The sequence below is a fragment of the Papaver somniferum genome, chromosome 10 (genome assembly GCF_003573695.1).
Source record: "Papaver somniferum cultivar HN1 chromosome 10, ASM357369v1, whole genome shotgun sequence".
Lineage (NCBI taxonomy): Eukaryota > Viridiplantae > Streptophyta > Magnoliopsida > Ranunculales > Papaveraceae > Papaver > Papaver somniferum.
Window position 1 is genome coordinate 143,184,098 of NC_039367.1, and position 72,089 is coordinate 143,256,186.

At 37.1% G+C, this 72,089-nt stretch overlaps 4 protein-coding genes across 5 annotated transcripts; all 4 read right to left on the bottom strand.

The window, feature by feature from the left end:
• Positions 1-3,477: 3,477 nt before the first annotated feature.
• Positions 3,478-6,257, bottom strand: LOC113319710 (protein REVERSION-TO-ETHYLENE SENSITIVITY1-like). Of its 2 annotated transcripts, none has more exons than XM_026567953.1 (3): positions 6,045-6,257; positions 4,497-4,931; positions 3,478-4,086 (listed from the first exon to the last, which is right to left on the bottom strand). In XM_026567953.1, the coding sequence occupies exons 2-3, from the start codon at positions 4,794-4,796 to the stop codon at positions 3,664-3,666; spliced, it is 723 nt and encodes a 240-aa protein (XP_026423738.1). In that variant the 5' UTR covers positions 4,797-4,931; positions 6,045-6,257; the 3' UTR covers positions 3,478-3,663. The 2 variants fall into 2 exon arrangements, with proteins under 2 accessions (XP_026423738.1, XP_026423737.1); XM_026567952.1 differs by having other exon boundaries at positions 4,497-4,878; positions 6,045-6,255.
• A 1,843-nt stretch (positions 6,258-8,100) lies between these two features.
• Positions 8,101-10,101, bottom strand: LOC113315087 (berberine bridge enzyme-like 8). The gene is made up of 2 exons (XM_026563403.1): positions 8,435-10,101; positions 8,101-8,299 (listed from the first exon to the last, which is right to left on the bottom strand). The coding sequence occupies exon 1, from the start codon at positions 10,034-10,036 to the stop codon at positions 8,693-8,695; it is 1,344 nt and encodes a 447-aa protein (XP_026419188.1). The 5' UTR covers positions 10,037-10,101; the 3' UTR covers positions 8,101-8,299; positions 8,435-8,692.
• Positions 10,102-37,307: 27,206 nt separating this feature from the next.
• On the bottom strand, positions 37,308-38,263 carry LOC113316382. Its single transcript, XM_026564574.1, has 2 exons — positions 38,035-38,263; positions 37,308-37,906 (listed from the first exon to the last, which is right to left on the bottom strand). The coding sequence occupies exons 1-2, from the start codon at positions 38,261-38,263 to the stop codon at positions 37,308-37,310; spliced, it is 828 nt and encodes a 275-aa protein (XP_026420359.1).
• Positions 38,264-40,615: 2,352 nt separating this feature from the next.
• LOC113316383 (F-box protein At3g07870-like) lies at positions 40,616-41,482 on the bottom strand. Its single transcript, XM_026564575.1, has one exon. It carries the CDS (start codon positions 41,480-41,482, stop codon positions 40,616-40,618), a length of 867 nt encoding a protein of 288 aa, XP_026420360.1.
• Positions 41,483-72,089: the final 30,607 nt, after the last annotated feature.

Consider the following 72,089-nt stretch of genomic DNA (forward strand, 5'->3'; position numbering starts at 1 on the left):
CTGCAGTACATACTACACTGTGGACTACTATAGGACCACCTACTTATGGTCAATAACCCCATTGGGAGACATTGATGAGTATGAAAATAAGGTTTGTCTAGATCTCAAATGCTTTAACTTTTTCCATTGTCTGATATTTTTGTTTTCAGATCTTTTCACTGAAAGATGTTATCTACTTTTATCCTTTTACTTTATTGTATCATTATTTTTTTCATTATTCTCTAGATTTGTGCATTTAAAGTATACTAACCCTAACTTTCTTTTGTTTGCAGCATGGTATCAACATTATATATCCACACAGATTGAGAGATAAGGGAATACCTTGTGTCAAAAGAAAGAAGTCTTGGTATGAGAAGAACAAACCACACAAAAGAGTAACAAAGTGCAGTGTATGTAAAGGTCTTGATCATAACATCCTTACCTGTCAAGGTCCTCCAGTTGGGTCTAACCCCAAGAAGAAAGGAGTTAGAATGGAGTGTTCTGTTAATGGGGATGAGTTTTGTATTACTGCTGCACCAACAAAGAAGATGAGGAAGGCCTTGTCTGCACCAAATACTGCACCAACATCTGCATCAAAGAAAGCAACAACATCTGCATCAAAGAAATCAGCTGAGGTACAACCATTGTTAAAGGGCAAAGCAGCTACTACTACACCATCTACTTCTTCAGCTGGTTCCCAGAAAAAGGGTAAGACAACTGCACCATCCTCCTCCACTGGACCCAAAAGGAAGGTAACACATCCATATACTTCTTCTACACCTTCATCTGCATGTTTTAACCAGACTTATCATGGTACTATTAATATTTCTAGCAAAACAATCAACATTTATGAACCACCATCAAAAAGGGTTAGAAATCCTAACTCTAAATATCAGTAATATCAGAAATGTTGGTTCCTATTTTCTCTTATTTCTTTCAGCATTTCTTTGAACAATTGAAAGTTTGTAATGGTAGGCATACTAGTAGTCAGTTTGTCATGACAGTATTTTATTTATGAATCTATGGTTTTTAAAGTATGGAGACAGTGATGCTTTTATTTGTTAATCTAGGTTATTTCATTTAAAATACTCATAACTGCAAACTAACATTACATTGAGAAATACTTCCAATATGTTACATTAACTTTGTTGACATGAGTTAAATTCTAATTCTGCACTTTATCTTCACTTTATCTTTAAATTGTGCACAAATTTGATCTTCAGAATTGTACAGTTGCTTTTGTTTTTCCACAAAGATTGCATCAGAAACCCATTGGAAATCTTCACACTTTTGGCATTTTAGGTACCCAATACCATAATTCCATAATGTCTGAGCTATGTTTAACATCCTCACCTTAGTTGAATGACATTTGGGGTTGATACAAGAAGTCTGTGACCAAGGACAGTTAGCAAATCTGTGATCACCAGCACAAGCATCACAACCTCCCTTGTACTGAGGTGCCATGGATTTAACTGCATCAGTAGCTCCATCAAGCCATTCAAAATATGAACACATTGGATTAGAACAAGAAAAGAATTTCTTCCCTGAATTGACACCATCTTTAACCTTTAGAAGCTTTCGAATTCCGTTACAAGGAACTAGTTTACACCGTGAGTAAATCCAAGGACAATCCATGGATTCATGATATTTTAAGCTACACATTTCACATTCCTGCATTTTGATTAATTATAAATTAAAATCATTACTATACTACAAATTCTAATGATGCTTCTTTTTTATGGAAATTGAACTTACCAGTTTAATGCTTGAGCTAGCAGCCATTAAAGTTGATGAAGAAACACTACCAATACACTGTAAATATGTTTTGGATCACCACCATATATAAGAGTACTTCTGGTGAAAAAATGATCGTTATTTTCAACGGTCGGGATCTGTCACCGTCTGTTTCAGAACCTCAGACACGTATCACAGTCTAATCATTTTGGACAAGATGAGGATTTTCCAATATTTGAGGGCTATGATGGTAAAATTCCATAACTCGTGCGTGTCACATGTGTTGCAGAATCGTTGATCTAGACGCGAAGGACATAAATGTAAATTTCCTACACGTGCGGGTACACATGTGTGCGTTTTTGACTAATTAACTATGTTTAACGTCAAAAGTAAGGTTTTGGGGCATTTTGACTTATTTTTTTAACGTTCGGAGCATTTTTCCAAGGTGATGGTCGAAATTGGGGCATTTTGCCTCTTAGCCCTATTTGAAAAATTCCTCTTGTCTTGAACCATCGCGGTTAAGTAAAAGTACGGGAGAATTCAATGTAGACATGGAGCCAAAATAGGTGTAAAACTCAAAACTAGATACATTGAAATAGGCAATTTCTAAACAAATCTTAGAAATTCTTGTGAAATTATATTTGCACGGTTTACTGCTCCACTTGTCCGTATGTGACTCTGCTTTCAGCATTAAGAGCCGCAGAATGATCTATATCTTGGAGATGTTAATCCTTGATCATGATTGTTTTTTCCTTTTCACTTCTAGAAAAAATCTAGAATACAATTGTCTTTATTGGCATACTTGTATGAGTTCCCTCATTTACCACGGCACTCCTGGTCTTTATTGGCAACTCGCAAGTGTGCACTTGTTTGCACTCAACAGTCAACACAAAGTTGATAACAGCTGGTTAAAAATATTCCTGGTTTGCTCAATCCATTCATGAACATTCCCTTAATTGAGGGAAAGAATTTGCAGCTATAACTTTCAAGATTGCTGCTGGGGTACCAAAATCTCTAGTCAAGTCAAATCAGCTCTTGTTTGACTACTGTTCTTAGTCCTCTACATATTGCTGATTTGAGTAATCAAATTCTTAATATGTATTCATCGGCAACCCTTGAATGTAAGGACCCAAAATGCCGTTGACTAAAGAGGCGGCAATGCCGGAGGGATGGCCGACGGCCGAACCCCGTCACTGGACATGAACGATAGTTTTTCAAATGCAGTAGTTAACAACAGGTGGTTCCATCTTTTTTCATGATGCCAACGGATAGAAAGACTGCCCCAGCTGGACAAACAAATTGCAAGAGTCATTTTTAGGTAGCTGACACGAAAGATTGTCGTCATTTCATGACAGGAATTATCGTAACTGAACCAGAAAGGTAAGTGGTGGTGGTTTAAGACACCAGTCTTTCAGGTCATGTTGATTATGATGCGTTAACGACTTCAGTACTGACTAGACTGAGTTAATGTTATCAAAAAATTAGGTGAAATATACCAACTAAAATGACAAGATGAATGCATCATCTTGTAGAAAAAGCAGTCCTTGGGTCTTATTCATGTCTGCCGGTCTGCCCACTGGGCAGTGTAAACAAGGTGTAATCTTAGGGAAATTTTTTTATCTGTACTTCTGCAGGCTAACAGAAAAGACTTCTTCCTGCTGCAACATGAGATTAAGCTTCTTCAATTTTCATCATAAACACAAATTACTCGATAATAGGTGAATAGTTCAAGAAATGTAGCTCTAAAAACTTCCACCATAGGAGTAAAAAGAAAAACAACTGTATAACGTAATTTATATGTTGAAGTTTATATAAGAAATGCCCATTTTCTGCAGCGATCAGATACGTACAATTCTTGTTCTCTTTCAGTCACCAACTTAAACTACAAACTCTCGGATTAGTTACTGGTATGTAAAAAAGAATGATCATAAAAGAAGCATTCTTAATGGGTTAGCAATCAAGGAGATTCTTGAAGCAGTAAGTACCGATTAGAAACCATGTCATAAGAAGAAAAGAGAAAGCAGACCAGGCAAAAACAAAAGGCCATCCTGCCATTGATATTCCCAGGCAGAAAACCACAAAGAAAGGGAGGAATGACCTAACGACTCCCATGACATTAACCCATTGCCCTTTTAACAGCACTAGAACTGCGACATTGACCATATTCCAGCCCAAGTCTCCACCATAGCTGAGACGGTTCAAACAGTTGGCAACATATGAGTGGCAGTTGCAAGTGAAGAGATTGTAGGATTTGTGCTCAAAGTGACTCATGCATGAGCGTAGTGCATCGTCCCATGTTATGGCGGTTCCATTCTCTGAATGTTTGTACCCATGCTTGCATGTGTGGCCTGACAAGTTTGGCGGAAAGCAACACTGTTTGTTACAAATCCATGAAGACCATTAATCAAATGACCTCATTCGCAGTATATATATCAAATTGTTAATATTTCGCTTTCTAATGGACTTGGTAAAACAAAGAATGCTGACAAAAAAGAATACCACAAAACTTGCAAAAGCAAAAAACAAAACTCTCAATCAGAAGTGACGTCTTTTAACAATGAAATTTTGGAAGCCAAGAAGACAGGGTCTACCAAAACTCAATACAACAGCCTTTCATTCCCAAAACAAACTACAAAATGATACAGAAAAGATTGATGTATGTGGTTTCTCATGCTTATTGCGCAATAGGTTTTGTTGACCAAATCAATTCAGATAAAGGTGAAAACGGAATACTACATATAAGTTCGAAAGATGGCCTTTGGATAATTCACAAGAAAGCATACCTGTTTTCGGTCGAGTTGAACATATCTGGCTACGCTACCATACGCAAATTCATCCACATTCACAAAATTGGATCCTGCAAAATCATAGACAGTCCCATCCTCTCGGCAGATACCGACATGTCCAATGAAAGGTGCCAGCCATGAAACCACAGGAAGTGGAGTCCAGACTAAACAACATGGAAATTTAGCTTTTGTAGGATCAACTTCATCAAGTGGCCAAAGATCATGAAGTATGCTTTCTTCAGAACTATTATCTTCTACCACTTTGTGGTCCGTCAGTGAAAACCTTCCAGGGAACATGTTGTTTGATATGAACTCCAAGGTAGAAGGATGACCATGTCAAGCTACTACGAATGATATGCAAGTCTTTGTGCCCCAATTCCTGCACCAACAAAGAAAGCGACGACTTCTAATGAAACTTGAAGTATTGAAAATCTGCATTTAAGAATATACTGGATCAACAGTTGACACTCAGCAAGTGAGAAAACACCACACATAAACAAAATCAAAAGACCAACTTAAGGATTTCATCATGAGCAGTAGAAGTTATTTAAAATTCAGAATTCAGTACCTTGTTGCTCAAATTGAGAATCGAACTGAACATATCTCATTAGACAAAATTTGTTATCAGGGAACAATTCAGTTTATTGGCATTCAATTTACATTAAGTATCCACGTATCACACAAAAATTCCATAACAACAAGATATTGGTTATGGTTATTACTGAGTTACTGGAAACTATACGCAGAACTACAAACCGTTACACCCTCAATCAACAATGTTTTTCCTTAAAACTGAATACATAACTATACCATACAATTTAACTCTCTCTAGCTCCCATTAAACACTGTTCAGAAATTCTCCATAAGATGCAGTCAACGTACATAGAAACGAAACTAGCTAGAATAGAGCTAAAAATCTTTCGCCATCTTACAATAGTAACATAACATCGACAGTGAATCTCTGGACTCACATACACCAAATGATTTCAACTCACACACAGTGAAACGAAACAACAAAAATTACAAGTTTAGGTGGACTCGATAACTAGATCAGTACAAACACGATAAATTTAACCTCTATTGCATTAGTAATCGCAAAATACCGACATTGCACAATAGAGATATTTTGGCAGAATCTCTCCAACATAAACCCTATACCCTATATCTCAAAGTCATTACAGAAACTAATACACACCTAAATTATTAACCTACATTCAAGCATTGTCACTAATACTCATACCAATTTGATTTTATTTTTTTCAATTAGGAAACTTTTCCAAACACAAAAATTCCAAATTAACCAAATAAATACATCAAAATAAACAAAACCCATCACAAATATCCACTTGAATCAGCATTCGAACGAACCAATTTCACATAATCCCCTGAACAATCAAAATTACAGAACTTGCCACTGAACTACAGAACACACAAAAAGATTAAGAATTTTCTATACACTTCTTTTACAGATTGAAACTTTAACACAAATAAAACCTGGGTTTTCAGAATTGAATCAAATTGAAGAAGAAAATGTAGTAAAATTACCTTTAAAAATGGACAAACTGGTTATGATCTTTAATCTTTTGATTTTCTGAAGATCTTAGACTCACCAGTCACCACCACTTTGCAAAAACAACCTCAAGGAATTTGATTATAAAATTCAATGTGAGAAAACAAGAACAAGGAATGGAATCAGTGATTCAGATATATAGGGAATGAAAGTTTAGATTTTATTAGGATTAATTGAAGAGAGAGAGATTACTTTTGACTGTTACAGAAACAGAGAAGAAAGAATCACAGATTCATGAACCAAATAGTTTTCCTATGGTGTGTGAACATGCCTTTCAAAGTTTGATGTACCCTAACTAGATACTTGTTGGGCCCGGCTGGTGAAGAGTTTTGAGTCTGATCGAAAACAATCCGGATGAATGGTAGGGTACTACCTTGTTTGTTTACTCCGGACTAATCTGAGTCGTCTGGATCTCAATCGTCTAGACTTGACTGAAGCCTGACTCATCTTGATCTGAATATATTTGTCTTTTTAGTAAGACTTGACTCATCCGGCTTAAAAATATGTGAGTCAGTGATTAGGTCCCATTGGTCAAGGGATTTTCCATACCTAACTCAAACAAGTCTGAATCAGGGGTTATATCTGAGCCATAAGACGAGTCAGATGTGACTCAAAATAAAAAACAAGTGGTCTGACATCTGACTCACAACGCGTTATGGGTTGACGCAGATCCAAATCACAAGTCAGACGGAAACAACCATGGTATATGTTTTATTCTTCTACACCCACCGAAAAAACATCAGAAAATTTAAATCCAAAGACTTTTCCATGGAAGTCTGAGTGATCTAACCATAAATGCTACAAACCGCTCATTCGCATAGATTTCAAAGTCCTTCGAGATGAAACTTAGAATCTTTTATATGAAACTCCCTTTATATAGACCATAAACATTGGCGGAGCCAAGATTTCAAATTAGGGGGGCTAAAAAATGTTACAGAGAATGAATTAATAGTTATTAAGGCGACCGAACCGCAATTATTTTTTTTTGGAAGGGATTGCGTAATTAGTGTGCGACTATGAGCTCGTCCCAGTATCAAATGCACAATAACAACAAGAATGAAAAAAAAATAACAAAGAAAAAAAAAACATCAAGAAGATGGATTAATAATTAACGAAAGAGCTTAGAGTGCAAAGGAAATAACATACTCACTGATTATATTCTTTTTATGGTCGCAATATGCTTAAAAAGTGTACTGATATCAAGTTATTTGGCTTCGGTGGACAAATGAAGCCCCGATCGATTTTGGAAGTTAGATATTTGAGCTGTGGTGGACTAAATCCCTTGAACCTGGTGGACTAATTTAGTGAACCTGGTGGACTAACTAATTTTTTATCGTTGGCCAAGGGGTGAATTACTAACTTGTTAAGATTTTATAGGAAAAAGGGGCGGCTACAGCCAGGGTTAGCCCCCCTTTAGTTCCGCCACTGGGTCCATAAATGTTATGAATCATCGGTCCCATAATCTGAAACATGAACGGATGAGATGCCTCTCAAGATTTCTCTGCATCGAAATATATAGTTTAAGGAGCATAGCAGATCCTTACGGTCTTTTGAGTCATTCACGGGCCGTTCCGGGCTGTGGGAATGGTTATTAATGACTGCAAAAGTGGAATGCGGTAGTTCAAACTTCAATAGTTTTGGTTCATTGCATCTCATGATTTTGACAGCGTACCTAGTCAACAAATGCAACACAATAAATGGCCTAATCGTTTCATAAATATATAATTTCTTTATAGGTTAAAAATGTGCAAATTCCTTTAATTGCCATGACAAGTTTGGGTAAGTAGGAGGAGATTAGGTTCAGGGTACAGCTTTTTTTGGAATAACATTTAAGCCTAATGGAGAAAAAAGGTAATTACAGGATTGGCCCACTGAACTAGATTTTGAGGGATTGAACAATGAACATTCATGATATTTGGTAGGGGGAGTTGGTCTATAGAAAAGAATCTGATAAGTATTACTTTTGTAAAATCATTTAAAACTAGTTTAATATAAATGTTAGAGGCTGAAATCTCTAAATTAATGGCTAAATCTTTTCAAAGAACATTTTAAGGACTACTGCATCAATCTAGATCGTAAATGACAAAGATTGCCAGCAAAAAATAAGTATAAGCAAAATAGAATCAACAAAGCTTCTGGACAAACTTAAAGTAGCATCATTCAGCAGCAGCATGCTGGTGCTTAAGGTTTACATCAACAAATGGGAAGGCACACCATAGGGCAACTGATCCTGTTAGAAAATCACTGCTTATTTAAAAATCACCATAAAAAAAAAAAAAAAAAAAAAAAAAAAACTGAAAAAGAAAATTATATTCAAATTGAACAATGCGACTTCTTTAGCTGGTTCTGCTGAATCTATTCGTACCTTACTTCATATGTGTAATCGGCGGTATACTTTGTACGTTCCAGAAGAAATTTTCAGGATCGACTTCTGACTTCACTTTCACTAACCTGTCAAAGTTGCTCTTGAAGTATTTTATACCCCAACTCCTACCTTTCAGGTAACTAATGTCCTGAGCATTCTCATAACTCCCCAAGTCAAGATCTCTTGCGCCAGGATATACCGTTCTTGGAGAATTAGAAACATATGGAGTCATATACTCATATAAATTTCTCATCCGATCTAAATTCTCTGTTCACTTTCATTATCCCAGTTTGCGTCATAAAAAACAAGATAAATGGCTTGTCTATCTGGATAAGGAAGTTCAGAGTCTGAAATTTCACTCATCTTTCCGCCATACGGTAAGAAAACCACCGTAGGCGTAAAGTCAACGTGTTCTAACAACCTTCTCCATAGCTCTAACAATCCAGTTGTTGGTATTGGAACCTTGACATGATCAGATTTTTGCTTAAAGAATATCTTTGGACTTTCCCTGACCAGTAAGGTTTCTAACGGTTGTCCATATAAGCCATAGAAGTATAGATGAGATTCAACCCAAGCCATCTGAATACAATCTTCAATCTTCAAACCCAGCTCAGGGAAGCTCTCTTCCAATAGTTGGACAAGTTTTTGAGGACAGCCATCCCCGATAAACAAGATTGAGAATGAAGCTTGCACTGTTCTTTCTTTCCCGAGATCACCACTGACAACGGACAACATCAGGGAAAGATGAATATTTACATCGAGCTTATGAGCAATGAATTGCCATTTATGCACAAGGTCCGTTGCACCCTGTCCTAGTGTTTTTTGGATGTTGGCAACAGTTACAAGAGCTGGTAGAGGAACCAACTTAACTTTCCATGAGAGGATGACCCCGAAGTTCCCTCCACCACCTCCTCTGATCGCCCAAAATAGATCCGCACCCATTGTTTGCTTGTTTAGGATTTTCCCGTCAACGTTGACGATGCAGGCATCAATGACTCGATCAGCTGAAAGGCCATATTTCCGCACCAACAAACCAACTCCACCTCCACTGATATGCCCACCAACTCCTATCGTGGGCGCAACCCCTGCCGGAAATCCATAAGTCTTGCTTTTCTCGGCTATCTTATAATAAACTTCACCGAGGATAGCACCGGCTTGAATCCATGCGGTACCATCATTAACATCGACGGCGACATTACGAAAGTCAACGAAGTCGAGAATGACAAACGAAGGAGCATCTGATTGGTAAGACAGTCCTTCCGCATCATGACCACCGCTTCGAACTTTAAGGTCCAGGCCATGTTTCTTGCAGCAAATAACAGATGCTTGAACATGAGATTCATGGGTTGGTGTGACTATATACTTTGGTCCTCTGGATTTAGAAAACCTCTCGTTTCTTTCAGAGGATCTTAGAATGGTTTCATAAGACGCGTTGTTTTGGGTGTAGATTGGGATCGTTGGGGTATTGGGTAGATGATTTATGTTTAGACATTCAAGAAAATCATCACCAAATGATGATGCAGTGACTATTGAAGTTGAAAATAACAGTATCGATGATAATGCGAGGAAGGAAAAGATACTACTAGTACCTAAAATCCCCATTTTAGATGATAGTTGGACTCTGGTAATAATACTGCGATACACCAATATATGGCATGTTAGTTGACTTTGTGGAAACTATGATAACACGATTTCTAGCTAGGAAGGGGTTGTTAACTAATAATTGAGTTGAAAAATATTATTTTACGTATATGTCAGTTAATGCGTTAGCTAGCTTGGTAAGAAGTCCGAAAAACTCTTAAACTAATAGCATTTGACATTATTTTATTGCTGATCTTTCTCGTTGATAAGATCGACATTCTTAAACTTCAGCAGGTTATGAATAAAATAACTTTTGGTCAGGTTATGAACCACTTCCAGTGCTGTCCTGGTCAATGGGACCCCAACTGGTTTTTTCAAACCTACTAGGAGACTCAAACAGGGGACTCCCTTTCACCATATTTATTCATTATTTGTATGGAGGTCCTTTCAAGAGTGTTGCAAGAAACAGAAAATAAAAGTTGATCAGTGGTGTAAAGTTCGGCACCACAAATCTTAATGGAGGCACCCCCTCTCCCTCAATCTCTCACCTTCTTTTCGCAGATGATTTTCTAATTTTTACAAAAGTTGGCAAGAAAGAATGCAAAAATCTTGTCCACATCCTAGATCTTTTCAGTAATGGATCAGGTCAACTGATAAATTATGAAAAAACAGGAGCTTTTTTTAGCAACTCGGTATCCAATGGAGAAATTGGAAAAAATTTGGAAATTCTAAAAGTCCGAAGAATCAAGTTGGATGATAAATACCTAGGAGTCCCACTTTTCAATCATCAATCTAAAATAAAATGTTTCATCTCGATTCTGGAAAAGTTGAAATTCCGCCTTAGAGGATGGAGTAGCAAACTCCTTTCCCAAGCAGGGAGAAAAGTTTGTATCAAACATGTCGCTGATACATTGGCAACTTATCAAATGACATGCTTTGTCATACCCAAAGAAATAAAAAAAAAAAATGGACACCTTAAATAAAACTTTTCGGTGGGACCATTCTCCTGAAACCAATAGAGGATGGTGCCCTAAGGTTTGAAACTCAATCTGTACCCCCATAGTATATGGGGGTCTAGGTCTCAAACAATCTGAACAATTCAACCCAGCCATGATAACTAAAACGACTTGGAGAATGAAACAAAATACGGATTCTCTCACTTCCAAAGTGTTAAAAGCTAAATATTTCAAAAATTGCCCCCCACTCACTCTAAAAACCACGAAGCAAAATTGTTCTTGGTTCTGGAAAGGTTTGTGGAAGGGCATTCAAATAATCCAAAAAGAGGTTGTCTGGAAAATTGGAGATGGTAAGGATATTCATCTCTGGACTGATAACTGGATACCTCTCAACTTCCCGAACATCATTGAAAGAAGCAACATTAAACCCCTTCTAACCAACACTTTGAAAATGGTTAGCGATATAATGCTACCAGATGCCCAAAATTGGAATGAAAATTTCCTCAATCAAGTCCTACCACGCAACTTGGTGGAAAATATTCTTGTTATCAATCTTCACCAATGTGCTACTCCTAAGGACACCCTAATCTGGCCTCTCACTGCCAAAGGACAATTGACAACTAAATCGGTGTACGAATACTTGATAAAGGAAAAAGCTTCCTTCATAGGCCAAACTCCTCTCCCACCTCAAAACCCAATCTGGAAGAAAATCTGGTCCCTTGATGTCCTACCTAGAATCAGAGTCTTTGTGTGGAAATGTTATAGTGGCATCCTACCAGTTAGGAGTAAAATATGTAGATGAGTTACCACCATTGACAAAACTTGCCCCCTATGTGGCCACCCCAATGAAAACCGATTCCCATACCCTCCTTACTTGCACCTACAGTCGTGCAGTCTGGTTTGGAGTGCATTGTAGACTAGACACTCTTAACATAAGTGTTCAAAACTGGATTCAATCTTGGATCTCTAACACTTCTACCAGTCCAGTTTCGGGAATCCAATGGAATCAGTTCTATGCTCTTACAACTTGGCACATATGGAAAGCCCGATGCCTAAAAACTTTCCAACAAAAGTTACAACCTCCTGCTACTACCATTCATCTGATTAAAACCCATACCCAACCCAACAAAACCAAACACTTGGATCAATTCTATAACATAACTCCAACCTTGGAGCAGCTGAACCATTTACAAACTGTGACACAATCACCCAAATTAACCATGCACTGCTACACCTGCTGGAAAGACCAAGCTCAATATGTTATTGTACTAAAAGTTTTGACAGATGAACATGGAGCAACAACATGAGGATGGGCCTGCCAAAGAGCAGTGAGCTCTCTACAACAAAGTCCAATTGTGGGGACCATTGAAGCTCTCAAGTAGCATAAACAAAACAGGCACAGGACCTGCAACATTGAGGTCGCTGACCCGAAGCTGATGAAGATCTTGAGGACTAAATGGAGAACTCCCCAACAAACAACCCACATTTTGCAGCTTGAAGATAACATTGCACTTTTAACTTATTTCAGGCAATTTAATTGTAATTCCCTAAGCCAGGAATGGAAGACTAAACTCCATGCCATGGACACAACTTATGCCTGTTCCTATGGTGAAGACTATGTTTTATTATCTACTCCGGTCTGTAATATGTATGACACTACCATGGCTGCTCAGAATTATCTGAGAAGCTAGTTTTCTCTAATATAAGGCAGTTTCAAGAAAAAAAAATCAGTAGCTTGTACGGTATACAATATATTGTTGATAAACGCACAATCCCGGCCGTAACTATAAAAAAGAAAAATATGTTTACTGATAGAGTATTTTAACATCATTTTATTGTGATGTTATTTACAATCTATGCTATAAATATGTGATGGATATTACATATCTTTTATACTATTGGGACGAAAATGATGTAATTATGAAATTTTCCACAAACGAAGAAATAATCGAGTCTAAAATAAATGACTATAATTGCCTTAAATCCTGAACCATGTGAGAACTTGTACTAAGTGTACCAACTTTAATCCAGAGATGGATTCTCACTTTTTACTTCTTTATCATGTTATTGTAATTTCTATATTTGAATCGTCGAGTATTGAGTACCTCTTGTAACCGCTTTTTAGGAATTCAATAAATATCATGTTTCAAACAGTCCTCCTCCTAGCATACATAACCTTGTAAACAAGATGAACACTTCTCTTATTATCCCCGAGGACCTATTCCCAAAAGTTTTCATTAACTCTGAAAATATCAAAACCAAGCAACCCCCTGATTGGAAATGGTGTCTCATTGGAAAACTCTGCACCAACATCTGTTTCCAAACTTCAAAATTTAGTTATTTCATGAATGCTTATTGGGAGCCACAAAGTAGAATTGAGGTGGAAAATTGGAACAGGAGAAGAAACTACTACATCCTCAGATTCACCCATGAGGAAGACTACTCCACTATGAGAAATGGTGGAACAAGAGGAGTTTTTGACAAGCTTATGGTCCTGGTTGGTGTTCTTGTAAGAGGACCTGAATTCATAGCTGACGAACAATTCAAAAAGGTGATGATTTGGCTCCTCATCAAAAGAATACCATCCCATATCATACAGACATCCAAGGTATCCTCGGGCCAATTGGAGTCTACCAAACTGCTAACAAAGCCTATGGAAGAGACATATTTGAAAAGAACCTGGAGGTAAATCTTACAATTGATGTTACTAGAGATCTTACCATCCCATATCACCCAATCCCCCCTTACCCCTCCCCACCAAATTACCCTCAATCCCTCTACAACAACTTCCCAACCCCTCAACCAGCTCCCCCACCAAGAACCCAGCAAAAAAAATTTGTAAAAGCTGGAAAAAACATCATCTATAGACCCTACTCTGATGTTGCTGCTGCTGCTGAATTTGAGATAAAAATGAAAATATCAAAAAAACTGGAACTTGAAACAGCTATTGTAAATCTTGCCTCATCTTCTAATGAGCCACTCATCTTTACTGCTCAACCTGAAACACCATCGGACAATTTCCAACCTCGCCCAGATGTTTTAGCTTGCCAACTCAAGAACAAAAAACTGGAGTTAGTTAAGAAGATTGCTGGAAATTACAAGAAAAACTATCCAAGGATGACAAATGCTGCAAGAGCTAAAACTGTTAGCAACCCCAATATTGAAGATCATCACACTGTGGACCCTAATAGCATTTTCCCAATCTCCCCTCCACCAAAATCTTTTCCTTTCAACTCCTTGCGAACCCTAGATCAAATTAAAGCAAGAATGGAAGCTGATCAGGCCAAAAAGAAAAAGGAGACATGGAAGGCAAAAAAGAAATCTCATGTGTTTGAACAACCTACTTCACCAAATCCTCTATATACCATGATGGAAACCAAAATAAAGAAACCTACCCAAGCTGAAAAAGGTAATGAAATCAATTCTTTTGACTATGACTGTCTCAAAAGGTTCAAAGATCAGGATAACCAAGTTGCAATGTCTCTTGACTCCAACAACAACCCTCTGATGGCTAATGGTGACTTGGGATCTTTCTCAGCTGCTAATATGGTACAATCCTCTACTCTTCCCCTCATGCACTCATTTCCTCTTATATTCAAATTCATTTTCTATTTGATCATGAATGCAATATATTATCATATCACTAGAAGACTATCTTCAAAATATCCTCTAGTATCCTATTTTTGGAAATTCTTTACCACTTTGGAATGACATTGCCAGGGACTAGGAACAAAGGATTCTAAAAGATATCTAAATGATATGTTGAACAAGCTAAATCCTGACATTATCTTTATCTCTGAGACTAAACAAAAACAAGAAAATCTCCAAAAAACTATGAATGAGATAAATGTTCGAAACTATTGGTTTGTTAACCTAGGAGGTGCTAGTGGCACTGCTGGTGTATTAGCATTGATATGGAGGAGTAATCTAAACATTGAAATACTTGATTCTTCTCTCAATCATATCAATGCTATTGTTAGGCCTGTCAGTGGATCTCCTTGGTTATACACTGGTTACTATGGTAGCCTGGTAGGCCCGGAGAGGTGTATAAAATGAAGCAATAAAAACGGGGGCCTACAGTAATACCGCAAGTGCACGGTCGTCGGTTGTAGCTCGTGCAAGTACGGGTCGATCCACAGAGATCGGGTGTGTTTTGGAAGTGTTTTAGCTAATTGGGTTCCTAAATTGCTATTGGGCTATGAAGCCTTTTGGCTTAAATTGGGCTTTGAGTACTAATGGGTTTGTTCACAATAAAATGAACTGAGCTTGGGCTCAGTTGGTCTTTGAAATGTAAATGGGCTTTGGCCTTAAACTTAGGCTTTTGATTAAGCCTGAATTGGATTGGGCCTTAATGAATTTGGGCTTTGGTCTTAAACAACTGGGCTTTGGTTAAGCCCACAGTTGACTGAATTGGGCTTCAGTTTGAGTTGAGCTTTGGGCTTGAGTGCACAGCAATGAACTGAATTGGGCTCAGCTGGCTTTGATCTTTGCTTGGCTGCAGGAACTGGACTTGGCTTGGCAGGAGAAGAAGTGGCAGGGTAGCAGCAGCCTGGCAGCAACCTTGGCAGCAACAACAGCAGCAGCAGCTTGGCAGCAGTGGAAGTGGCAGCAGGGCAGCTGCAACAGCTTGGCAGTGGCAGCAGCACAAGAGAGCAGCAACAGCAGCAGCAGCTGTAGCAAGACTGCACAAGTGCTGCACAGCAGCTGCAGAGAGAGGCAGCAGGGGAAAGCAATGTAGCAGTGCAGCAGTAGAAGTGCAGCAGCAAAAGTGCAGCAGCAACAATAGCACAGGGCAAAAACAAGGAACAAAGCAAATGAAAACAGCAAAACAACACAAGATGAACCAAGGCCTAAGGCCAAGGGCAGGGGTGATAAAGAAACTGAAATGAAGCAAACATAGAAAAGAAATTGTGGATGGGAAGTGCAAGGGGATGGATGAGAATTCCCTTTACCTAGCCAGTTCACCTAGGTTAAGTTTTTGTCAAATATCTAGTTAACCAACCTTACAGCCTTAGCTAACCCCTAGTATTGGCTGTCTGTTTAAGGCACAACCAATCACAGACTAACTAGGCAGTGGTTCACTAACTAATGTAGCTGATTAATTCCTTAGAACCACCACTGACCCCTAGCATTAGTGGTCTTCTTACAGCACCACTAATCACAAATCAGGTGATCTTTCAGGAATCTAACTAGCCTAAACTGTTTTAAGCTCAGCAAAAACCATCCTAATAGCTAACCATCATGGTTCAGTTGTTTTCTCACCCTAGTGGGGAATTAGAACATGTTGCAGTTAAGAGATACTAACAGTGAACAATAACAATGAACTAACATGAAAACAATGAGGATAAACATCAACAGGAACATCAAATATTAACAGGACACAAGTAACAGGCAATGATTTAAAACATGGAACAATGAACATCAAACAAAGCAGCTAATTGAACTAAAAAAAAAAAACAACATTAACAGAACATAATGAACATGAAATTAAATTGAGCTGAAATTGAACATTTAACAGACATGAAAATTAACAGAACTTAGCAGTTCTGGATGCAGGCTAATCCAAACATACATTTTACAACACCCACACCCATATATATAGTCCACAACACAATTTCCCTAAATACAAAATTAGGGTTCTTCCCCAAAAATCAGTTAAATTAGGTTTACCTAATTTCTTTGAAATTGATGCTTGAAATCGTCGACCCATGCTTTGTAATTGCTCCTACTCCATTCCCATGCTCTAATTGCAACTCTAGGTTACCTAATTTATCAATTTTTTCACGCCTAGGGTTTCAGGAAGAGAAGCGTGAAAAAATGAGAAATTAGGGAACTAGAGGGCTAGGGGTGAGATGGGTTTTGGTTGTTGGGTGATAGGGTGATGATGGTGAGGTGTGGTGGTGGCAGTGGTTGGTGGCAGAGGTGGAGAAGGTGGTGGCGACATGGTGTCTCTGCTGTGGAGAGATGGAGGAGGGCTCGACTGTGTTTGGGGTAGGGGGTGTTGGTTAGGTGGTAGGGCTCGGTGCTAGGGTGTGAGGCTTGCATCGAGTCTTGATGTTCTGTGACTCTGAGCTGCGAGATGCGAAGATGGTAGGTAGATCGGACGGTGATGCGGAGGCAAGCTTGTAGCGACCGTAGATTATATGATACAACGAAACAACGATGCCAGATGGAGTTAGGTGTTGTGTTAGGCGGAGATATCAAACTTGATGCACAGCAAGGGAGCGACCGTTGGATTCAACTACCATCTAATCTGAAGGCTTGGAATTTCAGCGCTGTGGTGCTCGGCAGAGACTTCAGATTTTGATGATCTATGAAGGAGCGACCGTCGGATGCTTCTGAGAAATGATCTGATGGCTGAGAACGGAGGCGCTTTTGTGTGTAGAAAATGAGGTTGTGCGCACCATTCTTCGCGGCTTCCTTGCGTAATTTCTCCCGGCTTTTCACTACTTTTCTGCTCTTTTCGCTCCGCGACTCATCCGAACTTTATTTATTACCTAAAAATGCAAAATTAATTAATAAAAATATTTATTCTTGAAAACAATGAAAATACAGAATATGGGATAAAATGTAGAATTAATGCATAAAAGATGAGTTAAAATGCCAACAAAAAGGGATAAATATATACAATATTTGGCACTCATCAAATACCCCCAAACCTGAATTTTACTTGTCCTCAAGTAAAACAAAACTAAGGAAATCCTAACTATACCACTGTCGCTGGTCTCTCGAATGCATTTAGCGTATGCACTAAGCCTTTTAAACCACTAAGTGTCCCTAGTGGACGAGTTGAAGTCTCGTGAAGGTTTACCAGAGGTGTGCCTACAAAACCTAAGGACAAAATATAAGCTCAGATTCCATCAAACGTGACATGTGCAAAACAGTTAAGCTCACAGCAAAATGGAGATGTCAATCTAGCTATCGAAGGCACAATCCTAGCACTGATAACAAATAAGGACATGTGATAAGAGTGTAAAGTGTATCTACACATGTGTAAAGAAAGATCTGAAGTCATGACTACTAATCACCAAGAGATAGTTTCTCAGGCTAAGAACTGAGGTCGAAATCTAGCTAGCTGTCCGGACTTTACGAGAATTGTGAATGAGTTGGAGGTATTTCACAATTCTCGCGTTGTACATCAATGGCATACACCCTCCTTGCTTATTACAAAAAACAAAAATGACTCTTTACATGACTCTTATTTACATTGACATTCTCTTTTTATTTTTGGAACAAGAGATGATGGAATTGAAAATACTTGATTTTTTTGTATTTTTCTGATATTTTTTTTCTGAATATATACATTTTTTTTTTTTTTTTTTTTTTGAAACACTTTTGATACATACAAAAGAAAAAAAATTACATGACACTTTGCAAGAGGTAGCCCTTTTTGATGCACCCAGTTAAATTCGATGGTTGTCTTTCTTAATGTAACCTCCACCTTCTATCCCAACCAACCAAAGAACAAGCTAGTCCAGTTTCGTTCAGTATTCTAAAGTGATTGGCAATCGTAACTTCCTATCCAACACCTTGAAGATCGAGGCCATACATGTATTGGTAGATCGTGCGCGTGCAAATTTCTTATCACGATGTGAATTGTGCTAGAATCAAGGTGCCTAAATATCTAGACTAAGACTCCTAATAAAAATACATATTTGCACAAGAGTCAACATTTCAAGGTAAATGAGCTCCATTTTTATGATTTTTCATTTTTTAATTTTTTTGAATTTTGATTTTTCAATTTTTTTTTTGGAATTTTTCAATTTTTTCAAAAAGAAGGAGTTCGTTTTCAATTATAGCATATTATCGTGGCATCTACTCTATACCCCCAAACCTAAACTAAACATTGTCCTCAATGTTTCAAAATATGGAAAGAATTAAAATGCAACATATGGAAAGGGACATGCTGAGTAGAGTAAAAGGAGAGAGAATACCCGATTTCGGCGAAAGCAGAATTAAAACTCCGTTATTCAAGGCAAAAATCCAACATATTTCAGCCGAGATCATATTGGATTAGCAAAATATATACAAAAGGAACAAAAGGGTTTTTAAAATTTTATCTACTGGATTATATACAAAAAATTCACCATACACTAACAATCTAAAGAGTTGAGGATCAACCCAAAAGACGAAGTGTAGACATTTCAACAGCTTCACACAATAATAACAGGAAAGAAACGCAAGTGAAACTGTGAAACAAAATGAGCTACCCCCAAACCTGGATTTTACAGAAGATATAGTTTTGAAAACAAAATCGCGCAGTTTCGGGGGTTCATCATGCAAAAGGTCTAGCTCGAAATGAACTGTGCTAGGGACGGGCAAACATGCTAATTCCAACTGTGGTTCCTCAAATGTATTATATTTGGAAGCAAAATAGTCCAAGAGGACTTGGGAAGCACACAGTTCCAATCCTAAATTAGGCATTTTCAGAAAAATTGGTTTTACAATGTTGGTACAAACCAAATCTAGGTTGGGTGGAAGGCCAACAGATTGTGACTCATGTAGGAGAATAGGCATATCATTATCAATCAAATCAAAATCTCCTAAATCATCTACACATGTCACATCATGCTCACAATCATCAATCTCATTGGCAAGTTCACACTCAGAATCATCAACATCATCAACAAATTTATTCTCATGCATCGGCAAATCAGGCGAAATATCACAATGTGACCTAGGTAGAGAATCAGACACATCAAATATATTTTCATGCATATTAGTGTCTACAGAAGATTCAACTATTCCTATGTCATGCTCATCTTCACAGAATAATTGTACGAATCCCATGTCAATATCAAAATCATATGAATTACAATGAGTATTAGAAAGAACAACATTCATGAAGGTCGAGGGCGAGAAGCCATATGTTATTGAACCAACAGGTTCCACAATATTTTCATGTTCTTCTAACATATCATCATAATCATCATAATCATCATCATGGTAGCATGCATATTGGTCCTCATTAACAGTGGTGGTGTCATTAGTCGATTCATGTTCCTCTAAATTAGGTTCATATTCAACATTATTTACATGAATGGGACTAGACACTTCATTAGGGACAACATACATTTCCTCATGAATTTCCTCCTTTTGTCGGTGAAGCAAAATCTGATCTAAATGTGCATGAATTCGTGCTGTAGATCTATCATAGTCTTGCTTACAGAGTCTTAAAGCTTCTGTGGTGGAGTCTAAATTCATGGGAGTACAAAATTCTTCATGTTCAAATTGTGGTGAATGGTACATGTGCATGGTCATTAGGGTCTACAAAATATTGATCGCAACCCTCAAAGGATTGATTATGGTCCCAATGACTACCATTCTCACAATTCATGGGCATTTCATACATTGGATTTTCTCTAGATGGCCTAAAATTATGCAAAATATGACAATGCTCAACAGGGTGGTCTAAACTACCACATGCGGGACATGCATAGATTTCAGGTTGCCTAAGAAAATTAGATGTGACAGATTCCTCATGTGATTGCATTTCTAAAGCTGTGATTCGAGCTTCTATTGATCCATAAGTGATGATTGGGTGAGTGAGGCACTAGCAAAATGTTCATTTTCACGTTGCGATGAATGATGCATGTATGAATAGTCATTAGGGTTCATGTATTGCGGCTCGGGACTTTGAAAATGTCCATAATAATTCCTATGACTATTGACATCATGGTCTATGGAGGTTCATAACGTGAAGTTTGTCCATAAGCAAGTTCTCTAAGAGTTTTATTTCCATCTCCAGGAGCAGACCAAAATCCAGACATGATTGGCTCAAAAGCTAAGCAACTATGTTACAAAGCCCAAAATTTGGTTTTTAAAGGGTTTGGATTTTTGGGAAAAATTTGGTTTTGGTGGGTCTTTGCAACCTTTGGTTTCCCCTGGGCGTACTACCAAAATTTGGTTAAGATGGGAGCAAGTAAAAATTTGGTTTTAAAATTGGGAGCAAAGTAAAAAATTTTGGTTTTAAAATTGGGAGCAAAAGAAAATTTTAGAATTTTTTTTTTTTTTTTTTTTTTTTTTTTTTTTTTTAAATTAAGAAAATAAAATTTGGTTTTTGAAATGGGAGCAAGCCCACTGTGCAAGCCTCTAATGAAATGAAGGCTGCGGCCTACGAAAATCCAAGTTTTAATTTTGAAAGTTTAATTTGACCCAGTTGGTTAAGGCCCGACGTTTGTTTTAAAACTTTGGTTTCGAGGTCCACTTACAAGTCCACAATCAGTTATAAGCTCAGCTGGGTTTAAACCCAGAGTCCAAAATACAAGTCCAATGGAAGAATTTAAACAAGCCCACACAAAATAAATACAAGCCCACAAATTAAACAACAAGCCCAAAAATAAATTATTACAAACCCAAAATAGAAAAATAAAAAGCCCAAAAAATTGGGTTATTACAAGCCCACAATTAAAAATTTGGAAGCCCACAGGTTGGGTTCTCTCAATGAATGGGTTTAGGCTTACCTTTTTAGCACAGCCCAGCTGCTCTGATATTGTTGCAAAAACCCAGTTGGGTTTTGGTTCTTTTCCTTGGTGGCGTCCCAGCAGAGGAAAAACAGGTTCAGAATCAGCAGGTCCAACAGCAAATGAAGTGAAGCAGATGCAGATGCAAATGCTATGAAATGGAATATAAAATAGCTAAAGAAAAACACAGATAAAACACAGCACCAATCCCCGGCAGCGGCGCCAAAAACTTGGTAGGCCCGGAGAGGTGTATAAAATGAAGAAATAAAAACGGGGGCCTACAGTAATACCGCAAGTGCACGGTCGTCGGTTGTAGCTCGTGCAAGTACGGGTCGATCCACAGAGATCGGGTGTGTTTTGGAAGTGTTTTAGCTAATTGGGTTCCTAAATTGCTATTGGGCTATGAAGCCTTTTGGCTTAAATTGGGCTTTGAGTACTAATGGGTTTGTTCACAATAAAATGAACTGAGCTTGGGCTCAGTTGGTCTTTGAAATGTAAATGGGCTTTGGCCTTAAACTTAGGCTTTTGATTAAGCCTGAATTGGATTGGGCCTTAATGAATTTGGGCTTTGGTCTTAAACAACTGGGCTTTGGTTAAGCCCACAGTTGACTGAATTGGGCTTCAGTTTGAGTTGAGCTTTGGGCTTGAGTGCACAGCAATGAACTGAATTGGGCTCAGCTGGCTTTGATCTTTGCTTGGCTGCAGGAACTGGACTTGGCTTGGCAGGAGAAGAAGTGGCAGGGTAGCAGCAGCCTGGCAGCAACCTTGGCAGCAACAACAGCAGCAGCAGCTTGGCAGCAGTGGAAGTGGCAGCAGGGCAGCTGCAACAGCTTGGCAGTGGCAGCAGCACAAGAGAGCAGCAACAGCAGCAGCAGCTGTAGCAAGACTGCACAAGTGCTGCACAGCAGCTGCAGAGAGAGGCAGCAGGGGAAAGCAATGTAGCAGTGCAGCAGTAGAAGTGCAGCAGCAAAAGTGCAGCAGCAACAATAGCACAGGGCAAAAACAAGGAACAAAGCAAATGAAAACAGCAAAACAACACAAGATGAACCAAGGCCTAAGGCCAAGGGCAGGGGTGATAAAGAAACTGAAATGAAGCAAACATAGAAAAGAAATTGTGGATGGGAAGTGCAAGGGGATGAATGAGAATTCCCTTTACCTAGCCAGTTCACCTAGGTTAAGTTTTTGTCAAATATCTAGTTAACCAACCTTACAGCCTTAGCTAACCCCTAGTATTGGCTGTCTGTTTAAGGCACAACCAATCACAGACTAACTAGGCAGTGGTTCACTAACTAATGTAGCTGATTAATTCCTTAGAACCACCACTGACCCCTAGCATCAGTGGTCTTCTTACAGCACCACTAATCACAAATCAGGTGATCTTTCAGGAATCTAACTAGCCTAAACTGTTTTAAGCTCAGCAAAAACCATCCTAATAGCTAACCATCATGGTTCAGTTGTTTTCTCACCCTAGTGGGGAATTAGAACATGTTGCAGTTAAGAGATACTAACAGTGAACAATAACAATGAACTAACATGACAAAACAATGAGGATAAACATCAACAGGAACATCAAATATTAACAGGACACAAGTAACAGGCAATGATTTAAAACATGGAACAATGAACATCAAACAAAGCAGCTAATTGAACTAAAAAAAAAACAACATTAACAGAACATAATGAACATGAAATTAAATTGAGCTGAAATTGAACATTTAACAAGACATGAAAATTAACAGAACTTAGCAGTTCTGGATGCAGGCTAATCCAAACATACATTTTACAACATACCCACACCCATATATATAGTCCACAACACAATTTCCCTAAATACAAAATTAGGGTTCTTCCCCAAAAATCAGTTAAATTAGGTTTACCTAATTTCTTTGAAATTGATGCATGAAATCGTCGACCCATGCTTTGTAATTGCTCCTACTCCATTCCCATGCTCTAATTGCAACTCTAGGTTACCTAATTTATCAATTTTTTCACGCCTAGGGTTTCAGGAAGAGAAGCGTGAAAAAATGAGAAATTAGGGAACTAGAGGGCTAGGGGTGAGATGGGTTTTGGTTGTTGGGTGATAGGGTGATGATGGTGCAGGTGTGGTGGTGGCAGTGAGTTGGTGGCAGAGGTGGAGAAGGTGGTGGCGACATAGTGTCTCTGCTGTGGAGATGATGGAGGAGGGGCTCGACTGTGTTTGGGGTAGGGGGCGTGTTTGGTTAGGTGGTAGGGCTCGGGTGCTAGGGTGTGAGGCAAATGCATCGAGTCTTGATGTTCTGTGACTCTGAGCTGCGAGATGCGAAGATGGTAGGTAGATCGGACGGTGATGCGAAGGCAAGCTTGTAGCGACCGCTAGATTATATGATACAACGAAATCAACGATGCCAGATGGAGTTAGGTGTTGTAGTGTTAGGCGGAGATATCAAACTTCGATGCACAGCAAGGAAGTGACCGTTGGATTCAACTACCATCTAATCTGAAGGCTTGGAATTTCAGCGCTGTGGTGCTCGGCAGAGACTTCGGATTTTGATGATCTATGAAGGAGCGACCGTAGGATGCTTCTGAGAAATGATCTGATGGCTGAGAACGGAGGCGCTTTTGTGTGTAGCAAATGAGGTTGTGCGCACCATTCTTCGCGGCTTCCTTGCGTAATTTCTCCCGGCTTTTCACTACTTTTCTGCTCTTTTCGCTCCGCGACTCATCCGAACTTTATTTACTACCTAAAAGTGCAAAATTAATTAATAAAAATATTTATTCTTGAAAACAATGAAAATACAGAATATGGGATAAAATGTAGAATTAATGCATAAAAGATGAGTTAAATTGCCAACAAAAAGGGATAGATATATACAATATTTGGCACTCATCATAGCCCTTATGATACAGATAGTAAACTCATCTCTTGGAAAATGCTGGAAAAAACTGTTGCCATTAACAACTTACCTTGGTTGGTTATGGAGACCTAAACATTATTCTTCATGACACTGAAAAATTTAGTGTTCATCCTATAGATACCAATGAAGCTACTATCTTTAACAACAAAATCCTTGAGTTGGATCTAGTGGATTTGGGTTCCACTGGCTGTCCTTTTACTTGGTCTAACAAAAGAGATGGCCACAATCTCACTGAACAAAGATTGGATAGAGGGATGGACACTGATAGTTGGCTCCTGTTACATCTCAATTCTATCATCACCAATATGCTTGCTATTGGCTCCGATCACCACCCCCATTCTTCTCAATTCTAACCCCTTCTTGCAAACTGGTAAAATTCCCTTCAAGTTTTTTGGTCCTTGGTTAGATCACAAGGACTGCAAGGAAATTATATCTGAGTGCTGGAAAAGAATCTACCTGGCTCTAGTGCTTTTCTTATAGATAGAAAGATTAAAGACATCAAGCTTCATCTCAGAAAATGGAACAAGGAGGTCTACGGAACCATTGAAATTAACATTGAAGAATGTAGAAACACCTTCTCTGGTTACAAACAAACTACTTCAGAGCAGATAGAAATCAAGCCATCAAATTAGCTAGATATCACCTCAAAGATTGGCAGGATGTTGAAGATAAATTTTGGAAGACAAAAAGCATGGATCAATTCATTAAGCAGGGAGACCAAAACACAAGATACTTCCACAGAGCTACCAGTGCAGAATAAGAAGAAACAAGATTGATGCTATCCAAGACAGTCAAGGGCAATGGGTTACAGATTATCAAGATATAAAACACTGCTTCACTCAACATTTCTCCAAAATGGCTACTGCTGAAAGTCCTCTCATCAACCCAGAAATTATCAATCTAATTCCCACCACTGTCACCTCAACTGACAACAGTATGCTAAATAGAATCCCATACCACGATGAAGTTAAAAGCATCCTCTTCATCATAGCTAAGGAAAAATCTCCAGGACCAAATGTCTTCCCTCCAAATTTTTTCCAAGAAAAATTGGATATCATTGGAGAAGATATTGTTAAAATGGTGCAACACTTCTTCATGTCTGGTCATATTCTAAAAGAAATGAATGCAACCTTCACATCTCTCATACCCAAAGTAGAAAACCCCACTTCCCAAAGGCAACTCAGACCTATCAGCCTTTGTAATACCACCTATAAAATCATTTTCAAGATCTTAGCCCAGAGAATGAAACCCTTTCTCAACAAACTTATATCCCCTTACCAATCTGCATTCATACCTGGAAGACAAATCTCTGACAATATTGCTATTGCTCATGAACTTATACACTCTATGAGATCCAAAAGAGGCACCAAAGGTGAGAATGGTAGTATGGGTATAAAGATTGACATGACAAAATCCTTTGACATAGTAGATTTGGAACTTTCTCAGCACCATCATGACAAAGAGAGAGATTTAGTGTATCACCACTACCACTTCTGCTGTCCTTATAAATGGTTCTCCAGACTCCTTCTTTAACCCCTTAAGAGGACTAAGGCAAGGAGATCCCCTATCCCCCTATCTCTTTCTATTCTGCATGGAAGCTCTCTCAAGAACTCTTACCCATGTTGAGGATTTAGGTATCATTACTGGAGTAAAATGTGGAGGTGCACCCTCCATTAATCATCTTCTGTTTGCCGATGATTGCATGGTCTTCTGCAAAGCAAACAAAGTAGAAGCTCAGAATCTCATGGACACTCTCAACATTTTTGGAGAAACTTCTGGACAACTTATTAATTTCAACAAATCAGGAGTGTTCTTCAGCAAAAACACTGATCCTAATCTCTTCTCAGCCATCAGCACCATCATGGGAGTTCAAGTTCTGCAACTTGATGACAAATACCTAGGTTCTCCTCTATTTACTCACAGAAGCAAAATCAAGTCTTTTAAACCAGGAGTGGATAAACTAAAACTGAGACTATCCAGTTGGAAAATGTGCCTCTAAATCCTGCCGGCAGGGAATTCCTAATCAAAACTGTTACATCCACAACTAGTATTTATCAAATGAATTGTTTCAGAATCCCTAAACAAACTTTCCAGGACTTAAACAAGCTACAAAGAGATTTCTTCTGGGGCAAAAATCTAGAAAATCCAAGAGGATACTACCCTAAGGCTTGGACAACAATATGCAAACCTAAAGATATGGGAGGATTAGGTTTTATGAATATATAACTCTTCAACAGTGCCATGATCATAAAAATGGGCTGGAGACTTGAACAACAAAAGGACTCACTCTGGTATCAAATGATGGATTTCAAATATCTTCTGGGAAGAAATGTTCTAAATATGGATACAAAAGCATAGTCTGGAGACTCTTGGATATGGAAAGGAATTCTTGAAGGAATACAGAATATACAACAACACTGTAACTGGAAGATATGAAATGAAATGAAAATCAACATTTGGGAAGACTACTGGTTACCCAACTCTACAACTAAGCTTCTTAAACCCAATCATTGTCCACACCAAATAGAGCTACTGTCTCATCTCATGCACCAGGATGGAAGATGGAATACCCAACTTATTCACCATATTTTCAATCAAAACATTGCTCAAGCCATACTGGACCTCAACACCAACCCAGGGGAAGAAGATTCAATACAATGGAACTTAAATGAAACTGGAAAGTTCTCTGTCAAAGCTCTATACAAGGCAAAGATAGACTATCTGTGCAGAGATGATACCAGCACCAGAAATTGAGAGGCTATCTGGAGATTGGATACTTCCCCAGCTATTAATATTTTTCTCTGGAAGTGTGCCCATGAAATTCTCCCCACCAATGCAAAGACTGCAAGCATTCTTCACTACATTGATCCTATCTGTCACGTTTGCAGTAGTGGAGAGGAAACCATGACACATCTCTTCTTAAACTGCCCTACTGCTACTGCAGTTTGGCATGAAATCATTGGAATAAACCATGGAAAGTTTGACAATAATACAAACTTTATGGATTGGTTTAACTCCTGGTTTGATACTGGAACCACTACTGGAAAAACAATCTTATATGCTACCACATGTTGGCACATCTGGAAAGCTAGGTGTGACCTGGTTTTCAATCACATAAAACCAAATGCTAAGCACACTTCTCAGTGTATTCAACAATACCTATGTGATTATAACAGAGTGCACAATTTACCTACCCATGCTCTCAATGATCTCTTCCCCAATAACAATGGGGCTGCCACTGAGTCAGACATTCAAATTCCTTATGATCTAAACCACACTCCACAAGATTTTGGTTTCACCATAAAGATATGCACTATACAAAACCCTGAGAACCTCAAATATTTCTCTGCACTAACTATTTTGGATGATGCAAGAAACAACATTGATAGCAGAGGATACCCAGGCCACTCTGGAGGTTGGGGAGCAACAGGAGGTGCAGATCTAGCCTTCAGTTGGGCCAAGGAAAAGCATCACATGAACATTGAAGTACAAGCTGAATCAAAGGAAATTCTGTTAAGATTTCACTATCTATATCATCAAGAATCCAAGGAAGGTTCAACCCCAGCTATTATGATACTCCAAGATACAATGCTGAAGATAATAGCTCCAGAATCAAACCTATCTCTTTTGTGTTAAGTAGTCTTAAGTTAATCCACAGGCTTCAAAATTTGAAAACATTTAATTTAGTTATTTTATGTAAGAACAATGAAAGCAGACTTAACATAAGCGCTGAACTACCTTGTATGACCCTTAGTTTTTTTCCTAACGTTTTTTCTATTAAAAAAAAAAAAACAACAACTGAGTGTGTCATCACAAACAGCCTTTTCTCATCAAATATTATAATACAAACAAAATATTTAAAAAATACTTCTCTGTTGCAAAAAAATTAACGATTAGATACATGTTGGTTTAGATTGAAGAAACAAAAGCTTAGATTTAGTTAGGATTACTGACGAGAAATGAATTGTACCAAATATTAGTAGGGCCACTGGGTTTCTTTTGGTGTGTGAACATGTATGTTAATTATGTAAGTTCGATGCACAGATTGGCTAACATCGGTCAAAGGAAAAGAATCTAATTTTCAAAGCCCCTTCCATGAAAATTTGGCTTAATTAAGCAGTTCAGTCATAATAAATGGGACCTCAAATTTCTACACCCAACCAAAAAAGATCCGAAATTTATTGTATATGGCGTGGGTCCGTGCCAGCCGGCCAGGTTTGGCTATTGGGGAAATATTAATACTAGCAAAAGTGGAATGTGGTGGTTTAATAGTTTTATTCGTCGGATTTCATGTTTTTATTTTTTAGAGGTAGTTTTATTTCTTAGAGGTAGAAAATGCAGAAATTCCTTTAATTGCTATGACAAAATTCCATTAATTGCTATGACAAGTTTGGGTAAGTATGACCGTATGAGGAAATTAGGTTTAGGGTACAGTTTTTTTTTTGGTGGGAATCAAGTGTCCGAGCCTTCCCTCACTCTCTCTTATTCAAATGGTCTTTGGTTTAAAACTCAATTTTAAAAAAACTAACACATTTTATTGAAATGACCCTTAAAAAAGAAGGAGGATAATTTGGATAAAGATGTTTGACCATGTTATCAAATGATAAATTATATCCTTTAAGGGTATAATCGTCATACCAACTTAGACATAACATGTCTCACAAATCATACGTAAGAATTCGACAAATTTCATATATTTGAAAAGCTTTTTGAAAGAGCTACACAACGAGCGTAAATACAACTATCAAATTTTTATTTCATGAAATTTTTTATTCTCTAAATAATTTTTTAAATTTTCTTCATATTACACATACATAATTTTTTAAATTTTCTTCATATTTTATAGTGTGCAGGTAATATGCACATTGGTTTTATGTGCAGGAAATATGCACACCGGTTATAATATTCTAGGGCCACGGAATAATTTAATTTTATTAAATAACCCTGGGCCAAAAGAGTAACACCCATAATTTCCAGGGTCATAAGAATAATTTCCAGTTTTTTTTTGGAATAAGATTTACACTTGATATAAAAATGTAATTAGTGAGTCAGCCTGACATTTAAACTTGGCTATCTTTCATCACAGTTTTCTCAAGCTGCCTTCTAAATGACTACTACTGTGTATCCTAAAAGTTATGCTTCATCTGAACGGATACAGCTTGCTAAGAGTGCGTATCTTTCCCAATGTTTACCTGCACATAACAATTCAGTCTTGTCCTTTTTTTTTCTTTGAAGCATCAATCTTGTCCTTGACAGGTATACAATTAGCAAGAATTTGAATTGCGAGTCTGCGACTCAGAAAATTCTGCAACAATCACAAAAGTAGATTACAGCTAAATTTTTGAAACAAAAAGCTAGAAAGTAAAAGATATTTTCAACTGCAAAAGAACTCAACAGAAAACAAGTGATCGAAAAAAAGAATAGGATGATGAATCTTTGATAATATATCGAGTTCAACAGGAATGCAGTCACCAACTCATATACAAAAACCGATGTAGCTTGTATCTGAAGGATTCAATTCAATACAAACTAAATTATTTTACTACCAGCTGCTATCCCTGATTTATTTCTAACGGTGTTCCAAACAGTTTCAGTCTAATTACCTCTACCCCCAACCTGAACCCGTGGTCGGTTATGGTGTTATATATTTTACGTGCAAGAGGACTTCCCTGCTGACATGGTGGACTGGTTCCCCTTACAGGGGGTAGGGTAGGGGCAGCATAAAGATTCCAGACTCCACCATGTACGGGCTCCCGTATTCCGACTATCTGTCTTTATGCAATGAATCAAACTAAAACCTTGACAATTTCGCTTGTTTTATTGATTCCTAAAATGCATCCAAATTACTATAAAGAATCTAGTTATCCCTTCTCTTGGATCATCAAAATTCCTTCTCATCCTAAGTATTCTTCCCACTTATATTTACTGGTGCTGTTTCTCTATCTTGCATAATTGCAGTGACCTGGTTTGCAGAATGGAAAACAACTGGTCCTATTGCAGTCTTGTAGACTACTATGGCTGCTCATCAGCACTTGAACATTTTCGATACAACTGTCACCAAATGATCTGCAATGTGAAATAAATTTCCTGAATCAGATAAAGTAATATAATTTGCACAAATTTAGCAATATTTCATACATCTTTTTTTTTAAGTTTAGAAGAATAGACACATAATTACATACCTTTTTAGCTTTGCATCACATGAAACTTTTAATACATCCCGTGATTCAAACACCACCACTAATACTACAGTCTAGCGAGCCCTCTTGGTAATACTAGTAATGCCGCTAATTTCACTATTCCTAAAAGCATTAGTAATCCTACTTATATCACCATCCTTGTCCTTAAATCCATTACTAGTTATACTAATCCTGATTATATAAATCTTGGTGGTGGTAGTATACGTTTCCTTGCTTCACAAAAGAACATGTCCAGATTTCAGTGTTATATTCTGCTATGCACCTTAAGTCTGATAGTTCAAACATATGTATTAATAAACATGTCTCTTCACATTCTCATATGAAAAGTCATAATAAAACAAACAAATATAGAATTATGAGATTCTGGTCTTTCTTCAATTTATATGGAACATAGAGAAACCCAAAAGACAATAAACAGAAGAATAAAAAAAAAAGATATTTTCATCTGAGGAAGTAATGATATTTTCAACTGAGGAAACACCCATAAGAAATTGAAAAAAAAAAGAAAAGAGAGAGAATAAGATGATGAATCTTGTACCACCAGATGTAGCTTGTGCCTGAAAGATTTAATACAAACTAAATTACTTTACTGAATTCTGTTAGTCTAGTATACCACCAGATGCTATGCCTAATTTATCGTCATTAGTGATCCAAACAGCTTCAACTATTTATACCTCTATTACCAACCTGAACTTGTGGCATTGCTGGTTCTACATTTTTCAGCGTGCAAGAGGAGACTTCCCAACTGACACTGTGGACTGGTTCCCCTTGCTGGAGTTAGAGTATCAGGATGCAAGCTCGAACGTGTATGGGTGTCTGCAAACCACTTTGTGTTGTTGATTCTAGTAACTGAACAGTTGTTGAAAGAAGTTAGATGAAGTCTTGGCCTTATTTGACCCAACATACATATAAAGACAGATACAAACACACTAGTCTCATTTTAATTGGATAAATTCATTTTCCACAGAAGATGGGAACAAACAATGACAATCTACAAAATTCAGTTGACCCAATATCTACTACCGCACCACCATAAATTGAGAATCCACTAATGGACTACAAATTTTAACTTGATCAAAACAAATTCAAAATTGCTTTTTACAGTAACCAAACAAAAATTTAACCAAGCCTGCAAGTGGTTGGACTATAACAAGCTATAACCAGACATCCAAATAGAAGACAGCTAGAGATATTAGTCTAACATACCATAAAACGAACTGCAAACAGTTCAAAACTTGACTATAACCAGAAGGTTAAACACATCAAGAAACAAAAAAATAAGCAGTCTGTTATCTGACTGAAACCTTGATCGGTAAAACACATGTGCTACCTCCATCAGTTCAGAGTGTTTGTATGCTACCTCCATCCCCATCCACATTCAGGCGAATGAATAAGTGTCAAGTAATTAAATTAGACCTATAGTCCAGCATTACAAATGTGAAATGACGACCACATGTATAGATGGAGATGGAAGGAACAAGGAAACTTGTAATAATTAGACACAGAGCCAAGTTTTCGATAATCAAGCATGAGATAAAATGGGGAGCATAAAAAACAGCTATATTCACAGATTGAGAACAGCTAAGACGACACTCTTAGCTCCGGTATAAGTCTAACAAAACTAAATTACAAAATCCGCAGTAAACATAGCCAAAGCAATTCATGCATGATATAATATCACCACAAATTGTCAATTCATTAGATTCAGGAATTAATATCCCTTGTTATCCAAACTCAAAATACTTACAATTTCAATGAAGATATATTATCATTAAACTTTCCTAGAGATCTCTTGCTTATTTTTGCGGCTTCTTCAGTTTATCAATGTTTTGTGTCTCCTCACTTGTACCTGCTCTTTCACCAGATTCCATTATTTTTGCATGTCTCTCCTAATACCTTTAATGAAACTAAAGTATTCCTGTGATGGATAGCAGCAGTAATAAGCTTGCCAAAATTTACATCCATTTTGGCAGATGATGCTTTTGGATCGTAACCATGAATCTTGTGATTCTCATAGCGTAGAAGCCTACCACTCTTCGTAAACCCAAAAGGCAGTGAATTCCATAATATGATGCCGTTGAAACTAAACTCTTTACTCCAGTTGAAGTCATTATTATCTTTATTCTTCTTCAATAACCACATTTCACTACGATAGGCATCGCACCACATTTCACTATGATCGGCATAGCAACAATAAGTAGCACTTAGGAAATCGCCTAAAACCCTTAGTGAAATAGGAAAGGATGAAAACCCAGATCGTGTTAACCAAGATGGTGATGGAAGTTTGCTAAACTTTGCATCGGCCAAATGGAAAGCAAGAATGGTTCCTTCGTCATCCGCCCAATGAATAGCTCCATTTGCAAAAGCACCAACATCTTTTCTATAAAATTGCATAATCCTATCCATCGTTCCCACATTTCTCCATCCTGTGCTACTTCCAAGAGTGTAAACCTGGACATTTCTGACTCTAACATTTGAGTCTCCGCAAGAGTTATATATCCTAACAACTTTGTACTCATTGGTGGAAGGAATGTAACCAAATCCAGTCCACCGGTATTCTCCTTTCAATGCTGGAAGCATAATATATTCTCATGGTGATTGGATTGAAGATATAAGTAGGTCCATAAAAATCATTATGCCACGAGTCGATGCAAATTAAACCATTGCAAGAACCAGCAAAAGAATAATCATATCTACAATCGTAAAATGGAAGGTTTACATTCATTATCTTTTTTCTACTAAAGGGTATCTCATGCGAATTCTCATCATACTCAGCATAAGAAAATTCATCAGTCTTAGTATATTCTCCGGTGATTAAACGATTTAAGAAAACAAAACTTAACTTACCAGAATCATCATCAGCAGAACTAAGATGATTCAAGTGCATCCGAGAGAAGGATGGAAGATGAACAAGATTTCTCCACGGTTTGCAAACCAATTTACACTCCAAAACAGATTCAGTTGGCAACCTAGTTAGAATCACTAACATAATCTCCTTTGGTAGATAGTTAAACCTCCCCATATCGAAGCACTTTGTTCGGAGGAAATCTGAATTCCAAACATTTCCAATAGTGACAAATTAAAGATTAATTAATTTTCAAATAAAAAATCAAAGTTAAATTAATTAATTAATTAATTTTTCTTTTTAATAGTGACAAATTAAAGATTGGTATATAAAATAATTTGAAAATAAAATAATTATTTTTAAAAAATAATACATAAGAAATAAAAAATTGATTATATATAAATTTAAGGGCAAGTTGTCATTTATAAAATAAACTAGGGATAAGAATGACAAATCAAGTATTAAATTTGGGTGGAACAACAACTAAGACGACACTCTCACCCACAAAAGCAAACATCTCAACAAAGAGACGTGAGAGCCAGTTTCAGTAATAGGTTATTGCATTCAAAGAGATTGAAATATTCACATTTCCAAGCTCCAGTATGAGTGCTCTATACATTCTATCCCATAAATCACTAAGAAACCCGCCTAGCAAAAATACACAAAGTAGACATATAGATACGTCTTTCTCTGCATGCCCCACACACGTTTCTGAGTTAAGCGAAACTAGGCTCTCCACAAAAACAGAACTAAATCGATTCATTAGATTCAGGAATGATCCCTTGTTATCTAATATCAAATTGCTTAAATTCCACTAAAGGTTTATTATCATAACACTTACCTAAAGATCTCTTGCTTCGTTTTGCGGCTTCTTCAGTCTCCTCACTTGAACTTTCTCTTTCACCAGATCTCATTATTTTTGCATCTTTTTCTCCTAATAACTTCAACGATACTAAAATATTCTTGTGAGGGATAACAGCAGTAATAGCTTTGCCAAAATTCAGAACCGTTATGGCAGATGATGCTTTTGGATCGTAGCCATAAGTTTTGTTATGCTGATAGCATAGAAACCTATCAGTATTTGTGTACCCAAATGGCCATGAAACCCGTAATAAGCGAATGTCGAAACTAAACTTTATACTCCAGCTCAAGTCATTACAAATATCATTCTTCTTCTTCGACAACCATATTTCCTTTTTTTTTTTTTGAAACTGCAAGAGATATATTGATTAAGAGAAAGTGTTTACAAAAGATTTGTCCACCTGTAACTGATGTTGAATGAGACTAGATGGATCAATTAACCAAACACTACTTAATCTCTCTGTTCTAGCTAGCTTTGAAAGAATATCTGCTATCTTATTTTGCTCTTTAGGCACATAGTTAATTTGCCAAGAGACAAAACTAATGAAAAACATTTTAATATCTAATATCAAGTTATGAATCCTCGGTAAAATTCTCCTTGCCCATTGCCTCCACTACTATTTTTGAGTCCATTTCAAACTGAACGTTGTGCAACTTCTTTTCCTTTTCCCAATTTACTGCCTCCCATAGCCCTTTACATTCAGCGTGCTCCGGACTCGTCACATGAGTTAGATAGATGCATTTAGATCCCTGGTGAGTACCTGCAAAATCACGAATCATTAGTCCTACACCTCCAGTTAGAGTTTCTTTCATAAATGAACCATCTATATTAATTTTAAAAGTTCCTCTAATAGGAGGAAACCAATGAAGACCGTGTCTCGACTGCCGAATTATTCTTCTTGTTGCTTGGTTTGATCTGAAAGCAAACTCAGCCAATTCCTTCTCACATTTTTTTATTAACTCGTCCACTGTAATGTTACAGCCCTTAAATACTTTGTCGCATCTTGCATTCCAGAGACACCAAGCAACAGTAAGAATTCTGCAAAGAACATCCTATGTAATTTGATTATCACTGAGCTTATCAAACCAATCGCACAACCAGCTGACCAGGTTACTGACATTTTCAGTATTTAAGCCAAGGGTTGCAAACCATATTCTTTTAGAATACGCGCAATTGAGAATATAATGCGTGGAGGTTTCCAAACTGTGATCACAGAATGAACATCCAGCTGTATCAACATTTATAAATTGCAGCAGCTTATCCCTTGTAAGTAAAATATCCTTGATGCATTTCCACGCAAATTGATTGATACGGGGAAGGAGGGGTAGTTTCCATAATCTCATGAAGATATTCTTCATTCTATGATCGACCTGGGATTGACTATGCTTCTCTTCCATCATATTCCTATATGCATACTTCACTGTAAACTTGCCAGATTTTTCAAGAGTCCAGATTAATTTTTCTTCCACTTGGTGATGAATAAAAATATTTGATATAAGCCTTGCTATTGTAGCTTCGAACAACGAGAAGATCAGCGTAATATTCCAGCCTCCAGAATGAGAATCAAACAGCTGGTGAACATACTTGTACTCTTGAGTCTGCACAGCATCATGCTTTGGAATAGGTGCAGTAGAAAGGTACGGAATCCACCTATATTTTCATATCAGTATTTTCTTCCCATTTCCCAGGTTCCAACAACTATACTTTTTAATAAATTGTAACTCATAAGAAATACTTCTCCATGACCATGTACTATTAGCATTTTCTTTGATGTTGAATACTTGTCCATCCGGAAAATATTTAGCCTTGAGAGATCTAGCACAGATAGAGTTCTCATCAGTGTAGGGTTTCCATGAAGATTTTGCTAGGAGAGCTCTATTAAATACTTCAAGGTCCCTGAAACCTATCCCCCCTTCTTCTTTGGACTTGTTAACATTTTGCCAGGAGATATAATGCTTTCCTTTATTTGTTTTCTTGTTACGCCAGAACTTTTGTTGTGCAGAATTCATCTTTGATATTGTGGTATCCGACAACTTGAAACTTAGCATGTGATGCACTGGGATAGCATTAGTTACGTTTCGAATCATAACACCTCTTCCTGCTTCAGAAATATTAGTTGCAGACCATCTCGAAAAACGGTAATCCATCTTATCTACTAGAGATGCAAATGGGATTCTCTTATTTCTACCAACGAATATTGGCAAGCCCATATATTTTTCATGTGAAATATTCATCTCTCTTACCTGAAGGTTTCCGCTGATAATTTGACACATGTTAGGGCTTGTATTGTTGCTGAAGAAGACAGCTGACTTGTTGAAATTAATCAACTGTCCAGAACAAGCACTAAAATCTTCAATCACTTTAAGAAGATTATGTGTTTGAGGGAGATTATCCTTGCAAAAAAGGAGACAATCGTCCGCGAATAATAGATGATTTATCCTTGGAGCTGATTTTGAGATTTTCATACTTGTTATCTGATTTTTATTTTCCTGAAAATTTAAATTCCTTGAGAAAGCTTCCATTGCAAGTATAAATAGGTAAGGAGAGAGAGGATCACCTTGCCTTATGTCTCTGGATGGAATAAACTTTCTGGAAGGGGAGCCATTTATCATGATTTCGATCTCCGTTGTGCTGATACACTGCATTATTAGCTGACACAATTTTTCGCATAAACCGAACTTTCTTAAGACTTCCATCAGAAAAACCCATTCTAAACGATCGAAAGCCTTAGACATGTCCATCTTAAGTGCTAGATGTCCTGTCCTCCCTCCTTTCTTCTTCATTGCTTTTACTAGCTCCTGAACTATGCAAATATTCTCAGATATTAATCTACCACGTACGTATGCAGACTGCATTGGGGAGATGATAGTGGGCATATGTTTTTTGAGCCTTAGAGCAATAATCTTTGAGATTATCTTGTATATGGTGTTACAAGAGCAATGAGACGATAATCTTCTGGTTTATGTGCTGCAGTAGTTTTTGGAATGAGAGAAACCCTGGTGTTGTTGATTTTCTTAAGTAAGAAACCAGAATAAAAGAACGCCTTCACAGTTTTGCAAACATCATCTTTGACTATACTCCATTGTGTTTGATAAAAGCCCGGTGGAAAACCGCCTGACCCCGGTGAAGTCCATGGGTCATAGTCATTAAAGCTTGGTGAATTTCTGCCTCAGAAGGAATTGATATTAACTCTTGATTTTCTTGGCTTGTGATGCAAACTGGTATGTGCCGGAGAAATAACTGACTGTCTGTTGGATTTGAGGAAGTACTGATCTTGCTGAAATGGGAGATTAGAAGTTCTTCTATCGATGATCTGTCTTGACACCATGAGCCGTCTTGAGCTTGGAGAGCATCTATGTTGTTTCTCGTCCTTCTTTGATTTGCTCGAATATGAAAATATTTAGAGTTTCTATCTATTTCATTATAAAACTTGTCTCTGGGTTTCTGACGATTTGAACTTGCTTGGATATCTAGTAGATCATCAATTGCTTTTTCAATTCTAAGTACTGCACTTGTGTTATTGCCTTGAATATCAGCTGCCGGTAACTGACACAACTCTTGTTGGAGACTAGCAATTCTCAAATTGATATTACCAAACGTGAATTTACTCCACTTGGAAAGTAGGTGTCTGGTATTAGAAAGTTTGTCATAGAAGAGAAAAGCAGTTGAACCTGCCAAGCATTCATAATTTCATCATTACAAGAATCATTTTGCAGCCAATGTTCGAAAAACTTCCAAGTTCTACCAGTAGTACTAACTTAGTTATATAAAGACAGCATAATGGGTGTATGGTCTGAACCTTTTTGAACTAAATGAACAAGTTTGGCATCAGGATAAGAAATTAGCCACTCACTGTTGCCTAATGCCCTATCTAATCTAGATTTTCTTTTGCCTGTACCATGGCTGTTGCTAGTCCAAGTGTATGGGTTTCCTATAAAACCCAAGTCATGAAGGTCAGATTTTCTTATTGGGTCTAGAACTTCAGGGGCAGTGATATCAGTATTGGTATTTCTTTCCTCTTCTGTCATAACAATATTTAGATCCCCTATGAGAACCCAACGTATGTTGATGCCTAATCCTAACTTTAGCAGAATGAGAGGTTTTGTTACTCAAATTGTGGGAAAACAGATCTAAGACTTTGTAGCTGAACTGAACCGCATTATTCAGTAGATAAACTCATATATTAATTTGGAATTTCCATCTTACTGCATGATATCACAATGTAGCCACATTACATAGGCAAAACATTTTCAGTATGATCTCTAAACTAGCTACTAAACTCAAACTGTGAAGTCCTTGTGTACACTAATTTCTAAAATTTCTATCATGCCGTTATGGAGACATCTAACAGGGAATACAGACAGAGAAAGTGGGTTGATAATAGATCGTTAACAACCTTACCTTAACTTAACATAACACCATATAAACATCCTCAGGACCTAGGGTCATCTATCGTCGAAACTAATAGCAGACAACTAGAAAGATTAGTCTAAAAACCCATAAAACAAACTGCAAACAATGAACATATGGCTAAATGGCTTCTGATGCAATCTCATGCTTCGGCCGTGAAGTGCACAGTTGATATAATATCGTCCAATTGAACAAACCAAAAAAATAACAAACAAGGAAACTTGTATTTGTATATCATTAGGCAAACAGCCGAATTTTTGATAATCCAGCATATGAGATAAATGAAGAGCAGAAATAAAAACTCAAAATTGCTTTTTACAGTAACCAAACAAAAATTTAACCAAGCCTGCAAGTGGTTGGACTATACCAAGCTATAGCCAGACATCGAAATAGAAGACAGCTAGAGAGATTAGTCTAACATACCAAAAAACGAACTGCAAACAGTTCAAAACTTGACTATACCCAGAAGGTTAAACACATCAAAAAACAGAAAATAAGCAGTAGGTTATCTGACTGAAACCTTGACCGACAAAACACAAATACTACCCCCAGCAGTTCACTGGGTTTGTATGCTACCTCCATCCCTATCTACATTCAGGCCAACAAATAAGTGTCAAGTAAGTAACTTAGATCTATAGTCCAGCAGCTGGACTCCAGCTTCACAAATGTGATCTACATGTAGATGGAGATGGAAAGAACAAGGAAACTTGTATACCATTAGACAAAGAGCCAAGTTTTCTATAATCAAGCATGAGATAAAATGGAGAGCATAAACAACAGCTATTTCCCAGATTGAGAACAGCAAAGACGACACTCTCACCCACAAGAGAAAATATCACAACAAAAATATGTAAGAGCCAGTTTCAGTAATAGGTTATTGCATTTCAAAGAAAAGAGATTGAATATTCACATTTCCAAGCTCCAGTGTTCTTTCTCTGCATGCCCCACACAAGTTTCTGAATTAAGAGATACTAGGCTCTCAACAAAACAGCACTACTGAAAGAGTCAGCCTCTAGATCCTTGACCTCAAGAATTCTATTAGTATCATGCTCTGGGGTTACACAAACTCGATAATGACACACTAAATCTTGAAATTATGACTTAAAAAAAAAACATAAGCAGGGCACTAGGAAACAAAATAGATTTTCTAGAAGGCTAGGAGCATAAGACCATTGGGAAAGCTCTCAGTTTCCCACAATATTTTCTGCATATACATCTCAGAGTATGTTTCTTATTTCTTATGAAAGGAAAGTTCACTAAAGTTCGCATTGCGTTCTCATCATGTCTAACAAAAGTAAATCATAAAATCCACAGTAAACATAGCAGGGCAGCAATTCACACATGATATAATATCACCACGTATTGTCAATTCATTAGATTCAGGAAAGATCCCTTGTTATCTAATCTCAAAATGCTTAAAATTTAAATAAAGGTTTATTAACAATACACTTACCCAGAGATCTCTTGCTTCGTTTTGTGGCTTCTTCAGTTTGTCTCCTCACTTGAACTTGCCATTGTTTTCGCATCTTTTTCTCCTTATACCTTGAGTGAAACTAAAGCATTCTTGAGAGGGATTGCATCAGCATATCACTGTTTTTTGTCTCCTCACTTGAAGTTGCTCTGTCACCAGATTCCATTATTTTTGCATCTTTTTCTCCTAACACCTTTAATGAAACTAAAGTCTTCTTATAAAGGATGGCATAAGTAATAGGCTTGCCAAAATCAACATCCATTTTGGCAGAAGATGATTTTGGATCGTAACCATAAATTTTGTGATACTCATAGCATAGAAGCCTACCACTCTTTGTAAACCCAAATGGCGATGAACCCCGCAATATACAACTATAACTGAAGCTAAACTCTTTACTCCAGCTGAAGTCATTATAATTATCTTTATTCTTCTTCAACAACCATATTTCTCTTTTACCAAAAGAGGAATTGCGACAATAAGTAGCACTCAGGAAATCACCTCAAACCCCTAGTGAAATGGGAAAAGGTGGAATCTCAGATCGTGTGAACCAAGGTGGTGATGGAAGTTTGCTAAACTTTTCATCCGCCAAATGGAAAGCAAGAATGGTTCCTTCTTCATCCGCCCAATAAAGTGCCCCATTTACAAAAGCACCAGCATCTTTTCTATAAAACTGCATAGTCCTGTCCATCGTTCCCACATTTCTCCATCCAGTGCTACTTCCAAGAGTGTAAACCTGGATACTTCTAAGTCTAACATTTGAGTCTCCCAAAGAGTTATATATCCTGACAACTTTGTACTCATTGGTGGAAGGAATGTAACCAAATCCAGACCAGTAGTTGGATCCTTCAGACGTTGGAAGAATAACATATTCTCTGGTGACTGGATTAAAGATATAAGTAGCTCCATAAATGTCTTTATGCCATGAGTCGAGGCAAATTAATCCATTACAGGAGCCAGCAAAAGAATGCCTATAAAATGGAAGGTTTATGTAGATTCTTACTTTTCTATTAAAGGGTGCCTCATGAGAATTCTCATCATACTCAGCATAAGTAAATTCTTCAAGCATAAGATATTGTCCAGTGATTGGATTAATATTAGTAGGATAACGACTTAAGAAAACAAAACTTAACTTACCTGAATCACCAGCAGAAGTAAGATGATTCAAGTGCTTTTGAGAAAAGGATGGAAAATGAATAATATCTCTCCAAGATTTGCAAACCAATTTACATTCCAGAACAGATTCGGTTGGTAACCTACTCAATATCTCTGGTATCATTTCTTTTGGTAGATCTTCAATCTTAAACCTCCCCATGATGAAATTCTTAGTTGAAATTGAATCACAATTCTTAGAGTTGATATTCCCCATAATGAAATTCTAAGTTAGAGTGTAAATTGGATCACAATTTCTGTTTACTAGGGTTTTTTTAGGAGAAAAATGGAGATCTGATTTTGGAGGCTGAAGAAAAGAGTTGACTGAAAATCAAATGATGATAATTATCTTTTATTCTTCTTCATTTGGTTTAGTTAGGGTTTAGGTAAAATGACAAGTCTGTACACGGGTGTGTGTTTATTTACATAGATTGTCAGACTCTAATGATGGGGCTAAAAGGAGGAAGTTCCAAAATGGATGCACTGAGCAATAGATCCTGCTTGTGACTCTAAAAGGTAAAAAGGCCTAAACACTAAACCTGTAGTTAGAGGGCATTTTTCTGATTGCTTTACTCTCCAAATACTTTGCCAATCTTGACTAAAGCCTTTATCTGGTGGTAAGATCGGCTCTCTAGCAGTATTATGACAAGCCAGAAGATAAATCAACAAAGATGTTAACCAAATTATTAGAAAAATGCATCTCCTACTGACTCCATTGCCAACCTACATAAATACTCCACCGAATAAATCATTCCTAACTCCAAAGATGAACTTTTCCATAATTCTGATAGCTAGAACACGGGCATCATTAAACATGTCTTTGCATTCTTCCATGAAACATAATAATCAATTTAGACTTATGAGATTTTGGTCTTAATTCATACAGAACCTACATAAAGAAACTGAAAGACAATAAACGGCATAATACTTGCATAGTTTCAAGAGGAAATATCATAATGTGGCGGTCTTTGTGTGCATGGGTGAGTGTTTGTACCCCAGAAAATCCCAAATAAAATCAATACTGCATCCCATCACAAACTTATTCAAAACTTAAAATGCTGAGAGAGCAAAGTTAAATAATGCTCAAGAGAAGGAAGCTTTATTTACCAATTTTGCATGATGTGGTTGAACTCATCCAACCAAAAAAGGATGCCTAAATCCTCACTCTGGCAACGCAATGCTTATGAGAGTGAGAATTATTTTGCTAGAATCGGGGGAAAACAAACCTAAGATTTAACAGCTGAGCTCCATGGTTATAACCAAACCAAGCATGCAGGGCCGTACCAAGCTTATAGGAAAGATAGGCAATTGCCTAGGGCCCCCCGGATGATAGGGCCCCCATTTTTTTTTTTCATTTTTCTTTATATGAATACTACTAATAGCCGTACATTCACCCGTCAGATAGGGGTGAGCAACGGACGGACGGATGCGGATTAGGGGTCACCCGCAACCAAACCATCAAAGTTGCGGATTTGAGAATTCAAACCGTGACCGGTCCAATCACCCGCGGATTTTCCCTCTGCGGATCAGCGGATTTTGCGGGACGGTTGCGGATTAACCGTGGATTTGATCACAAGACATCAAAAAAACAACTAAGTACAGAAAGTTACAAACTAGAGTACAAACATAAGATAGTTAACAATTACATTGGTTCCTAATTCAAAAGTTACAAACTGCTGTTTCAAACTGCTGTTTGTGACATTGGTTCCTTCGGCTTATGATATTTAACACAAAAGAGTACTAATTCAGTAATTCAAAAGCAACAAAGGACATAAGATAGTTAACAGTTAACACAAAAGAGTACTAATTCAAATGCAACAAGTCTGGTGCAAAGCCATATGAATCTCTGATGCCAAAAACTGAAAAAGAGACCTTGGATTCGAGTACTAGTTTATTCAATCCACGATAGATATGTCTGGAATTTCCTGCAAGATTTTTGCCGCATCTGTAAAATGAGGAGGAGTTATAAATAACTGCATATGAGCATGTAGATTATGATAATTTACTCCCACTGATACCAACAGTCAGAAAATAGTGACATATATCCTGATGCATTTGTTTTTTTTTTTAACACAGCCACGTTTGGTACAAGAAAATAATATTGCAAAGCTTTGCCAATGTCCGAATAAACATGAACCCTATAATGAACTGATCAGGTCACATTTGCAGACAAAAAGTTATGCCCCATAGGCCCCAAAGTTGTAGCATCACATCAAAATATAGCAAGGTTTGAGAAATCAACTTAATTAGTGCAAGGCTGATCACAAAGAGAAAGATGCAAAAACAAAGGAAGCAAGGTTTGAGATTTACCTAAGTCAATTTTTTCAACCGCTTCTATCAGCTCCTCGAGATTGATTGGTTTATCTAGAAGCCAATTTTGAGCACAGATCAGTGCTTGGACTGTTTTTGGCAGCATGGAACTTCGAAACTCATTAAGAACACGACCACCCGTGGAGAAAGATGATTCTGAAGCTACTGTTGATACTTGCATAGCCACGTCTCGAGCTATCATGGACAAGATCTTATACTTGGAAGAGTTAACCTTCCACCAATTCAGAATATCGAATTGTGGATTAAAATCCTCTCTTTTCTCTGAGAAATACATATCCAGCTCTGTTTTTCCCTTCACTGTTTCTTGATGTTTTTCAGACTCAACAAATCTGTTGATCGGATTCTGAGGTTCTAGTGAACGAGAAGTCTGTACTGAAGATGTTGGTCTTGAATCCGTATCATCCCCTTTATATAACAGTGCATATTCCTCAAACATATTTGTTAAAATAAGTTTCACTGCAGTCATCATCTCATGGACCTCGTGGTCAACTGTAACATGATTCTCTTTCAGTAACTCTCTCAAAGCAAATATAAGATAGGCTTCCTTGCGTCGTGGGTCAAGCAACACAGCAATGTATAACATTTTGTTGATTTTATCCACTGCCCAATACTTTTCATATTTAAGAACCATCCAGTCATCCATGTCAGACAATAACACATTACCATTCTTAACCCATTCTTGCAATACGTCATTAATACAAATTACTTCGTCGAGGAATAAATTAGACGTGACATAAGTTGATCCAGAAAATTTCAATGTAGCATCATAGAAAGTTTTTAGCAATCTAACAAATGCACGAGCTGTTTCCCAATCAGAAGCAACGGGCCATACCTTAGGAACTGCTGGTACTGCTGGTACGTTTGTTTTACCTCTTGTTGGTGGTCGAGGGGGATTAAGAAATTTATCCGCATACCCTAATTCTTAAAATTGGTAGAAGGCCTCTTCATATTTTTCAGCTGCACTCAACATATGGTAAGTAGAATTCCATCTAGTCTCGCAATCCAAGCTAAGAAATTTGGTGATGTTAATCTTCCGCTGTTCAGCGCATTCTTTAAACTTCTTCAATCTTTCTGCTAATCCTCTAACGAACTTAACGGCCTCGCGTATCCTAGAAATAGATTCATTATACAAATCCATACCGTTTTTAACCACTAAGGCAAGGATATGTGTTGCACATCTAAGATGCATGTGCTCTCCTCCCAAAATTGCAGCCTTCCAACCCACAACTCTCTTGGACAAATAAGAAACTGTTTCATTGTTAGAAATAAAACTATCAACCGTAAAAGTGAATACCCTTTCAATCCCCCACTGTAAAAGACAAGATGCAACTGTTTTACCTAATTCCAGACCAGTATGATCCGTAACTGGACAAAAATTCAATATCTTCTTCTTTAACACCCATTTCTCATCAATATAATGACCTGTCAATACTATGTAGCTCATGTTTGTAACTGAAGTCCACGTATCAGTGGTGAGACATAACCTTCTACCATACTTTTTAAATTCAGCTTTCAATTTGTGGTACTCACTTAAATACATCTTCATGCATTCTTTAGCTTCAGTAAAACGAGAAGGAACATCAAACCTAGGTTCTAGTTGATGACAAAATTCTAAGAAGCCTTCACGCTGTACAAACATAAAAGGTAATTCATCTTTGACGATCATTCTGGTGAGGGATTCTCTGCATGCATCTTGGTCAAACGAGTGATTCACAATGGAACGAGTCTCATCATTATCACTTACTTGAAAGGCTAACTGTTGTTGTCCAGGTGGAGTGTAGTTAGGACACCTTCTTTGCTTTATATGGTTGTTCATGTTTGTTGTTCCATGAGAGTTAAAACCCCTATATCGTCTTTACCCCATGAAAACTTCCTTTTACAATGCTTGCACTGAACTTTAGGTGGCTTAAGATCAAGACGCTTATCAAAATGTTGCCAGCAGTCTGATTGATTCTTACCAGAAGCTTTCAGAGGCTTTGAAACTTCAACCAGAGATGATGGTGTAGATGTAGATATGATCTCGACGGTTTCCGGGTTAACTGTAGCCATGCTCTCATCAGGATCGTCAACATGAATAGAAGGTCCCTCAGTACTTGAAGCCATCTGCAGACAAATTTAACACATTAGGTAAATGAACACAACAAGGAAAACACATTCTAAGAGATTAAGTCAATTGATCTGTATATATATAAAAGCTACTAGAAGTCCTACGTACCTACTGATCATAAAATTATATAAAGAAAAATATCCAAGTTCAAAAAATAAAGAAAAAAAGATCAGAAAGTGTTCAAGAGAATGTTAGTCGAAGGTCAGAGAACTCTAAATTTACATAAAATGTACAAGAAGCATCATAATTTCATTCTTAGTATACCATAATTGACAATATACTTTTAGTATAACCCTAATTAGATACTTCTGCTCATCAACAAAGCCAACTAATTTAGCACAATAACAACAATAACTTGTCATTATATTAAACACACAGTCACAAACAAAATTCATTTTCAAACCAAAAAACAATAACTTGTCATTATATTAAACACACAGTCATTAATTAGATCAACTAACAAAATTCATTCAAATAACAAACCCTAATCTCCATTAAAATAACAAAATTCATTTTCAAACCAAAAATTAGTAAACAGAAACTGAATTTTCACTAGTAAACAAGGGTTGTGTTTCATTACCTCGCTTGTTTATCAATCAAGTCAACTGCAAATAAATCTCGTTGAAGGTATATTCTTCACTTCACCATTTTCTGAAACTAAATCTCTGCAACATGAAAGAGACATTGAAAGTTAATACCGAAGAACCAATGACGAAGAAATTGATTGAATCCTAACATGCAATCGATTTGGGGGAAAAAATCAAAAAACATAATTTCTCTGTAATCAAAACTGAAGCTAATACTGAAGTTAATCGTTACTTACTTCTCTGCAAATCGATAAAGATGTTATAGAAAATTCCGGATTAATTAAACCTAATTGAAGAAGAATCGAAGATAGTAAGGAGAGGAGACTAAGAGGTCTGTTCGGTTCCTCTCGAAGAAAAAAATATCCATTAGGATTTACAAATGTAAAGATGTTTATATATAAATATCCAACTTCCCATAGTATCCTTAATACATTTACTAAATTCCCTAATTGTCCTACGGTGCGGTTAATCCGCGGATTTGAGATTGCACCCGCAACCGTAACCGCACCGCGTGCGGATTTGAGATTGCACCCGTGTCCGGTCCATAACTCTAGCGGATTGGTTTTCACCCGCAAATTTGCGGACGGATACGGATAAAAACCGCGGTTACGGTTTTTATGCTCAGCCCTACCATCAGAGTGAAAAAGAAAAGAAAGAAAGAAACTACTGATAGCCCATTTCTTAACTACTTTGGCCCATTGGAACATTGTATTGTTAGCCCATCCGACTGTCTAGTATATACAAAAGTGAAAACCTAACTGTCTAAATCCATTTACACAAATTGATTTCGTCATTCGCGGAAAGGTTGTCTCTGCATCTCTCGATATTCACCTCGGTACGGTAAGTTCATCGATTAGAAATATTTCGACACAAGATTCTTCAATTTTGTCTTTATTTATGTTTAAATCTACATGACATCAATGTATGAGTATAAATTTTTTAAGATCAGATGTTGACAGTACTTATTTTTGTCAATTGCTAGTTATGATTTCATAATAACAACGTTTTTCGAAGAATTGATTCACAATTGGTAATCCCATAATCATAATTAACAATTGAACATTTGACTAGTTTTAGTTGATTGATTCGCATCAAGGAGGCAAGGAAAATCAAATTTTCGTAAATTAATTACTTTTGCCTAGTCGTTTCCATTTGAAAATTTTATTACATACTTATGTTTGTTTTTCTTTCTTTTCTTGAAAACCTTCTTTTGTTATCTATTTTTTTACTTTAAACAAAATTTGAATTTTTATTTGAGGGCCCTATTTTCGGTTTTCGCCTAGGACCCTAAAAATCTTGGTACGGCCCTGCAAGCATGTTTAAACAATTAGGTTTAAAGATCAAGTTTGTTGTCCATCCACTTTCATCGTAAGTGTCTCAAGCATTCAGAGTGAAAGTTTCTTTCTAGACAGCATCACCCCCTTTGCATATATATACACACTGACAAGGTTGTGCCTACTAGTAACCGCTGAATTTTTTTTTTCTCTTGTTTCCTCTATCCGAAGCATTGTGTTACTTCGGAAACTCAAATCGCAGAATAAATGTAGAAATGACAGCACTAAAACTAAAAGTAAAAGAATAGAACTAAGAAATGAATGGATTTCTAGAAGGGTTAGGAGCCTGAAAGCTCTCGGATTTCAACTCCGAATTTAATTTATTATAGAATAAAATAAGTTTACTAAAGGTAGCCTTACATTTAGTCCTTAAGATTAAATAAAGGAAATCACAAAATGCGCAATCAACATAGCAATAAAAAACTTAAAATGTAAATCATACATGATATAATATCACAAAGATACCTAATCCCAAAATGCTTAAAATTTCAATGAAGGTATTGTTTTTGTATGACAAAGATACCTAAAATTTCATGTATGAAAAAGATACCTAATCATACATGAAGGTTCAATACAATTACCTAGATCCTCACCTGAACTTGCTCTTACACTGGATTCCATTGTTTTTGTATCTTTTTCTCCTAATCCTTTTAATGAAACTAAGGTAATCTTGTGACGGATTTCTTGAAAAACAGACTTGCCAAAACCCGCATTCATTTCGGCAGATGAAGCTTTTGGATGATAAATATAAATTTTGCTATACCCACAGTATTGAAGCCTACCACTCTTTGTATACCCAAATGGCGGTGATATTTAACTGTCAAAACTAAACTCTTTACTCCAGTTCAAGTCACTATCATCTATATGCTTATTCAGTAACCATATATCACAACCACAGCCACCAACATTGCGATAATAAGTAACACTTAGAAAATCACATAGAACCCCTAGAATGATTGTAAAAGAAGGGGGTGGTGGAAGTTCACTAAACTTTTCATTAGTCAAATGGAAAGCGAGAATGGTTCCTAATTCCTCGTCTGCCCAATGAAGAGCTACATTTGCAAATGCACCGACACCTTTTTTAACCAATTTCATATTGACGTTCATTCCAGCATTTCTCCATCCAGTGCCACTATCAAGAGTGTATACCTGAATAATCCCAACATTTGATTCTCCCCTGGACTCATATATCCTAACAACCTTGTACTCATTGGTGGAAAAAATGTAACCAAATCCAGACCACCAGTAATTTTCTCGTCCAAATATATTTAAAACATGGTTCAAATGGACGAGTAAAAATTTATATAGGTGAAATGAACACCAAAGAAATAGCAAGGATGAAACTGGATTCATCTTGACTTAAACTTAAAAAAGAGCAAGGATGAAACTGGATGCATCCTGATGTAAATTAAAAATAAGTAAAAGTATTTGAAAATGGGTAGGATGAAACTGTTTATATCCTAGCTATTTTTAAATTTTTGTCCATTTGAACACTATCAAAATCTAAATGTCTTTTTCACCCAGGAATTACTGATTTTGGTCTTTTTAACCGATTTTGTCTAATTTTCTCTAGATTTAGATGTTGGAAGCATAAAAAATTCCCTGGTGATTGGATTACAGATACAAATAGGCCCATAAATTACCTCATACCACGAGTCGAAGCAAATTAAACGGTTATGTGATTGTGAACCAACAAAAGAATAATACTTAAATGGAACGTTCAAATCGATCCTTGTTTTATTATTAAAGGGTGTCTCATGACAATTATCATCATACTAGGCATAACAAAATTCTTCAAGCTATGCAGATTCATGACGTAAGAAAATAAAACTCAACTTACAAGAATCATCATCAGCAGAATTAAGACAATTCAAGTGCAACTGAGAGAAAGATGGAAGATGAACAAGATTTCTCCACGGTTTGCAAACCAATTTACACACTAGAACAGATTTGGTAAGCTAGTTAGGATTTCTAACATAATCTCGTTTGGAAGATTGTTAAACCTCCTCATATTGAAACACTTTTCTCAAAATAGGGTTTTGAAGGATAAAATGGATTTGATTTTGGAGAATAAAGAGTGATTTTGGTTCCGAGGGTTTTATATACTTATTCACAATCTTTTTTCATTAAACTTCCTTGACACTCCTCCAAAAGGTGATAATACTATGAGCCGAGGGTTTTGAAGGACAAACCGCAAATGGACATCCTACGGAGGCCGCCGCGGCCCTTACGGAAGAATGAGAGACGGAACACGCAATATACGCGAGTTGGTAGTTTTCTCAAGGCATAATTCTATTTTATCTTTTTCTCATCTCTGCCATACGATTTTAATTTAGTTTTTTTCCCTCTTTGCAATGTATCCAAAAAATTATCTTTTTCATCCAATCAGAACAAACAAATTACTCAAATTGTAAGTGTTGCAAGTTGTACACTGAACTCTATCTGAATTGAAAAATGTCTGAACCAGCATTTTTTTTTGCTGGTAGTGGATAATTTAATAAATGCAACCGGGGAAGATGGAGCTTGAAACTAAGAATTCAGTCTGATGGCAGAATTATCTAAGGCAAACACTAAGGTTGATGCGACATTGTCTCTAAGATTGAGCTTCGCTTTGGGGGATTACTCTAAGGCTGAGTCTTATTGATACCGTTACAACAAAGAAACATCAGCATAAAAACTCTCACATTGAAGCAACAACTTGTTGACCATTGTTATTCAGCGTCACAAACTTAACGCCTGCTTTTGTCCCCTGCAACTCAAGAACCACTCTGATCAAAACAAAACAAAACAAAACAATAAGAATTCAAGAACCGCGACAAAGATCAGATAGGCTTGAGCCACCCAAAATAACACCTAATGGCTGCCCCTGCCGGTCAAAAATGAAGCTCAGACTCGACCAGTTAAGTGCCTCACAACCGTAAGGAAAACTCCCTCTTGTCCTGCATATGAATGCGGGATACATATTTTCTCTTGTAAGCAAAATAAGTCAACCATTTCATAACATCCTTACTGAATACCAGCAAAATGTGCAATAAGATAGCAATATAGGTGAACTCCAAAATAAAATCAGACGACGTGAGATAAAAAAACGAAAGCTATATATATATTTATAAAGTATGCAACCGACACCCAATAAATCACTAACTCACAGGGGAATAATGCTCAAGAATACCTTGTTATCAAATAGCAAACAAGATAAATGTTGTAAATCATAATAATAGGGGACTGTACCCTAGTAACATAGAACTGCACCCTAATAAAGCATTTTCCCTACTGCTTCTAGGGTGGCACACAACAGATCAACCCAAAAATCTCAAGTGCACTTTTATTCTCCCTACTTGATAGTTTATATTAGACCTAGGTAATTGAATGGTTTGTTATGAGAAATCTAATCAAACCTCAAAACAATAAATAAGTAAATAATTTGGACAGAAGGGAACTTTGCTTACCAATATCATGGTACATAATGTGGGTGAACTCATCAAACCAATAAAAGGATGCCTAAATCCTAACTCTAGCAGCATAATCACTGTCATACAGATGTTAGCAGAATGAGAGATTTCTTACTCGAATTGTGAGAAAACAGACCTAAGACTTTGAGTGCAGTTATGGAGACATGCAGTTATGGAGAATAGAAATCACATTACATACTCAAAAGATTTTGAGTGAGATCTTAACTCTCTACAAACTCAAACTGTGAAGTCCTAGTGTACACTAATTTCTAAGATTTTCTATCATGCAGTGATGGAGACATATAACAGGGAATACAGACAAAGAAAGTGTGTGAACAGTAGATCCTTAACAGCCTCACCTTAACTTAATATAGCACCATATAACCATCCACACAATAGTAAATGATCTGATAACTATCTCCAATTCCCCCACCAGAAATTGAGCAACCAATCAACTCTCCATCTCCACCTAGGGTCAACTAACTCCAAAACCGATAGTAGACAGCTAGAAAGATTAGTCTAACATACCATAAAACAAACTCCAAACAATTCGAAACTTGATGACAGTTAGAAGGTTAAACACATCAAAAAAACAAAAAATAAGCAGTCTGTTATCTGACTGAAACCTGGATTGATAAACCACAAAAGCCACCTCCGACAGTGAATTGGGTATGTATGAAAGAGAATAAGATTTCATACTTCCATCCCCGTGTACATTCAGGCCAATGAACAAATGGCTAAATGGCTTCTGACTAAATATCAAGTGAAGTAGCATATATACAACACTACTGGGAACCCACGATATTTTATGCATATATATCAGACTCTGTTTCTTATTTCTCACAAATGGAAATAAGTTTACTATAGCAAGCGTTGCATTCTATTGAAGTCTAACAAAAGTAAATCACGGAATCTGAAACATAGCAATAGCAATTCATACATGATATAATACCACAAAACATTGTGAAACAATTAGATTCAGGAAAGATCCCTTGTTATCTAATCTCAAAATGCTTAAAATTTTAGTATAGGTTTATTATAATTACACTTACCTAGAGAACACTTGCTTCATTTTGCGGCTTCTTCAGTTTATCATTGTTTTTTGTCTCCTCACTTGAACTTGCTCTTTCACCAGATTCCATTATTTTTGCATGTTTTTCTCCTAATAACTTTGGCGAAACTAAAGTATTCTTGTGAGGGATGGCAGCAGTAATTTTAAAGTTGCCAAACATCTCAACCATTTTGCCAGTCGATGCTTTTGGATCGTAAACATTAACTTTGCAATGCTCAAAGCATAGAAGCCTACCACTCTTGGTAAACCCAAATGGCGATGAATCCCGTAATATACGATTGTCTTCGAAACTAAAATCTTTACAGACTTTACTCCAGCACAAGCCATCATAGTTATCTTTATTTTTCTTCAACAACCATAATTCACTTCCACCAAAATTGCGACAATAAGTTGTAGTTGCCGGAAATCCTATACTACACCCCTCATATGATTTCATTACTAATCAACTCATTTTTAGATTTACACTCTTAATTTTATTGATTAATCTTTGAATGTTCTTACAAGAAAAGATAAAGAAATCAAGAATGATCTCTGCTCTAAACTTTCTCTCTCCTATTTACTTGTTTCTTACTCAAAAAAGATCTGTCCCCTCTTTACAACTCGAATGACTATTTATAAGGAAATACATAGTGGATGACAGCTAATTTGTCTTTTATTTTCGGGTATGGTCTGCGATATTATCGCAACCTTACAAATATTAATTTCGCAAGCTCTCTAATTTTCGCAGGACTATCACATCTTTCTCCTGATCTTAGGTGATGTCATTTATTATATTCTTCCTGAAATTGTTCTGCGACGCTATTGTATTGTGTTGTTGATAATTTCGCTGAAATATTGTTGTTGCGAGATTCTGATCCTACATCTTGCCTCTTCTCATATCTTTTCTGCGAAGTAGAGAATGATGTGAGAAATTTCGCAGCTGTTCTCCTCTTCATATTCTGCATTTATCACACGTATTCTTTCTTCCATTTATTTATCGACACATGTTTTGTAACCATTACTTTTTAACCGCTTATATCTTTCCGTATTAATCATGTTTATTTTCTCGAGGAGAAATTCCCTCTATATATACTCCTTTTCACTCTCTTCTTGTTTCTTTTTATTTTCTCTGCAACTTCATTGTTCTTCTGCAAATTCCATTATTGCAACTTTTCTTCTTTCTTCTTTAATATTTTTAAGTTCTTCTTCATCTTCGTACTATTTCTTCTGAAAATCTTCATAGTTCATAATTTTCTTCGAAACAATCTCCTTGCTATTATCTTCCATGGATTCATGAAGGTTAGTTTTCTTTTTTCTTCTTTATGAGTTTTGCTGAAATTAATCTTGTTTATTGCCTTATTTGATGTTGTTTATGTGATTCACATACTCTTGTTATTTCAGCAAAAGCGCCTCCAACACTAGATTTACAGTTCAGAATCCTAATATTCCCAAGTCGCATCATAAAGTTGTTGCGCATAAAAGAAAGTCTGGGAATGAGAAGGTAGTAAGGAACACTATCCTTTTCTAATAACAATTTTGTTACCTCTGTTTCTTATCTGGATTGTAATTCGCAGGGTGATAAAGATGTTAATAAAACAATCAAGAAATCTCGCGCCCATAAAACTATTCCAACTTCTGTTCCCTTCCACTTACCCATCTCTTCTAAATCTTTTGTGACATCTTCGCAAGATAAACCTTTATCTCCAATTCGCGAAAAAGCTGCCTCAGACTTCATTTCTTCAGCTGACCTCTCAATGATTGGAACTCCCCTTGTTGATCCTACTGTGAATGAAACCTCTTCTCTTCCCATTGAGAATGTTTCTCAACCTTCTATCTCTACCAGTTCTCTACCTAAGTCTCTTCCTCTTTCGAAAGAAACCGTGGAAGGGATAGATATTGCCTTCAAAGTTTTATCTGAAGTTCTGGATGATGTCAAGAAGTCTTTTATTGATCCTATCAAGTCTAATGTTTGCGAAATTCTGAGCAAGCATTTGGGTAGTGACAGAGCTGCTTCGCAGACAGCTTTGGAAAAAGAATGTAATGCTCTTCGTCTCGAAAATCAGAAGCCTCAGAATGTTTTACTGGATCGTGACAATCTTCGCAAGAAGAATGATGAATTGAGAGGTATAATTTTCTTATCTGATTTTCCTTTTTAATTTTTTTATCCTTCCCATATTTAATCATCCTTGAAATCCCTCTTTCGCATGTTAAGTTTTAAACCAGAAACGAATAATGGAGAGATATCAATTTGAATCTGCTGTTCAAGAAGCCCGTGTTGATAAAGAAATCTCGATGGATCAATATAACCAATTAGATAACCTCTATTCATATTCTCTTGATCATATAAATAATCTTACCAATGAAAATACCCAATTAATTCAAAGACAGGATTTATTAAGTAATGAAGTATCTCGTCTTTCTTATTCTTTAACTATAGCTAATTTAGGGGTGGAAACTTTATCAGATGAGAATAAAACCTTATCCCAAGAGAATAGAACTTATTTAAACAAGATGGCGATATCTTCGCAACAACTTAGTATTCTTCAAAAAGTATGTGATGACCAAGAGAAATCTCTTCGCTCTTTGAGAAATGAACTTAAAGAAGTAACAGAGTCATCTATCACTGAAAGAGATACACTCATTCAAGGTAGAATAGCTTTAAGTGTAAAGGCGAATCATCTTAAAGAACAATATTCCAAATTAGAAGAATCGTATTCTTCTCTTGCGAAGAAAAATGCCTTTCTTATTTCTAAAGAGAAAAATCTTCAGTCTCGACTTAAAGGTTTAGTTGGAGATAAATTTGATGACGCAATGGACCGTTGGGAGAATAGTTGTATGTCCTTGATTCAACACCTTATTTCGCAAAAGGAAGGTAGTCATAATAGTTTGACTGCCTTAATTATCTTTTCTTTGTCATATCTCTCTGAATTCTTTATCTTAATGAAATTTTGTATTCTATATTTCGAAGAGTCTGAGAAGAATATTCATTCTTCTATTTCTGTTTTGGAGGCTAAATATGCCAAAATGCGCAAAGAAAATGCATTTCTTGTCTCTACCCTTACTGGTTCTCGCGACCGAGCGGAAAGAAGACTTGATTATCTTGCTTATTTTAAGGATATTCAAGATAGGAATCATCAGGGAGCACTTCTTCACCAAGTTCATCTCCGGGCTGAAGTCCTTGTTAATGACATTTTATTGTCCAACTCTCTTCCTACTACATCAATTGATCCTTTAGAAGTATATGATGATGAAGTTCCTCGTCCTGCTGATAGTGATTATGATTACGAAAGCGGTGCAGAGGATATTTTCTTGGAAGATGAAGAAGAGGTTCCTTCTAAAGAAGCATCTGCTGGTATTAATCAGAATGAGAAAGAAATTTCTCCTAAAGAAGTAATTGCTGGCGATAATCAAGATGCTAGTCAAGGCGAAGATCAAAACCGAAATGAGGGAGAGGCTTGCGAGAATATTGGCGAAGAATTTCTGTTATCTCCTGCTACTGAAATTAATACTGAAGCTTGAGCTTCTTATCTAGCTTTGTCTTCTTGAATTGTCTTATTTTTATCACTTTTGCGAGTTACATTTTTTAACCAACTTTGGAGTCAAATTTTCCTTTGAATATTTTGTTGATGAGAAAGATAATGCTTATTGTGTATTGATTCCCATACTTGCCTCTCATTATCTTTCTTGCAAAAAATAATCTGTTACGAATACTTATAAATATTTTGTTTTATCATATGGTCTTATTTTTCCTTCCTAATTAAAGGTCTTATTATGCCACCTCTTGTCATTGTGACCAAAATCGCAGGACGTCCTTGCACTTTCATGCAAAAACCCATTGATCTTGCCTTAACTTTTTCTTTTGTATTATGGCCTCTTCAGGAATGTCGCGACAATATGACAGGCCTAAATATTCTTGCGAAAATAAAGTCCCATGACATTACCGTCTTGCGACGAAATCGCAGGACGTCTTCGCACTTTCATGCGAAAACCCATTGATCTCGTCTTATCCTTTTCTTTTGTATTATTTCCTCTTCAGGATTGTTGCACAAATATTACAAGCCTTAATATCCTTGCGAATAAAAAGCCTCATGAAATTTACGTCTTAAGACACATATCAGCTCCATAATGGAGGGTGCCGCCCTTATCTCCCCCCTGGTTTCCCCTTCAGGGAGGCGTACTTCCACCATACAAGGTTATCTCCTCCCCTCCAGTCTTAACAACAACCAGTTGTTTTCGCAGCCTTTTATCCCTTTTACCTATAGGCTTATGGTTACGAGAATGCACCCTAAGTGGGGTTTTCTTCAGGCCGAGTGCAGTATAAGCCAAGACTTGTCAAGAATGGCAAGGTACGCTTCAAACGTCCCTGGCACTCTTGACTCAACCATGTACCTCGGCGCCTTGATCAGATCTGCACTCCTTGGGAGAGTCCTTATTACCTTAGTCGCCCAACCCAAGTCATATGCTTAAGCTGAGAATCCAAGGTGCCTCTTCTGGATGGGCTTTATTGACCCCAAATCTCCATGACTCAGGTTCCGGTGGTGGTGTAGCCTTTTGATGTAGATTTTATATAACCAAAATGAATGATTAAAATGAAACCTAGTTTTATCCGCAAGCACACAGGTCAATTGTGATATAGATAGCAAATGGCGGTTCGTTCCCACAAGGAGTGTGAAATACTCTACCAACTAATACCAAAACTAAATAATCAAATAGATAATATTTTAAAGATTTTCATAAATTCAATATAAATTGAAATGATAATAATCTAAAATAAACAAGATGGGAATGGGTTGGTAGGGTTTTCGGTTTCCACCAATTAATTATACAAACTCTACTAAACTTTAAAAATATATTCCATGCATTTTCAAATAATGTTTCTCCGCTATAGTTTTCTTCCTTCATGGGTAGTGATTCTAAAGCATTACCTATCAGTCCCTGCATACCACGTCTAAGGATTTAACCGAAGCATGAAATATCAATTCAAAAGCATAAATAATCAAGAAAATCACATTACCGATTAAACACGAAGCTATATGAAGAAAAACTACTGATCAATCAACTCATTATTATTAAGCATATAAATGTAGAGTTTTCGTAATAAAATTGGGTTCTACCTAGACCCTAACATGGCTTTCAAAAAAACCATAAAAAGATTAAAATCAAATCAAAACTCTCAAACCCTAAAACGGCTCTGCAGCCGCAGACCCCCCTCTTCTTTTCGTTTTCTCTGGTTACGGCTCTCTGCCGATCCCCGTTCGAGTACACAGCCATGAATCAATGGCTCATTTAACTCTCGCCTCCCAACTGATTGTCTGCGATAACTTCACAAACACAAGAAGCCCACTTCTTCTCTCGCACTCAACCACGATTCCGGCTAAGTCTCTGCAATTATATTTATCCATTTCCTTGTTGAATTCAACTCCTAATTCCGTTTAACCATTAGCTTCTCCATTTACTTCCGTTCACCAGCAAAATTCTAACTCCAGCAAACCCACGTACCAACATCCAAAACAGTGAGTCCTGGATACCTCATTCAACCCCAACGATCAACACCATCAGCCACCAAACCAAAGTCTTCCTTGAACCGAGATACAGCTGTGAACGGCAGCAACACTCATATCAGCACCTTCATTTCTCTCGGTTGAGATGAACACCACCAGTTGCAGTCCGTCTACAACACTTCCCTTCCAATCCATTACATACAAGAAAAATCATATCTTCACCCCATAGCACCCACCGTTGACGCTAAAGAAAAACAAGCACTGGTTTACAAGGACGGACTGTACAGAGCCACCATTTAATCAAGATCATCTCAATAATCGTAACAGCCTCCAAGAACCCCACTTAATTTGGACAGAAGCACTTCAATGATACAATTGCAGCTGTTGATTAACGGCAGTGACAAACTCAGTTCACCCTGCTCCATTCCAGCTCCCAAATCGCTCTTGAAACTCACTCATCCACCATGGTAGATTCTCTTGTATGAGAAATGAAGATGCTCGAATTCTTTACAATACATCGATCATAAGGTGGACACGTCCCTCTTTTCCTTTTTCAAGTGCCTTAACCACTAGTGGCTCACGTGATTGGCAAAGAATACCTTCATTTGCTTTGTTATATTCCCTGGCCATGCGATGTTTGTGTGGTGCACCAACTTAAATGGTTAACTGGGAAGCCCACACAATCCATTAAGTTTTGTGTCTTATTGGCACTGTGAGTTGCAACACTGGTGCTTTTGTTGCAAACGCCGTTATAACTCCCAGTTTAGCTAATTATTTTTCCGGTGGTCGGACTTACTTGCACTTTCTACAAAAGCACTAAAATAGTATATTTAGCCAAATATCGAGTCCTAACTAATATAAATATGGGTATAAAATGTGGCATTTACGTGCTTATCACCTTTCCCTGAGCCATGTAACAGGTACCTCCTAATATGACATACTTTAGGTCATACATTTGTCTCTTGCGAAATTTTATTCGCGAACTAGGGTGTACGCCACAAAGGTTCGCCCCTTTCTTTTATGTCATTGTTCTGTGATTATCTCTGCGAAAATTTCGCACATCATGATCTTGTTTTGATATGAGTAATCCTGCAATTATTCTTTCAGAATCCGTAACTTCTCCAAGCTTTTTACGGATAATATCTTTTTAAGTACAACCTGTTCCATGGTCTGTCTAATCTATAACCAACATCTTTTCCTTATGGATCCATTAATCTATAAGCTCCTGTTCCAACTATCTCCTTAATGATGTAAGGTCCATCCCATTTTTTCGCTAATTTTCCACCATTTTCTCGCTGATATATTGGTGTTTCTCGCAGAACTAAATTCGCGTATTTTGACACGTTTATTATATTCTCGGGCCAATCTTCGCTGATATTCTCCATATGTTGTAAAGCTTTTTCTCTTATTTCTTCTAATTCATCAAGTTTATTTAAAATCAAGCCCGCACTAAGATTTTTCTCCCAAGCTTCTCTTTTTGTTGTCGGAATAACAACTTCTGTTGGTAATACCGCTTCAACTCCGTATGTTAAAAAAAAAGGTGACATTCCAATAGCTTCTCTTCTAGTTGTATTATAATCCCATACTGCATTATGTACTTGTTCGCACCATGCTATGTGATGTCCTTCCAATTTCTTCTTTAATATATCTGCAATTGCTTTGTTTGTTGCTTCTACTTACCCATTAGCTTGTGGATACAAAGGAGTAGATTTTCCACATTTTATCTTGAATGCATTAAGTAGCATTCTATATTCTGTCCTTCAAATTGTTTCCCATTATCAGATACCAACTATGCAGGAATTTCGAATCTGCAAATGATATTTTCGAATATGAATGTAAAGATATATTTATCGCGAATATGCTTTACTGCCTTCACTTCTGTCCGTTTTGTGAAATAATATGTTGCGACTATTAAGTATCTTCTTTTTCCAGATCCTGGTAAAAATGGCCCCACAATATCTAAGCCCCGCTTTCCAAAAGGACATACACTAGTTGAAGATGACAATGGTGCTCCAGGTGCATGTATTTTCTTTCCATGCCGCTAACAATCTTCGCAACGTCTTGATATTTGTTTTGCATCTTCATGCATATATGGCCAGTATTAACCTTGTATTTTTTCTTTATGTGCCAAAGATCTTCCTCCACTATGATTGCCAGCATCCCCACTATGTCACATTTATAGCACCTTTTCTCTTTCCTCTCGTGTCAAACATCTGAGTGATGGTCCATTAAAGAATTTTCGGTATAACAACCCATCTCTTAATTCATAATTCGTTGCACGGCTTTTTAACTTGTGTGTTTCCAATCTATTTCTTGGTGTTTCTCCTTTCACCAAATATGCGTGAAGTTCCATTCTTCAGTCTGCGATATTGTTCATTTTTTCTTCTTCTTCACTGTCTATTATCATCACGTTCTTCTTTATTGATTGATGGTGACATAAGTGTTTGTATTTTTATGCATCTCGTAGTTGGATCTGTCATCATGCTTGAGATGAAAGCAAAACCATCTGCGAGTCTGTTATCCTTTCTTGAAATGTGCCTCCATTTTATTTTTGAGATTTTCGCTGACAATTCTTCAACCATCTTCTTGTATTTCTTCAAGGAGGGTTCATTTGTAGTATACTCTCCCTTTATTTGGCGAATAACTAGTTGTGAATCACTAGTGATCCTGGAATTCTCTAGTTTCATTTCTATTGCGAATTTTAAGGCATGTATCACAGCTTCATATTCTGTTTCATTATTAGTGGATGCAAATTCCAATTTGAATGAAAAAGCCATTTTTATTCCTTCTGGCGAAATTAAAACAATTCCAACTCCATTTCCTTCTTCATTTGATGATCCATCTACCAATATCTCCCATCTATTTGGTTCTGTTAATAAATATTTTGGATCTCCATGTTCTTCTTCTACATCCATCATTTCTTCTACTGCAACAACTTGTGATTTTGGTGAAGACAAAATTTCATATTTGATATCAAAGTGGCCTACTTGTGCATTCTATCTCTCAACTCTTCCTGATATTTTAGAATTCTTCATCACTGATTCAATTGGTACTTTTGTTAATACCTTTATCTTGTGTGCTTGAAAGTATATGCGGAGCTTAAATGATGCATAAACTAATACTAAGATTAACTTTTTAATCTTTGAGTAATTCTTCTCAGCAGTATTAAAAGTTTTGCTAATGTAATAAATGGGTTTCTCCACTCCTGCGTCTACTCGCAATAACACAACACTTAATGCATGCGACGTCGTCGCAAGATAGATCAACAATTCTTCTCCTGATTCTGCTTTTTGTAAAATAGTTGTATTCATAAGATATTCTTTGATTCCTTGAAAATCTTTTTCACATTCATCAGTACATTTAAATTTCGCACCCTTCTTGAGTATATCGAAAAAATATTTGCATTGTTTGATGATCGTGAAATGAATCTCCCAGCGAAGCTAGAATCCCATTCAACTTCTGTACATCTTTTATTGTTGCTGGTGTTGGCATGTCACGAACTGCTTGCACTTTTCTGGATCAACCTGTATTCCTTCTTTTGATACAATGTAGCCTAAAAATTTTCCCGATGCGACTCCAATAGTACACTTCTCAGGATTCAATTTAATGTTATACTGCCTCATTTGTTCAAAAATCTCCCTCAGGTCTTGTACATGGTCTTTAGCTTCTTTAATCTTTACTAACATGTCATCCACGTATACTTCTAATGTTTTGTGTATCCATTTTGCGAACACATTCTCTACCATTCTTTGGTATATCGCTCCTGCGTTTTGGTGTGGTTTTAAAAGAACCTACAACTTAGACCTGCAAGTATACAGGGTCAGTTGTAGTGAGTGAGGTAAGCAGGGGTTTGTCCTCAGGGACAAGGAGGGTGTAAAGCTGAAACTATGGTCTCACTACAACTGATTTCAGAACAAGAAGTAACACAAATATGGGATTTTGTTTGCCGATACGGCTAGATGTTGGTTATGTAACACAAAATAGAAACACAAGAATGCATATTAAAGGGCACTAGGGAAGTCGAATCCACCACCTAATCTCAGCTAAGTCAGTCCAGTTTCAATAATGTTCTTGTCCCTTTTATGGACACCGGATAAGATGCAAGTCTGCCGTTTATCCAGGGTCTCAATGGATGGATTAATATCAACTAATCCAACTAACTAATCCCTAGTATTAGCTATCTTCTCACAGTACAACTAATCACAGATCAATTTGATAACTTAGATAATTAAACCTTTCCTAAGATGGATATTCTAATCTCAATTAGGGTATCTTTCCAAAGCACTAACTATCTTTTCAGGGCACAATTAGTCAAGGGATCAATAACATACAATGAAGCATGACTTGCAGCACATTCATCACAGAAGTATTCTAACCACAATGGATGCATGACATACACTGTGAAAGTAAAATGATGAAGAGCTCAGATTATATTTATCCTAAACAAGTAAAGCACAACAAGAAAAATATCAGAAACATGAATCAAACTTAGCAGTAAATTAATGGTTTCATCTCAACCCTAGCAAAAGTAATTAGAACATGATGAACACAATATACTACTACCACTTAGTGCACCGGCTAATCCGGGCATACCCCTAACATTACAAACACCATGTTCTATTTATAGTGCAGAATCCCCAACTTTCTAAACCATAATTTTTGAAAACCTAAAATTTGATTTGGGGATTTTCAATTTGACGTACCCACTTGCGATTTCACCTCGACCCATACCTTCTTCTGTTCTTCCCACTTGTTATGCTGCTTTTGCTGCTCTTCTTTGTGAACTGTGAACCCTAGATCGAGTCGTCTCATCAACTCCACACCCTAGGTCAGTGAGATGTGAATTTGATGAAACACCTAGGCTAGGTAGAGATATGGTGGAGTTGTCGGGTGGTTGTGGTGGTGGTGTGGTTCGAGGTCTGGTGGTGGCAGTGATGGCAGGAGATGGTGGTGGCGGAAACGGACAATAGCAGGTCGGGGAAGATGGAGTTTTTGGGGGAGATGCAGTCGACAGTTTGGGGAGAAGGGGGTGTTTGTTTGAGGGTGATAGTGTTTTCTGCTATGGTGTTGAGCGGAACATCAAGTTTGATGCACATCGAATAAAAGACGTTGGATGATCACATCTGGATTGGATCGAACGGCATGAGGGAAACAGGCGTGAAGCGACCATTGGATGTGTGATACATCAAAACTGACGGCTTAGATGGGAGTTAGGTACTATGATGTTTGACAGGAGCTTCAGAGTTTGATGCAAGATGATGAGGCGACCGTGGGATGATGTGGAGGATCCAATGTTACGGCTCTCATGGAAATGGGTATGGATATTGGAAATGGATTTGGGTAAGGGTTTTGGGCCTTGGGTATGCCAAGCCCATATCTTCTTTAAGAACAATTCTTCCTCTTCAAGCCCACTTCTAGTTGCTCCGGCTCTTGCAAATATCATTCTTCGCTTCCTTTCTGCTCTTTGCCGTTTCTTTGCTCTTTTCGCTCCGTGAGTTAACCAGGCTTTATTTAGTACCTAAAAATGCAAAATTAATTGAGAAAAGTATTTATTCTTGAAAACAACGAAAACACAGAATATGGGATAAAATGGAGCGTTAGTGCACAAATGATGAGTTAAACGCCAATAAAAAGGTGCAAATATATACAATATTTGGCACTCATCACGTTTCGCAAACCAAATGGCATTTTCGTGTAACAATATAAACCTCTAGGGGCAAAGAAAGAAGTATGTTCTTGATCTTCTTCAGCGAGAGGGATTTGGTTATACCCTTTGTATCCATCTAAACATGATACCCTATCATTTCCCGCTGCGGATTCCACCATTTGAGGAATATCTGGTAACGGAAAACTATCTTTGCGGCAAGATATCTTTAAATCAGTGAAATCTATGCAAATCATGATTCCTTTATTTTTCTTTGGGACAATGACCATATTCGCTATCCATTCTGGGTATTTAGCTTCTCTTATGATTCCCGCCTCAAGCATTTTTTGTAGTTCTTTTTTTATTTGGGAATGGTAAGTTGTTGCAATTTTTCTTATTCTCTGTTTAAATGGTCTCTCATTTTTGTTAATCTCCAACTTTTGGCATGCAATTGATGGATATATTCCCGGTATCTCATTCATGTTTCCTGCGAAAACATCTTTATATACTCGCAACAAGTTAACAGTTCTTTCTTCTTCTTCTATATCCATTTTAGTTCAAATTCTCAATATTAGAGGTTCTTCTATAGTCCCAACGTTTATTTCTTTTGTTGGTTGTGCGGCAGTGTAAGTGGGTTTAGGTTCTCCCATTGGTGTTGGTTCTTTTATTATTTTCATAGGTCCTTCTCCTTCTTCTGAAATTTCGCTGGGTATTCCTTTGCCTTTTTTTCCCTTATCATATATACTCTAAATTCTTCTTCTTTCTTTGCTTCCTTTGCCAACTTTCTGCGAAATTGTTTCTTTTTTTCTTGTCCTTCATAGTGCTTTACTTCAATCTGATGACATAATTTCGCATTGTCAACATCTCCTCTGATTTCACCTATTCCATTTGGTGTGGGGAATTTAATACATTGATGCAACGTTGATACCACAACTTTTATCACATGTATCCACGGTCTTCCTAATAACATATTATATGGCGATTCCATATCCACCACACACAACGTTACATATGTTTCGATTTCTCCAAGTGGAATTCGTACCACTATCTATCCTTTAGGTTTTGTTGTGGATTTTCCAAAGCCGTGAACAAAATATGTTGAACTGGACATTTCTTCATCTTTAAATCCCATTCCCCAGAATGCGTGATAAAATATTATATCCATTGAACTTCCTGTATCGATTCTCCTGTGGATTTTTTCGTTGTCTCCTTCTTTTTTCGCGTACTAGGCACTGTGATAACCAATGGAGATGTGTGGTTCAAATTTTCTTTTGGTATTTCTGCCGCCATGAATGTAATTTTTTGCTTTTCCCAATCTTTCAAGGGTGATGTCTTTTCTACCGCCATAACTTTCCTTCCTTCAAAATTTCGTTTATGTATTCTTCCTTTGATGTTTTCATGGAATTCATTAATCATTGTTTTTCTTATCATATTACACTCCAATCTTTTGTCATCTTAATTAATTCTATTCATCTTTCTTCTTACTGATTCACTGATTTATTTAATCACTTTCTTGATTTGAATATTCTCAACAACAATCTTCAATTTTCGATCTTCATCCATGTTTCTAGCGCCATTATGTAGTTGCCGGAAATCCTACACTACACCCCTCATATGATTTCATTATTAATCAACTCATTTTTAGGTTTACACTCTTAATTTTATTGATTAATCTTTGAATGTTCTTACAAGAAAAGATAAAGAAATCAAGAATGATCTCTGCTCTAAACTTTCTCTCTCCTATGTACTTGTTTCTTACTCAAAAAAGATTTGTCCCCTCTTTACAACTCGAATGACTATTTATAAGGAAATACATAGTGGATGACAGCTAATCTGTCTTTTATTTTCGGGTATGGTCTGCGATATTATCGCAACCTTACAAATATTAATTTCACAAGCTCTCTAATTTTCGCAGGACTATCACATCTTTCTCGTGATCTTAGGTGATGTCATTTATTATATTCTTCCTGAAATTGTTCTGCGACGCTATTGTATTATGTTGTTGATAATTTCGCTGAAATATTGTTGTTGCGAGATTCTGATCCTACATAAGTAGCACTCAGACAATCTCCTAAAACCCCTAGTGAAATAGGATACCCCGGAAAACTAGACCGTGTGAACCAAGGTGGCGATGGAAGTTCCCTAAACTTTTCATCAGTCAAGTGGAAATCAAGAATGGTTCCTTCGTCGTCTGACCAATGAAGAGCTCCATTTGCAAATGCACCAGCACGTATTGACCACAATTTCATCTTCTTGTCCGTCTGTCCCAAATTCCTCCATCCAGTGCTACTTCCAGCAGTGTATACCTGAACATTTGAGTCTGCATATATCCTAACAACCTTGTACTCATTGGTGGAAGGAATGCAACCAAATCCAGACCAGTAGTAAGATCCTTCAGATGTGGGAAGAATAATATATTCTCTGGTGATTGGATTAAAGTATAAGTAGGTCCATAAATATCTTTAAAAAATGAGTCGAGGAAAATTAAACCATTGCAAGAACCAGCTAAAGAATAATCATATCTAGACTCGTATAATGGAAGGTTTACATTCATTCTTGCTTTCCTACTAAAGGGTGTCTCTTGAGAATTCTCATCATACTCAGCATAAGAAAATTCATCTTGCTTGGTGTAATATCCGGTAATTGGATTATGATTTAAGATTAAACGATATAAGAAAACAAAATTGAACTTACCAGAATCATCACTAGTAGAATTAAGATGATTCAAGTGCTTTTGAGAGAAGGATGGAAGATGAATAAGATCTCTCCGAGGTTTGCAAACCAATTTACACTCCAGAACTGATTCCGTTGATAATCTACTCAATATCTCCGGTGCAAACCAATTTACACTCTAGAACTGATTCTGTTGGTAATCTACTCAATATCTCCGGTATGATCTCTTTTGGTAGATCTTCAAACCTCCCCATGATGAAATTCTTAGAGTACATTGAATCACAGCTTCTTTTTTCTGGAGTTTTCAAGGAGAAAAATGGGATCTGAATTTGGAGGCTAAAGGAAAGAGGGACTGATAATGAAAAGACGAAATAATGGGCTCTTCTTCATTTGGTCAGATAGGGTTTAGGTTGTCCACGGGTTTGTGTTTGTTTTTAGGAAGACAAATATATTCCTGTTTTGGGAAAAAAGATTATCCCTAGCAGAATGGAAAACTTATTGGAATAGTGGTTATTAGTGGTTAACCTTTTAGGATGTTTGGACACATTGAGAAGTTGATTTTCGATTGGGAGAAACAAAAAAGTATAATTTGGGAAAATCTTTCTAAAAGCAAAAATATTTGTTGTTTTTTTTTCTGCACAAGCAGAAATTTCAGAATGACTTCACGGATTAACTTTTGCTTCTGATATCTAAGCACATTTTTAGGGCTCTTTGAGTTGAATACTCGAAGGCAGGATGTTTCTAGAAATTTAATATACCGTGGAGTTCAATATAACGAAGAAATGGAATTAGATGTATCAAATTGCTACGAATATAAGACGGGTGTCTGTCCACATCCAGCACATAACCGTGCAAGGACACACCTGTGAGTGACATTGCTTGTATAAGTCATGAAAAACGTTAGTAGTATGCACATGTAATGCCCAAATGCTGAACATATAGGTTACAAAATCAGCCATGTCGGAGCTAAAAAAATTGTTCTGACACAGATTGAAAAATTAATCTGAATTTCTATGCAAATTTGCAAGATTTTAAATTACAACTCAGAAAATTCTGCAACACTGTAAAACTGTAGTTTGCAAAGGCTACGGATCATACAATTAGATTACAACAAAAATTGAGATAAAAAGCTACAAAGTAAATATGTCCGTAAAAGAGAAGAACATCCTTCCAAATACAAGAAATTGAAAAAGAATAATAAGATGGTGAATCCCTGCTAATACTTTTAGTCCAAAAGGAGTGCAGTAACTCGTATCCAGACTTTTTCTTTTGTTTGGTGCAAAGAGAAGCCCTATTGATTATAATCAAACCAAATCAGTAAACAAAACCACAATTAGTCTATTTTCTCGGTGAAAAAAAATGGAGCAACCAAACTCAAAAACCTTAAAAAAATCATCTCCAAGAAAAATTGGGATAACACCTACATCATTGGTAATCCTTATTACAGATGAAAACATTTCTTTTAACCCATCTGAAGTTATCAACCAAATCAACAGGGAAATGGCTAATCTTATCTCAACATTTTCCATAGAAGTTCTTGCGAATGCTTGTTTCAGTTTGGGTCATGGATTCAAGACCATGGTTATTTTTTGAACATCAAATAGTACTTCTGAAGGAGTCGTGTCCTGATGTACCTCCTTCTGAGATGGACTTCACCACCACTCCATTTTGGATCCACGCCTATTAACATTCCAAATATTGTATGTTACTAGAGACACTTGCAAGCGGTTCTTGGTTATGTGTCTCTAGAAATTATCTTGATGAAGTCGTTTGGGTGTCTTTTTGGTACGAAGATTTGCCTAAAATATGTTATAGATGTGGTATGACAGGACACTCTGAAGACTCTTGCGTAAATGATGAATTAGCTAATGTAAACATGGATGAAAAGTGATGTCTCCGTGTAGAAATTTCAACGGCTTACCAACTTTTGAGAGGAAATACTATCATGCTGTTATCCTTGTGTGTATGAGTGAGTTCCTCCACCGGAATCCCATACAAAATCAAAACAGTACTCCATTTTGTACACATCACTACCTTGCAACAACCGATTATCTGAGGGAAAAAAAGTACGAGACGTATGTTATATGTACAGAATGTTACTGGTGTGGTGTCACTTGGCAGACACATTTTACCGGTGAGGTGGCAGAATCACCTATATATTGACACATTTCATCTGTGACATGCACAAAGCACCATATTGATAGACACGTAATTCGGCCCCCTTTATCTTTTATTCGATCCTCAATTAATTATGCAGATTATACTACCATTAAGGCTTGGCACACTTTCTTAAAAATTATTTAAATGTGTATAAAATCTTTAGCACATGGTTCGGTTTTAATTATTATCCTATTGATGTCGAAGCATTTTGTCTTTGTCCTGGTTCCTTGTCTAACAAGAAGTAGGCATGTGCTCTCCGATGGAACCGGCAATAGGCTCGCATTTTTGAATCCATTACCTTGTCTGACCTTCCACATTGTTTGAATGAGACGTATACAACGTGCTATTAAGTTGAAAGTAAGATACATGTAAGCTGATATGATAGGCCGTGTACGACTATTAGTTATACTGGTAAATCCTGATATTTGTATGTATAAAACGACGAAATCAAAAACTTTACAACCTCTTTAACTTTAGTCCCAAGAGTAACGCTTTTACTGAACAAAGGTGTAGGTATCTCTTCGATTCAGGTTACACGTTAGAAAAGTTGATGCAAGGCCAGCCACTATTTTCACTCCATATGAAGCCTTTCAGCAGGTATGAGGCGTCTAGAGAGAGAAAATATAATTGAAGCACAACCGTCAATCAAGTCTAAAGGCTGAGATTTAGATCCTAAATTTTGAATCCGTTGAGCATCAGTAAATAAAAACTCTCTCAAGGATTTCCTTTTTCTATTTTCCACTTTGAAGTTTTGTGTTAATCTGAACAAAGAAAACCATAGTAGAATTGTGTATGGATTGAAGTCAGTGATCCAACCGTTAATTTAATTCTTAATAATAGGAGTTCGATTTTCGAAGGCCTTAAACTTTTAGCTTTCGGTTTAGCTTTTTGAATAGTCATATAGATAAATTAATTAAGCCGAGGCAATTCGACTATCGCACTGACCAATGATAATCAACTAACGTCTCATGAAAACGAGTCGCAATCGAATAGTTGAGCAGAACCTGGACTTGAATTAAAATCAACGGAAAATGGGTCATTTGTCCAAATATTTTTAAACCACGGTTCAAATGGACGAGTAAAAAATACTTTGGGTGAAATGGGCAGAAAAAAAATAGTAAGGATGAAACTGGATTCATCTTAGCTTAAATTTAAAAAATAGCAAGGATGAAACTGGATATATCCTGTGTAAATCAAAAATAAGAAAAAATATTTGAAAATGGGAACGATGAAACTGGTTACATCCTGCCTATGTTTACATTTTTGTCCATTTAAACAGTATAAAAATCTAACTGTCCATTTCACCCAGAAATTGTTGATTTTGGTCTTTTTAACTAATTTTGTGTAAAATCAAGAGGAAAAACATTTAAGAAGAAAATTTTCAAATTATGCTAAAAGAAATTTTTCTCCAACAGATATTGCCTTCTTACAAACAGAATACGATTAGTGTAGGTGTAAATAGAATTTTCCACAATGCCCCACCCAAACCATTTTCCTGGCTCCGCGGCTGGTCTAATTTTAGACATATACTTCGAATGAGTCTTATCATCTCTCTTATTATTAAAAAATCGCTGAAAACAAAAATGAAAATTAGTTTAACCAATTAGACCATCCATAATGTTGTGAAATTATAACAAAAAGGATATAATTTCATCGGAATGGCATCAACTATTTGCTAAATGTTACTGGTGTGGTGACACTTGGCAGACACATTTTACCGGTGAGGTTGCAGAATCACCTATATATTGACACATTTCATCTGTGACATGCACAAAGCACCATATTGATAGACACGTAATTGGGACCCCTTTATCTTTTATTCGATCCTCAAGTATATGACCAGACCATATCTGAGAGTGAGCCCCACCTGAGACTCAATCTCAAAGTGAGTCTGGCTGGCATACTTGATCTCAGATGTTGCCCATGTGAACACATAAATTACGAAGGCATTCACGTGTTCATAAACAATATTCGCTTTAGACGATAAAACAATACATAGAATAATGTAGATAAAAACGGCACGGATCACGTTGACTCATCGACTCAGAGTTTTCGGACTCGTCCTTGTCTAGTCGTGAGGGATCGATTCAACTATTCTACTCAGTTCCGAAGCATATATCACAAGACATAATAATGATAACAGAAAGTAAGTGCTGAAATGTAAATGAGACAATGATTTACGTGGTTCAGCACTAAGGCCTACATCCACGGGGTTGAGGGTTTCACTATGTACAGAGAGATTACAAAGATAGTCGAATGACTTTTAGGTGAATAACGATGTCATGGGGAATAGAAACCATACTTATTCTTCCTATTTCTCTTTCCTAAACTCTTTTCTAGTTTTTCTCTCAATTGGTCGACCCCTTCTCCCTTGGTGGAGAGGGGTATTTATAGTAGTGGTACATGGGGTCCACCGTCAGAGGCCGTTGTAATCTTATCTTCTTGTTCTTTGTGCAGATCCCGCTGGTATCCTCGTTCTGAACCGATGCCCCCAGCGGTTTATACTTGGTGACTATGAGTCGCCTCTTCTCCCTCGACAGGTTGGTTGACACGTATGCTAATATAGGTTGTTTAATGCGGGTGGTTGGGTCGTCTGCACGCTCCAGCTAATTTCCTGCCACCCTTGTCACATCCGCGTCAGTTGGACCAACCCTTGTCGTTGATCTTGGATCCCTCTCGAGATGGAATAAACTGAACCCTTGGGTGTTCTTCAGTGCTTCGCAGTAACCCTTTCCTTCAATGCTCCTCGATTCTCAGCCCTCATATCCATCAGGTGATGATCTTATACTGATTAAACGTGTTGCTTTGGTATCCACGCGTGGCATCATATCTCGATGCTCCAGGCTGTGTGTCCTCCACGTGTGTTTCTCCAGACACGTGGCGAGTGATGAATTATGTGCATACAATTTGCCCCTTTTCTTCTGACTAAGGCGTCAGTTGAAGTTAGAGGAAAATCGTCCTCACATATTCTTCATCTCTCTATAATAACTTCCCCTAGATTTTAGGGCACGTTTCCCACTCCTGGTAATAACTTCTCCTTGGATTATGGGCACGTTTCCTACTCCTGGTAATAACTTCTTCTTGGATTAAGGGACGTTTTCTATCTCCTTTAATGTTATAAATAGGAGAGAGAATGCTAAAAATTTGAAATAAATTTCATTCCTTCATTCTCTTGTTAGTTCATAATTCTTTCATCTCTGAACCTTCTCATTTTTCTCTTCTTGTTTTCTAGCCATTAACTTCTGCTGGTGATATTGTGAGTAAGATCTTCCTAGGATTCTTCGAAGTTTGACGGTTGTTGTTTTTCATTGTCTTCCCATCGCACGCTTCAGCTCATAAGGCTTTTGATACAGGTATGAGATTATTTTTTCTTCGATCTCGATGTTTGTTCATCTTCTGCTACTGTGTTCTTAGTTTTGTGATGAAGAACAAATATACAAAGAATATATACTTGCCCCTGTTCTTTATCACAAAACTTACGGATTCGTGCTCGAAGATTTAAGCTTGTCCACGAGGTTGCCAATTAAGTTAGGGTTTTTCGTTTTTGATGAATTTAGGGTTTTCAGTTGATATCTTTGGCGATAGAAGTTTTGACAAATTTCACGTTTTATGATCTTCATTTGCTTCTCTGCTTGTATCTTTATCTTGTTTTTATGTTTCGTCGTAGATATGGTTGATCGTCAGCGGTCTCCCTATCAAACACCGCCACCGATCCCTTATAGGTCTCCCCTACATAGAAGTCCTGATATATCTCCGCCGAAGGGTGCTTCGTCTAGGCCTTCGCATTTAGACCCTCGTGCTCAGAGGACCTCATATACTGTTGGTCCAAGATCTTCATCTGTCAAGAAAGGGGATCAGACGAAGGGTCCTCAGGGTTCTAGGTTTGACGTTAATCTCCATGCTGCTTCTCAACGTGATGTGCCAGCAAATACGCAGACCCCTTCGCCTCATCGTACTGAGCCGCTGAACGTCCAACCTCTTCGT

Coding starts and splice junctions, on each gene's coding strand:
- LOC113316382 (XM_026564574.1), bottom strand. CDS start 38,263: ATGACAGAAGAGGAAAGAAATACCAATACTGATATCACTGCCCCTGAA. Junction 37,907..38,034: donor TGTTCATTTAGTTCAAAAAG/GTTCAGACCATA, acceptor AATGCTTGGCAG/GTTCAACTGCTTTTCTCTTC.
- LOC113316383 (XM_026564575.1), bottom strand. CDS start 41,482: ATGGGGAATATCAACTCTAAGAATTGTGATTCAATTTCAACTAAGAAT.
- LOC113315087 (XM_026563403.1), bottom strand. CDS start 10,036: ATGGGGATTTTAGGTACTAGTAGTATCTTTTCCTTCCTCGCATTATCA.
- LOC113319710 (XM_026567953.1), bottom strand. CDS start 4,796: ATGTTCCCTGGAAGGTTTTCACTGACGGACCACAAAGTGGTAGAAGAT. Junction 4,087..4,496: donor TTCAACTCGACCGAAAACAG/GTATGCTTTCTT, acceptor TGTAACAAACAG/TGTTGCTTTCCGCCAAACTT.